The sequence below is a fragment of the Nyctereutes procyonoides genome, unplaced genomic scaffold (assembly GCF_905146905.1).
Source record: "Nyctereutes procyonoides isolate TBG_1078 unplaced genomic scaffold, NYPRO_anot_genome, whole genome shotgun sequence".
NCBI classification, from domain to species: Eukaryota; Metazoa; Chordata; class Mammalia; order Carnivora; family Canidae; genus Nyctereutes; species Nyctereutes procyonoides.
The window spans coordinates 22,442,082-22,498,112 of NW_026575139.1; the positions used below are offsets into that span (position 1 = coordinate 22,442,082).

Genomic DNA, 56,031 nt, shown 5'->3' on the forward strand with positions numbered 1-56,031 from the left:
AAAAAAAAAAGGAACTCTATGTCCTTTTAAAAAAAAAATAAAAAAATAAACCTTAGCCACACAGGGGAAAATGAAATCTCAGGTACAGGACACAGAAGTCATCTCGTTCCCCTCCCAGAAGGGGCCTCAGGGTAAGCTGAGTCCTGGGTGGGGTCCTGAACAGCCTGGGCAGTGCGGTTCACGCTGCCCACGGGGAGCCTGCCTCCGACTCCCTGGGCCATTTGTGACTGGATTTATCTGCAGTGCCCACTCCTGGGACTGGTCTGGAGAAGACTGCCCCTGAGATGTGGCACTGGGCTGAGAGGGCCGGTGCGCCTCTCTGTGCTCCAGTGGGACACTTACTGGTACCACCCTAGCCCAGGGAATTCAGCTGGTCACAAAATGCTTTCCTTCCTGCTGCTTCTATCTGTTCTCTTCTGGATCTGGTCTGATTGTCTCAGGCAGGCTTTCGGACTCCCTTCTCTCCACTGCTCTGAGGGGCCAGGGGCCAGGCCTCCCACAGGGTGGGCAAGCCGCTGGCTGACTTCCTCTCCCGGCCCAGACACATGGGGATTCCAGCTAGGAAGAGCATTCATCTTCTGGAACGCAGCTCAGCCTTAACCGAACAAGCCAGAGGCTGGGGCTTCAGTTTAATGATCAAATCTCAGCGTGGGCATCCTTGGGAGTCAGGCACAGCTGCAGGGAGGGGAAGAGGTGCGCAGGCTCCCTTACCTCTCGGGTGAACCTGCCAGGCATTTTAAGCCTGTGTTCTCACCGCATCTTCACAACCGCCCCCACAAACAAATGACAGGTAACATTCCTGCAGTCCTCCCTCCCTCTCTCCATCCCAGCATCCTCTCCCCACATTTGACAGGTAACTGAGGCACAAAGATGTTCAGTGGGAAGGCAGATCCAAGGCTAGAGTCCAAGTTCAAGTGTAAGCCTCCTGCTCCTCCAGGGTGGACTCGCTTGGTTCCAGGCCTGTTCGCCAACCCCCCCACCCCCCCCACCCCCGGCTTCTGCTCCTGCACCCCCTCCCTGCCCCCTCGCCCACAAGGCACAGTTAGAGAGCTAGGCCCTCAGCTCAGGAGGGGTGTCTGGCTGCCGGCAGGGGTGAGACACTTGGAAAGCCTCCAAGGCCAGCAGCGTCTTGTTGATGCGGCTGATGGCAGGATAGGGAGTGAGATCCACCTCGAACCTGCAGCAGAGAAACACTCGTCTAACACCGTCTCAGCACCAGGTCTGCTGGGGCTTAGGGAGACTACCCTGTGGGAAGCTCAGAGGGCTCAGAGGTGGGCTGGATGAGGCTGCTGGGGCTGACTGGAGAAGGCCCAGGAAGCTGCCCTGCCACGTGGGGGCCTTATTCACAGGCAGCTCTGGGGATGGCGGGTCTGATGCTGTGCCCATGTGGTTGAGTTGCCTCTCTGTTGCCTACTGTTCCTATTCCAAGCAATGGCTACTCATCGAGAACCTACCAAGAGGGGGCACCTGGGTGGTTCAGTTGGTTCAGCATTTGCCTTTGGCTTGGGTCATGATCCTGGGGTCCTGGGATCGAGCTCCCTGCTCAACGGAGACCCTGCTTCTCCCTCTCCCTCCACCTGCTGCTCCCCCTGCTTATGCTCTGTCTCTCAGATAAATAAAATATTTGAAAAAAGAACCTACTATGTGTAAGGCACAGTGCCTGTCATTTACACATGCAGATGACCTCTCCACCCACATCATAAGCTTCCCAGGGGCAGCAAATGTGTCATAACCTCTCCCTGTCCCAATGGTGGCTGGTGTGATGCCTTTCAGAGGGGTACTCTTTCCTGCCTCACTGACAGGCTGACCGAGGAAAGCAGAGCGAGGCACAGACCCGCCACGGCGGGGGCAGCAGGCTTTTGGGGTGGTTTCTTCTCAGGGCTGTGCACCAGGCGAGCCACCTCCTCTTAGGAGCAGAGGCTATAGAGGATCCTATGCGCTATGATGGGGCCTGCCAGGGGGCATTCCATTCATCTCTGCTGCTGTGCCCTCCAGGCCACGGGAGCTGTGAGGCCTGGCACAGTTCGGGAGAGTTTCTGCGTGAGATGCTTCCCCAGCCTCTGAAGTCAGGGCCTGTGGGAGGAGGCTGGGCATTGTGAGGGGAGGAACCAGGTGCAACACGGAGGGTGGCAGAGTGCTCTCTTACCTTTCAGCGTTTGCCACCTGAGGCACTAAGCAGAGATCAGCCATGGTCACCTGAAAGAGGGTTGGGTGGGTTTGCATCAGAGCACATGCTCACAGGCTGGGCGGGGTGTGTCCACTGGGGTGCCAGCCTGTGACACTCCTGTGAAGAGCATCTGGCTCTTCTAACCCATCCCCACCGCCCCACCCCTCTCCTCTTCTCCCCTGGGCTTCTGTGGGTGGATCTCAGTCCCTCCCCCCACCCCTACCCTCAGGCCTCCCCCACCCTTGCCCATGCCTGCCCTGGGGTGGAGGGAGAAGGCTGTTGTGGGAAGGCGGGGAGTGGGGCGTGGGAGGGCTCACCTCGTCTCCCACACAGTATTTCCCTGCTGTGCCCTGCAGGATCTGCTCCAGAGCTGTGGGGATGTGAATAATCTTACTCTGGGCACAGAATGGACCTCAGCCCCCAGAGTTCTGAAATGGGCAGCTATCTGAGTGACAGGCTGGGGCATGCGTGCTAGAGGGAATGTGACAACCAGATCTGGAGAGAGTTCGGGGGACGCAGGGACAAGTGAAGTCTCCCTGGGCTCCTCAAGTCCAGCTGCCATTCCCTCCTGGAGAAGGGGCAAGACCTGCCACTGGCCAAGGCAGCCGCTCTCACATGGATGGGCCAACACCCTACTGGCCTCTGCTTTCTGGCTGCAGTGGGCAGTGAGGCAGAGGCCGGACCATCCAGCTCCAAAGAGTTGGGGCTTAGGTGCTGAGGTTCCCAGAAGTGCCAGAGGTTGAGGCCACGTTTGGATGCCATCCAGCCCCACTGCCTCCTCAGCCCTGCCCCCCAGCCCCACCCCCACCCATGCTACTGTCAAGAGCAAAGAGCCTGGGAGGCTGTTGCAGATGCCCAGGGCCCTAGGCACAAGGGCCATTTCTCTGAGCTGTCACAGGGGGCTCTCAGGCCGAAGGACTCACCTTCGAAGCCAGAACTGATGGCTTTCTGGGCCCAGGGCAGACTGTTCTCCTGTCTCAGTTGTTTCAGGACAGACAGGTTCTGTAAAACCAAGGATAATCTGTGACTGGCTGTGGGAGCCAGGCTAGGCCTGACTCCCAGCCAAACCCCCTCAGGGAAGTTCTGTTCCCACCCGCCCCTGGCTGTCCATCTGTCCCCTCCTGGGCTTCATAAGCCCCCTCTTCCCATCAGGGCACTGAGGGTGGACGGGGAGAGGGGCAGTGGGGTGGGGGAGAGTGATCCCAGCAGCAACCTTCTCAGGTTGCCTGAATGGTCCATTGTCTGGAAGCTTGTGGCCCCAGCAGAGATGTGAAGGGTTGGGGCACAGGACAGTCTGTGGCTTTAAAGTGGGTGGCCATGACCTGAGGCCCATCTCTCTGGCAACCAATATGTCTCCTTTACATGGCCCCTTGTGGAGAGGGGTGTGTGGCATGCGGGCGGGGCGGGGGTGGGGGTGGGGAGGATAGATGGAGGAGGAGCACAGGACAGGCTTTCAGGAGATCTGGACTCTGGTTCCATCCTTACAGCCTTGGAACCGTTTCACTTCTGAGCTCTGGCTTCCTCGTCTGTAAAATGGGACGGTCTGCCCCCACCTCCTTTGTTAAACAAGACAAGGTATCCTGGGGATGAGGGCACAGTGCATAGTCGGGGGTCCTGGGCTCTGGTCCCTGCTCTGCCATACTTAGCTGAGTGACTCTGCAAAGTCCCTCTCTTTTCTGGGGCTATTTCCTCATTTGCAAAGTCAGGAGTTAACACAGATGAGTTTCTTTAATACTTATCATCATTATTATTATTATTTTAACCAGTAAAAACTTTTAAAAATGAAATCTTTTGAGACTCCCAATCTAGAATGCAGAACAGATGAGAGGGAGGCTTTTCTGGTTAAAGGTGGGGGGGCATGGCTGGGAGGGGAGGGGTCCGGGTCTGGGTGGGTGCTGATCAGCCTCTCCCTGCCACTTGGCCCTTCCCCATCCTCGAGCACCTCCAGATGAGTCCTTGGAAACCTGGGGCTTCTCAGAATGTGGCCGGGGACCCAGAACGGCCGATGATTCCTGGGATCCCTCGCCCCTCCTGCCACACAGTCTGGGTCTAAACCGCTGGGGATCCTTCCTGTCGTCCTGCGACCCCCACTCCCAAGCTGGGTGCCCCGCTGTGGCACCTCATACTTCAGCATGTGTCTAAAGGCAGGAGCACGTGAGGGGAGGCATGCGAGAGGTGTGCAGGGATGCAGGCACCCAGCCACACCTGCAGAGGTTGGATGCCACTGACGATGAGATTGGAAATCATGTGCACATAGGCCCTCTTCTTCGGGTCCTGAGGCAGGAGTCGGGGCGTGGGCCGTGTCTCCTCCAGGTACTCAATGATGGCCAGCTGTTTGGAGAGGAGCAGTGAGGCACGGGCAGGGCATGGGGACCCCTGGACCAGAGTGACAGGGCCAGCAAGCTCCTCTTCATCCTCTTCAGCTTGACCCTCCGAGCCTCCATGAAGCCAGATCTGCCCCGGGGAGTTCCTGCAGAACTTGCTTCTCCATATGCCCGAGTCCCCCGTTTCCCCAAACAACCAGCAGACCTCCCCCCTCTGACATGAACTTATCACGTCCCTACTAAGGGCTAGGCGCCTGCCCTACATGCGGGGGATGGGGGGGACCTCTCATTCGGGGCACTGCTCTCCCAAGGGGCCCCCCAGGCCCTGCACTCACTGACTGGCCAATGGTGATTCCATCTATCTTCAGGACTGGCACCTGTTTCATGGGATTCAGTGCCTGGAATTCTTTAGAGAACTGTGGAGACAAGGACCTGATGAGCATGGTATCCTAGTCCAAGTTGGCTAACGCAGACCCAGGCAAGCAGCAAGACCCCAGGCCTGCAGCCCACCCGCACCTCCCTCCCCTGGAGAAAGCCCTGGCTCCAGAGAGATGCCCAGGGGAATCCATGCAGATCCCCCAACCCATTGGCTGCTGAGCTATAGGATTCACCCCAAAGGCTGGGCTCTGTGTTTTTCCCTGTACCTCACACTGTGGCCACCAGGCATGTCCGGCGCAAGAACCCACTCACTGCCGCCCACTCTCTGGGCATGGAATGGCCAGGCTGTGACACAGGACTAGGAACCTGGGCCCTACCCATGGCTCCTCTTGCCACACAGCCTGCCACCCCTTCCCACCAGGGAGAGCCAACAGGTTCACCGCCTGGGGGGCAGAGGTCTCTACCCTCTGCTGGGTCCCTCTCCAAGACTCCACCTCCCACATCGTGCCCTGGGGGTGGCCTCCTTACCTGCTGTCCCCCATCCTTTATGAGGTTGGTAGGTATGGTCTCGTAGTCTATGCTTTTCAAGGCCAGAGCTACAAGAGACAGCAGAGTCAGGGGACAGCTCCTGGCTATACCCCCACAGGCTATGTGAGGCTGCCAAAGGAGGCTTCTTTCTCCATACTGTACGTGATCAAGGCCCAGCTTGGCCCCTGTCTTCGTCTCACCAGCTTTCCTGGTCACCACCCACTCCCCCACCTCAGGTCCTGAGGTTCCACCTCTCTTGCCCCTGAACTCTCAGAGTCTTACTCTCCATCCCCCCACAGGGTCCCCATACCCCTGGGTGGTGCTGTACAGGCATGTGTCCTGGCACCTTGGCAGCTGCTGAAGGGCAGCAGGGAAGTGGCCTGATTACCTCTGCCCCCTCCAGGGCCTTAAACAGTGGTGAGCAGAGCTTACCTGTTGGAGACTTGCAATTATTCCCTCATGAAGGCATCTAAGGGCCAAGGAAAGGTGCTCGGATGGCCATGAAGCACACAGAAAGGCAGGTGACACCCTCTAGAGAAGAATCCCTTTCTCGTCTATCTTCTCTGTTATCAGAGTTGTTTACTACCCATTCCAAGCAGGGCATTGCAGCTCTTTGGTGTCTCACAGCATCTGCTGTGACTCCCAGTGACCAGATTTCCTCTCTGTACCCTTTGATAATTTTCCCTCACAAGATGAGGGTAAAAACACTTGATCAACCTAATGAAGACTGTGTGTGTGTGTGTGTGTGTGTGTGTGTGTGTGTGTGCACGCACATGTACTAAAACATGGGAATGGTGGTCTTGGGCAAAGGCAAAGGAGTGAGGGGAGGAGGATGAGACAGGTCACAGTCTGAAGAGAGCCTGGGAGACACGGCCCCTCCTCAGTCCTGGTCAGCCCCACTGTGGAAAGTGAAGCCCCTGCAGAGACAGTGCCCCCAGGGCTCCCCTCTGGCCAGCCAGGGCAGAGGCTTTGGGCCCAGGGGCGGTGTCTTCTTGGAGAAATGTGTCCTCTGGCACCCAGTGCGCTGGCCTACTGATTCCAGCAAATACCAAGGGACTGCGGGGTGGGGGAGGGTCACAGCAGATGGCCTTCCAGTGAAGGGCAGCCTCCCAGAAACTGCAGATTTCATCACATTTGCTGGCTGTGCGACCTTGGGCGAGGAGCTTAATGAGCTTCTGTGCCTCAGTCTCCTCATCTGACAGGCAGCATAGTGCCGTAGTTAAGAACACGGACCTCTGGAGTCAGACTGGCTGTTCAGATTCCATCTCTGCCTCTTGCTGGCTACACAGTCTTAGGCAGGTTATTTAATGTCCCTGTGCCTCAGTTTCCTCACCTGTACAACAGGGACCATAACGATCCCTCCCTCCTAAGGTTGCCGGGGTGTCAATGGAATAACATACATAAGAACACTAGCACGGGTGTCCCTCAGTGTGAGCTATGCGTGTGATCTTTGCCAAGGGCTGTATGAAGCTGAGGGAGGGCAGGGTCAAGCTGGAACTAGACCAGAGGGCCCCAGTTTCTGCTTTCTCGAAGCCTCTGGGGTTGACATGAGCCAGTTCTGTTTCATTTGACAGATCAGATAAGATAAGGACTGATGAAGGCCAGCTGTTCCCTGCCAGTTACCAAGCACCTCTGGGTTTCGTGAGCCTGCTTGAAGCGGGTTGCTAAGTGGCTTTGGAGAGCAGCATGGGAGAGGCGGCGGGCCCAAGAGAAGAAACAACCCACCCTCCCTGCGCCCCCCATGCTCCTCTTGTTGGACTTCCTAGGTGGAGGTGCCCTGTCTCACAGAATGCCCCTCTGTCCCCGGCCAGTTTTTCACTCGGGGCGCTGTCTACCCCCTCCCATCCCCCCCAGGCTCTTGACGGAGGCACAGCTCTTACCGATTCGAACTCTCCATGAGCAGGAGCTCCGGAAATAGGAGTAGAGGATGGGCTGAGGAGAGACAGGATAAGGATCCATGTTAACCTATGCTCGTGGGGTTCTCAGCCCCTAGAGCCCCCTGGAGAGGCAACACTCTTGGACATGGGGGTTCCAAGCCAGCACTGTTTCTTCCCATCCTGCCAGGCCTCCTTCTGCACCTCAGTTAGACTCAGAGTTCTCCAGGTCAGAGGCCTTGGCAGTTATGTGGGGCCTCTCGGTTCCAACCTGTGCCTTCATGCATCCCTGAAGTCCCAGGGACCCCCAAGGGGGCAGTCAGCCTGCAAGTGCTGTCCTTACCTTGCCAGACTCAGTCATGGTGTTGTGGTGACCCTTGGCCTCTCAGGGAATGTCCCCTCTCCCAGAACTTTCAGAGCAGGGGGAGGAACGCTGAAGGGAGTGGATCCCGTGAGCCAATGGGGAAGCTGGGCTAGACAGGCTTCAGGGAAACTTGGACTCTGGTCAGAAAGGGCATCTCTTTCCAACTTGTGGGAAGCTTTTTATGTTCTTGATTAAGCCAGGTTTGGTGTCCTGGTTTTGAAGCAGCAGTGCGTGTGGTGTGGTGGGCTGAGAGCACTTGTACCTGGGGGACTGGTCCCAGTGCAGGAACTAGCTCTGCATGACCTAGGGCAGGTCCCTGCCTTCTCTCTCTAGTCTTTTCTCCCTCATCTGTAAAACAAAGGGTTGCCTTAAAATGATAGCTGAATTCCTTCCAAGCAGTGACAGAAAGACAAGGAATTCTAGTTTTTGAATGCTTTGGTGCCCTTCTCTTTCAGCCCACCACCCACCAGCCCTCCAGGTTCTTAGCTGGTCTCATAAAAATTGGGGGGATATGCCCACTGACTCCAAAGCTGAGGTCACAGGATGACAGCCCACAGTGTTCTATTTGATCTACTTGTATTTAAAACTGTTTCAGGGGCACCCCGGGTGGCTCAGCGGTTTAACGCCACCTTCAGCCTGGGGCATGATCCTGGAGACCCGGGACGAGTCCCACATCGGTTTCCCTGCATGGAGCCTGCTTCTCCCTCTGCCTGTGTCTCTGCCTCTGTGTCTCTCATGAATAAAAAAAAAAAAAAAGATCTAGAGACAGTGGTCTTGGGTTCCTGAGTAGCAGCTACAGATAGGACACAATTAATAGCCTCCTTCAGTTAGGGCATGTTCTCTCTGATCTACCATGTCCCCTACCTGACCCTCTTCTCTCATTTTTGTTACCTTGTGGGGGAGGCTGAGTGTGTGATCTCTACTTTCAAGGTTGAGAGATGGGCAGCCCGGGCGGCTCAGCGGTTTAGCGCCACCTTCAGCCCCGAGCGTGATCCTGGAGACCTGGGACTGAGTCCCACATGGGCTCCCTGTGAGGAACCTGCTTCTCCCTCTGCCTGTGTCTCTGCCTCTCTCTCTGTTGGTCTCTCATGAATAAATAAAATCTTAAAAAAAAAAAAAAAGTTTGAGAGACTCCGAGTTAACCTCCCTGGTACTTCTTGACCCCTGTCTACCATCCCTCTGACTACAGACATTTCACCAAGTTTTGTCTTCTGCACCCCTCCCCACCAGCACACCAAACTGCTCTGTAACTCTGCGACTCTGCCCTCACCATCCCTGAACTACCAAATCTGTCTTCTAGGTGGGCCAGGGTGCAGCGGGAGCCTGGGCCCGCCCAGGTTGGTTTCCAAGCCTGGGAGTTCCAGTCTGTATGGGAGGCACCTTTCGTGGGGAAAAAAAGATGGTCCTGGTACGGAGGGGAGGTGATAGATAGCAGGTGTCTTTGGAACGAGGCCAAAATTAGATGTACCCTCCGATTAGGGGTGGAGGTGCCTTACCAGGTCAGGCTGGAAGGGTGCCTGGGGTGGACAGGCAGGGACTGCTGGTGAGGGATGGGACCACTAGAGAGCCTCCGACATTAGCTTAGAATCCTTGAAGAAATGCCTTATCTTATTACGAAATGAGTCCCTGTGAACGCCACGGTCCTCAGGTTTCCTACTTACACTACTTACAGGCCTTCAGGAAACATAACCCAGAGCAGCTTCTGCTCTTCCTCTTACCCCCATAACGATATAAACTATCCTGCGTTCCTTTCTGCACGTGTAGAGCGAAATTTTAAGCCCAAGTAAGTATTCATCTCATCACCACTCCTGGAGGAACTCTGTTTCCTTTTTTTTTTTTTTAATTTTTATTTATTTATGATAGTCACACAGAGAGAGAGAGCGAGAGAGGCAGAGACACAGGCAGAGGGAGAAGCAGGCTCCATGCACCGGGAGCCCGACGTGGGATTCGATCCCGGGTCTCCAGGATCGCGCCCTGGGCCAAAGGCAGGCGCCAAACCGCTGCGCCACCCAGGGATCCCAAAGAGGTATTTTTTTTTTCCTTTTGGAATAAACCATCTTTTTTCTTTTTTTTTTTTTTTACTTTATGATAGTCACAGAGAGAGAGACAGAGACATAGGCAGAGGGAGAAGCAGGCTCCATGCACCGGGAGCCCGATGTGGGATTCGATCCCGGGTCTCCAGGATCGCGTCCTGGGCCAAAGGCAGGCGCCAAACCGCTGCGCCACCCAGGGATCCAGGAACTCTGTTTCCGATTCAAATATGGATTCTGACCATTTCGAGCAGATTTTATTTTAAAGCCGATTCTCGCGCATGTTTTGACAGAAAGACCCCCCAAATCCCATTTGGGCGTGGGAGGGCGATCCAGTACCAGGGTGCAGCTACGTTCCACCTGGTGTGCCTGCCACCTTCCTTGGTGGGTCTCAAACTTGGAGAAGGCTTTAAGAGGCTCATAGGGGCGCTTCTTAGGCATGCAGATCCTCGGGCCCTGCTCCCCCCTCCCCCAGCGATGCCCCCGCGGCTCTGGGCCGGGCCGGGCCGACTGCGGATTGCACCCCGGGAGCTCCCACGTCCCGCTGCCTCCCCGCCGCCGGGAGCTCTCAACGTGCACACCACCCGGGAAGCGTCTACGCTGTTAGGACCCGTCGGGCCGACCGGCCAGGAAAGAGCCCGCGGGGCTGGACGGAAGAGGGAGGCAGGGGCCGACCTCTGGAAGGCCCAGCGGGGAGGACTGAGAGAGACCGCTGAAGCGCGAGCCTACGGCGACGCCACCGCACACCCGCCAGCGCGAGCCGCCCGCCGACCCATCCTCCCCAACCTCCCCGGACTACGAGCCCCAGCGGGCAGCGCGCAGCGCGCAGGCGCAGAGCAGGGCCCGCGAGGCGCCCTGCATGCTGGGAGTTGTGCGCTGTTAGAGCCGAGGGAGGGGCCGAGGGCGCACCCGTGCCCCCCCCGCCCCCCCGCGTTTCTCGGTGTTTGTAAGTAGCGCCCTCCTCCCCGGATGCGTGGCACAGACCTTCCCCGCTTGCATCTCGCCCCTCGGGCCACCCCTCTTCCAGGCCCGGAGACTCCGCGCCTGGGACTCTCGGAGTAGTCGCGGACTGAGGCCCCGTGAGGCCGCGACACGTCAGGGCCGACGCCTCCGTCGTGGTAAAGCGAGGGGTTGGACTGGAACGATCTTTACGGTCTCCTCTGGCTCTCCCCGCCCTGCCGCCACGCCCCCCGTCCCGACGCCGCTGGGAGTTGCAGTTCCTTGAACCCGTTTTCTCCGCGGCCGGCCCGCCCGGCCCGTGCGATCCGTCATGCTCTGCGCCACCAGCCGCCTCCTGGCGGCCGGCACGGCCACCGCGCCCCCCGCCCAGCCCAGAGGCCGGGGCCCCGGGGCCCGCTGCCGGCGCAGGGAACTACATTTCCCAGGGCACCCCGAGCTGCCCCCGGGTGACTTCTTGCTGGGGCGGCTCGCAAGACCGAGCGTGCCGGCGGGCCGGCGGGTGACCCTGAGGAGGGGCAGGATGCCGCCGGCGGTGGGCGGAGGCCCGGCAAGGTCCGAGCTGCGTCCCCGGCGGGGGCGCGCTGGGATCGAGGCTGCCGGGGCTGTGGGCCCGGACGTGGCCGCCGAGCCTGCAGCGCGGAGCCCCAAACGGCCTGCTCGGGGCTCGCGGTGCATCGAGGCAGCCGGCCGCTGGACCCTGCTGACCCTGGTGACGCTGCTGTCCTTCGCCACCCGCTTCCACCGTCTGGACGAGCCGCGCCACATCTGGTGAGTGACAGGAGTGACGCGCCGTCTGATTGGCCCGAGGGCACGGAGGGGGCGGGAATTACAGGCGGAGGGGCGGGGCTGCGCCGGAGGGGAAACAGGTCTCTGCGGCGGCTGCTTTTGGCTGGGTGCGGTCTCCGCGAGGCGAGAGCCTTCCTTTGGCGCTGGCGGGTGACGCTGGGATTCTTTAGGATCCGGGGAAGCGGTCTCAGATAGAAGCCGCCCAAAAGTGGCTTTTAAAAGTGCTTTGACTTTCCGAGGAGAGTCGGAAATTCTTTTTTTTTTTTTTTTCGGGGAATTCTTAATACAAAATTACCTGAGGAAGGCCCGAGTTCCCAATCTGCAGGATTTCCAGGCATTAGGGGAGGCAAAAGTCATCCTTGGGAGCAGGGACAATTTGTGTGCCCAGAGACGGTGACAGGAGCCCCGGGAAGCAGGTCTAGGGTCACTTTGTGAGGGGATTCTTGTTAAAGGTTTTATTTTGTGGGACTCAAGTCTCATGAGATAAGCTTAAAAAGTCTCCAGCTAGAAGGAGGAAAAAAGTTTTTCACAATCTGAAAATGGTTCATTTGTTTGACGAAATGACAACATGTTTTGTCCGTATCCCTGACTAGAAAGTGTAGTGGATGTTAGAAATGGAAACTCCTTGACCAAAAAGCAAGCCAGCCCGCAATTATCTGAGCTCTCCTACTTGGAAGTGAGTTAATTAGCTTGCTTTTGTTTCTTGGGTGCCAGCAGAAGACAGGAGAATCCTGTGTCGGAGGCAAAGGACTCTTTACTGAAAGGGCAGGAGGCAGGATGAACATTAGCATATTGGATTAAGTTTGAGTCTCCTCTCCCTCCCCCACCTTTGCTGATCTGGAGTTGTTAGGGGAAAGAACCACGAATCATGTCCCGGAAGAATCGAAATTTTCAAAATATACGTTTATGTAAGTCTCCACCTCTTTTGTCCTGATCATTACCCAGTTGGTGGCCAAGAGGAGATGAACCCTTTTCTGGTGATGACTGCATTAGGCGATCTAACTGCTTTTACCAAGGGGTGTGAACCAGGAGGAGGTGAGGGAAGTAGAGTCAGAAATCTTTTTGAGAAGACTGTTCCGTGCTCAACAATCTCAAGTGCCTGCAACAATCTCAAGCAGGGAGTGTGGAATATCATCCAATCCCTTGACTGTTGGCTCATTATTTCACGGTCATTGCAAAACAAAACAAAACAGAAAAACGGTGCACTATTGTCAAACCGTAGATGGTTTGGAATGACAAAAGTAGTTTCCAGTCTTACCATGACTATCTGGAGTCAGATGATTGGACAGGAGCAGTAGCATCAACACTGTAGCCTTGAAAAAGTGTCAGTAACAGTGAGGTACCAATGATAGCCTGGAGAGGGGAACAAAGTCCTAATACTGTCAGTTTCCTTGGAGGAGGCAGGGTCAATGCCCTGTGCAATGTGGCCTCCTTTATTACAGGACAAATTGGCCAACTTTTGGCAGGAGTCGCAAGTCACCACAAAGCAATGATGACTTCTGATTCAGAAACAGAGTCCTTTACTTTGTGCCCAGTCCAGTCCATGATGGCAGAGCAGTTTCCATGCCTGGAGCACTGAGGAACCCCGGTGGCAATGGCAGCAGTCTGTTTGGTACAGACTTGATCTGTAGCTTGATTTCTGTCAGTCTGATCAGAATACTGGCCCTTACTGTGGACATCTATAGGAGTGATCCAGATTGTCCCATTGACAGGCAGCCATGATTTTTTTCCCACAGTTCTTGGCTCTAAAGAGAGGTGTTTTAAATTTCTCAGTATGTAATCTTCTAGGTGGCACACCAGAAACTAGGCTAATGGCAAAAGCCCAAGATCTAGTAGAAATAGAACTTGTCTGTTTCTCAGGAATATTGTGTAGGGCAAGCGTGATGACTTTGAGTTCAGCCCACTGGCCCATCAACCAGTGGGCCTTGCAGAGCTATCACCGGGACTGGATAACTGCTGCTGTGCAGTGGACACTATCAGTGAACCAGGGACAAGCTTTGAGAGGAACTTCTGTGAATCAAAGGTCCACTGTGTCCGTGGTTTTGCTTCAGGTGGCAGAGTGGAAGATAGTTTCTCTCAAAGTGGGGGCACCCATCTCCTTTTTAAAGTCAAGATACATCTAGGACTAGGCCAGCTATATCACTTCCATTTGACCAGCAAGCCTCACTGAGCCTTTCTGTTAGCCTTATATTCCAACATGACTCACCCCAGAGTGGCAGTATCCAGCAGGAGAGTCCTAAGGGTTTCATCAGTTAGGCACTCAATTTAAATGAAAACAGTAGTAAGTTGATGGCTGTTTTTTGAAGAGTGTGTGCTTTGTACCTGTGTCCAGCAGATGGCGCTGTTATCCTGGAGCATGGCCTCTCCTCTCCACCTGCCGTTAGGACTGTAAGGCTGTGATTTCCCTTTCTCTTCTTAGAATTTGTATTATTTCTCCTGGACCACATGGCAGCCCTGAATGGGAGAATTCTCTTTTGACATTTATAGGATCAATTCCAGTATACATTCCACAGTGGGAGCCACAACAATAGCACAGGCCCCTACCTGCAAGGTCATTGTCCCTTCCCTTCCCCACTGAGAGCTAGGCCCAAACCCTCTCAGTTAAATTTGGGTGCTTTCCCCTCCTTGAACTTATGTGTCTAATAGGCCTGCATCAGTAACTATATGGCAGCCCTCCAGAGAGTATGCCAGTCTCCAGTGGAGAGTGTGGAGTGCTGGATGCAGGGGGGTGGGAGGAAGCTTTTTTCTTTCCTTAGCCCCTTCATAGTCTTGTCATCCCTTCTTTCTAGTGGATTTCCCTATGTCTGTTGAGCCCCTGGGCTTAGGGGCTCTTTTCTTTAAGTCACTGTACACACTGCTAGAGTTCTCCCTGCAGTCCCCAGCACCTCTCGTACCCCCAGCACGTAGCAGATTGTCCCTGTCCCCTGCCATGAGGTTGAGTGAGCTGGAGATGTGGGCCCCTGCCCTGAGTTTGAGTCCTTCTTTACTCTGGAGTTCCCCATCATAATAGGATGCATATGTGTGGCCTTTAGTCTCCTTTAGGAATAGGGAGACCTTGGCCCCACTTTAATCATCTTACTCCTTTCAACACAGCTGAGATTGTGGTAGTGAGGGAGGTATCATGAGACACCAGGAGAGAATAGCTGTGAACGACTCAGCAAGGCCACATTTACTTTTGTCTTGAGTATACAGCTCACCTAAGGACCTTTCAATGTTTTTATTTTGCACAAAGTTCTGTGTTGAATAGCATGGTCCTTACGTTGGCACCATTTATGTAAGCTTTACAGACTCCTTGATTTAGCGGCCACATCCATATTGCCTTTTGGCTGGGGCTACTAGGCTTGCTACCCTGTTGTCATTACATCTCTTTCTTATTTTGCCCAGAAGAGAGTGAACAGTAACCAAGGCAGCGTTCAAACTGTTTCTTTCTCCATTCAGCCTCATTAATAGGTAGGACAGTGGGAGACTCTTACTACCTTCTTGCCCACCATTTAGGCAAGAGCATTCACCATCCCCAGCTCATGGGGGCCCTTTTCCTTTCTCTTATAGAAAGGTATATCTCAGCATCCTCTGCCTGTGACCACAAACTGTCGGCATCTGGGATTTCATTTTACCAACGTGATACTAGCAAGTTAGCCTGTCACTGTTGTATGGATGCTGGCAGAAGACAATACTGAGTCAGAGACAAAGGACTTTATTTCTCATGGCACAGCAAGCCGGATAAGCATCAGCACGTTGGCATCAGTTCCTCTTGCCCCCGAAGTCCCATATGAGGCCATGGGTCTGAATGAATGCCTGCACATGCAGTGGTGGGTTGTATCACAGCTAAGGGATATGGAGCTTGGGGAATCCACTGTTTTTGTAATAAGCAGTAAATAAGAGTGCTCCCTGTCCCAGAGGGAGATGCTAACTCTTCCCTCAAGATTGCTTTTCTGCAAACATAAACCTGAGAAATGGCCTAGGTAAAGAGTGGCCACGATCTTGTGTTCTTGGCATACCCTGTGAGATCTGGAGGGGCAAGAGAGAGCCAAGGAGGATTGTCTCTCCCAACACAAACACAAGAAATATGAATGTTACTAATAGTTCTATTTGGTAAATTTTTTTTTCTATTTGGTAAATTTTGTTTAAAATATTTTTTTATTATTTATTTATGATAGTCATACAGAGAGAGAGAGAGAGAGAGAGGCAGAGACAAGGCAGAGACATAGGCAGAGGGAGAAGCAGGCTCCATGCACCGGGAGCCTGACATGGGATTCGATCGCGGGTCTCCAGGATCGCGTCCTGGGCCAAAGGCGGGCGCCAAACCGCTGTGCCACCCAGGGATCCCCTATTTGGTAAATTTTTAAAGTAAAAAATCCCATGTTTCCAAACAGACCTCAAAACTAACCACAAGTATTGGGACAGTTTAAATGTGTGGGAGTTTGTAGTCTACAGAGTTCTTTTACATATGTTTTTTGAATTGAGTCCTAATGCTTCTCTGTGAGGGGGGCATGGCAGATATTTTTGTCTTCATTGTGTAGATGAAAACAGAGATCCAGAGAGGATGACTTTGCCAGGTTGTGCTGTTAGTAAGTGGTGAGGCTGGGCTGATCTCTCTTCTTTCTGCAAATCTGTTTTGTCACACTTCTTGGAAGTTGTTTCTCTCTTTGACATCACCATACCACTGTCCTCACTTCATGTCAAGCAGAGTGTTTAACAGATAGCAGATGCAGAAGTAGATTTACTCTGTAGCCTATCTACTGGACCCACTGAGTCAAAGGGAATAAAGAAGAACCCTACATTTTGGGGAGAAGCATGTTTTGCCCCTTATGTTTTAGGTTGGTAGTAATTGCTTATGGAAGCTGACCTAGGGATGGCTAGTCACTGGAAAGCAACTGTTCTTCTGAGCTGTAGGGAGGGAGGGACTGACAGGCAGAAATGGCTGGGCTCTACTGGATAGCTGGGCTTCTGCTATCAAGTCTTTGTGTATGATGTGAAAAGGCTTATGTGGTTCTATGGAAGAATGAGATTTTTCATTGTGTTTAAAAGTTAATGTATTATAATCACTTATTTACTTGCAAAATAATTTGTGTGATGAGGATAGCTTCCAGATAGGCTCCTAACTCAATTGTTGTATACTGGTTAGTTCATTATAATAAGCTCAGTGAGTTCGTATTCAGCAGGTTAATCATTACAGGGTTAATGAGCAAACTTAGACTCCTGTAACAGTCATAGTTTGTAGGTTCTTACCGATCATCAGTAGCCCATGGTGTAGTTTGTAATAGCAGTAGTCTGTACTTTCTAGTAGCAAAAGTAGTCTTAGGGTCAGAAGGTAACAGACTTGGAAGAGAACTCTTACTACAAAATTTTCTGTATTATAGGAAAGCTCTGCTCTTTTAAAATAGAAACTCAAACTACAGAATAAGCATAGATTTCATTTAAATTTATAACTGGTTGAATATTTGCTTACCTTTCTCATCTATCTAAATGAAGATTAGCAATCAACCTGATGTCTTACTTCCTCAAATCACTAATTTTTTTTTTTTTTTTTTAAGTAAAACCTAACCCCAATGTGGGATTCAAATTCACAGTGCCTGGCACTCCTGGGTGGCTCAGTCAGTTAGATATGGAACTCTTGCTTTTGGCTCACGTCATGATGTCAGGATTAAGGTCAAGCTCTGTGTGGGGCTCTATGTTCAGTGGGCGTATGCTTGAGGATTCTCGCTCTCCCTCTGCCTCCCCCTCCTTCTCCCTCCCCCGGCTTGCGGCTTGCGTGTGCTCACGTGCTCTCTCTAAAATAAACAAATAAATAACGCCCCCCAAAACCCCAAAAACAAAACTCATAACCCCAGGATCAAGAGTTGCATATTCTACTGACTGAGCCGGCCAGATGCCTCAATGTGTCAAGGGTTTTTTAATCCCAATTCTCTCATTAATTGCTTGAAACTTTTGGTTTTTGGGTTTTTAAAAAAGGTTTTATTTATTTATTTTTAAGGGAGAGAGAGGGAGAGAGCAAGCCCAAGCAGGGGGGCGTGGGTGGTGAGAAAGAGGAATAGACTCCCTGCTAAGCAGGGAGCCTGAGCCAGGGCTTGATCCCAGCGCCCTGAGATCATGACCTGAGCTAAAGGCAGATGCTTAACTAAGTGAGCCACCCAGGTGCCCCATAGTCTTTGGTTTTAACTTAATTTTAACCATGCTTTATTATGGCCATTTGAATTATATGGTAATTTAAAAATTCTCATTTCTTTTTCTATTTTTCCTTTAGTTGGGATGAGACTCACTTTGGAAAAATGGGAAGCTATTATATCAACCGCACCTTTTTCTTTGATGTGCACCCACCTCTGGGAAAGGTGAGCAATGTGGTTACTGACCACTCTCTTCAAAGGGTTGGAACAAAGTCTTTTGGATTTAAAATCTTGGCTTTTGGAAGGAAATCCGTGACATTCCAGGCCAGCTGCTTATATGGAAAATCTTTGATATTTTGAGTTCTCTGGTCTCAGAAATGGAGAGGGAGTCCATCAACCAGTGGATACATATATAAAATATGGTATATCCATATGATGGAATATTATTCAGTCATAAAAAAGGAATGAAGTGTTGCTGCATGTTATAACATGGATGAGTCTTACAAACTTTATGCTGAGCGAAAGATGTCAGACACAAAAGGCCATATAGTGTATGATTCCATTTATATGAAATATTCAGAATAGGCAAATCCATAGAAACAGAAACTAGATTAGTAGTGGTTGGCTTCTGGTGGGGACAGAGCACTGGGGGCTGACTGCAAATGAGTGTGGAATTTCTTTTGGGGTGATAAAATATTCTGGAGTTAGAGGTGATAGTTGCACAACCTTATGAATATAATAAAATCCACTGAATTGTACACTTTAAAGTGGTGAATCTTATGGTATATGAATTTTATCTCAATTCAAAAAAGTAAAAAGTGGAGAGAAGGAATATGTTACATAAAGTAGAGATTGCTGAGAGGAGCTGACTGTCTCCAGGGGAGCAAAACTCCTTTCCCCCTCCCCACTCTCAGCATGCATTTTCTTTGACCTGTACCTCTCACATGTTTTACAATTAGAAATCCCACAGTGAGAATTCATTTTACTTCTCTAAAAACTACTACCTCTGAGAAGGCTAATGAATCGGCCCTTTCTTCTTAACTAGGGGCTAAGATCTTTGGCACCAAGGGGACAGGAACTGGTCTTCTAGGAAGTAAGGGAGTGGTCTTGGAGCATGGAGGACTTGGGGATGAAGGCAGCAGTTAGGGGAGGTAGGCATGGTGGTCTGTGACAGGTGGGCTCTCTTACAAGAGCATTGGGTAGGGACCAGAGAGGGGTGGAGAGAGAGATGGGATAGTGATCTATTTCACAATTAGCCCTGGGCCCAGAGCTGGAGTAGAAAATATTATGCTTCTTCCTATCTCTTCTATAAGATAATAGCAATAAAAATCAGAACACTTGAAAACAATCTGTTCTAGTCCCTTTCAGTGCATTATCTTATGTAATCCTTAGAATAACCTATGAAGTAGGTACCCTTGTATCCCCATTTTACCAATGGGGAAACTGGGGTACCGAGAGGACAAGAAGTTTGCCATGGAGAAGAAAACTAGTAAGTGGCAGTCAAGGTTCAAGCTGACTTAACTTCTACTCTCTTGACCCTTATAGTGCACCGCACCATGATACTTACCTTGCCCCATTACTTGGATGACATCTGTTGCCGCTGTAGGATTAAACAATAGAGTGTGTGGAATGTTTGCACTGGGCTGGCCTGGGAACCAGACCCTCTGGTGGACAAGGTTTTTTTTTTTTTCCTAGGAAACCCAGCCCAATCTTTCAGCTGGGGACTGCCGGTCTGTTTTTGGAGTCCCTTAGTGCTCACACAGTGAAGACATGCATGTGGAACAGTGGCTGATTTGTTGTGACTTAAGCTTTCCCTGGCTCATATCTGGTCCCTGTGGGCCGGGGGTAATGTGGGGCTACTTTCTAAGGCTCCCCTGGGGGAGTTTGGTCTGTGTGCCACCCTAATTTATATCTTTTTTTTTTTTCCTAATTTATATCTTGATGGTCTGTGCTCTACCTGGTTGAATGGGAGTGATGAACACAATAGCTTTTTTTGTTTGTTTGTTTGTTTGCTGGCTTGATCTATGACGTATATTTATACAAATTGTGTGAAGGCGTCGTTTGCATGTTGAGTTGGCTCCCACTGACATCTGTGGCCACTTCACACACACAGAGTATGCATCATATATGTGCACACCATGTCCATTAACACTGAGACCATCCTAGGCAGCAATCACTTTGTGTCTTTTTTTCTAAAAGGTTTTTAAAAACCTGTACAGCGATTGGTCAGGTCCAACACCTGACCAGTAAGAACATTGGTAAAGGGGCCAGGAAAGAGGGGGAAAGAGCTAAAATTCAATCCTGGGAAAAACTTTATTCCAGTTTCCTTCTTTCCTTCTTTCTAATCAGCTTTCTAGAATTTGTAATCCCAGAGAAAATATGACAGCTAGACACAGAACTAAATATCTATGGTTTAACGAGAACATCAAGGCAGTCTCATCTGGGGGTAGATGTTCCCTTTCATATTAGAACACATTTGAATTGTTTTTCTGCCCTGACCTTAGATTGTAGATTGTCTACGTGTGATACAGATCCACCGGGCAGAGATGAATCAAATCATGCTAGGGACGGATTTTACAGGAAGAGCAGGTGGTTGCCTAGGGCAGTGCAATATTTCCTTGAGTCTATAATGGGAGGATCCCACAATAGCTTTTGTAGGTTCTTTTTTTTTTTTTTTAAAGATTTTATTTATTTATTCATGAGAGACATACACACACACACAGAAGCAAGCTCTATGTAGGGAGCACGACGCGGGACTCAATCACGGGACTCCAGGATCACACCATGGGCTGAAGGTGGCACTAAACCGCTGAGCCACCCAGGCTGCCCTCTTTTTCATAGGTTCTAAGGCCAAGCTAGTCAGAGAACCAGAAAGTTCCTTGAAGTTGCAAATGACACATTTTCTCCTGCAGTACTGAGGCCGCTAGCTGTCCCTGCATGCTGGCCCCCAGTCCTGAAGGAAATAGAAGTGCTTGCACAGAGTGAAACATTTCATCAGCACAGAAGGAAGTTAGAAGTCAAAAGCTACCTCTCCCCACATTTCTATTAGTTCTATTAGTTTTCTATTAATTTCTTATATATGTTATCTTAGAAATTTGGGGTGCCTGGGTGGCTCAGTTGCTTGAGTGTCTACCTTCAGCTCAGGTCATGATCTCAGTTCTGGGATCCAGTCCTACATTGGGCTCCCTGCTCAGCCAGGAGCCTGGTTTTCCCTCTCCCTCTCCCTGCCGCTGTCCCTGCTTGTGCGTTCTCTGTCTCTCTCTGTCAAACAAATAAATAAATCTTAAAAAAAATTCTTTATACAGACATAAGTGTGTGTATATTTATAGATGTGCACTTGAAAGACTTTATATACAAATAGGACCAGACTAAAACTGTTCAGCAACTTATATTTTGTTTTATTTATTTTATTTTAAACATTTTATTTATTTTAGAGAGAGTGAGAGAGAGAGAGCACGAGCAGGGGTAGGGGCAGAGGAAGAAGCAGACTCCCCGCTGAGTGGGGAGCCTGATGTGGGGCTTGACCCTGGGACTCCAGGATCATGACCTGAACCAATGGCAGTCACTTAATTGACTGAGCCACCCAGGTGCTGCAACAACTTATATATATATATATTTTTTTTTTAACAACTTATATTTTAAACATGATATATCTTAACTTTTTTCCACATTAGCACATAAAAATATACTCCATTTTAAAAAATCTATTTTATTTATGATTTTTTAAATTGCATATAGTTAACACACAATATTACATTAGTTTCAGGTATATAACATGGTGATTTGACAAGTTTATGCATTATGCTTTGCTCACCCCAAGTGTAGCTGCCATCTGTCCTGTTATATTGCTATTACGATATCATTGACTGTAGCCCTTATGCTGTGCTTTTTATTTCCGTGACTTACTCATTCCATAAATGGAAGTCTGTCTCCTACTCCCCTTTCCCTCTAACAACTACAGTTTCTACTCAGTATTTATAGTTCTGATTCTGTTTTTGTTTGTTCATGTTTTTTAAGGTTCCATTTATGAGTAGAATCATATGGTGTTTGTCTTTCTCAGTCTGGCTAGCATAATACCCTCTAGGTCCATCCGTGCTATCTCAAGTGGCATGATCTCATTCTTTTTTATGACCATTGTACTTTATTCTTTTTAATGGCTGTATATTATTCCAGTATAAAGATGTGCCATGCATTATTTTGCCCATCTTCAATTTGTGGACATTTCTGTTATTTCCAGTTTTCAGCCATTACAAGGATTTTGTAATGAACATCGTTGTGTATTTATCCTTTCATAGTTGTGCAGATGTATCTAGAAAGTTTTAGCAGCTAAAGAGTCAAAGGATATACACATTTAAATTTGTGTTAGAGATTGATGTTTTTCTGCAAAAATACTGTAGTAATATATAATAATATACCCCCATCAGCAGGGTATGAGGGTTCTTGCTTCTCACACACCATTACCAGCAATGGTGTGATGATACTTTCAAAACTTTGCCAATTTGAGGGACACCTTGGGTGGCTCAGTGGTTGAGTGTCTGCCTTTGGCTCAGATCATGGTCCTGGGGTCCTGGGATTGAGTCCTGCATCAAGCTCCCTGTGGGGAGACTGCCTCTCCCTCTGCCTCTCTCTCTCTGTGTCTTTCGTAATAAAAATAAAATCTTAAAAAACTTTGCCAATTTGAGAATGAAAAATGGTGTGTCACTGTATTCATTTGCATGTCTTTACGAGTTGAGCCGAACATTTTCTTCATATATTTATTGGCCATTATTATTTTGTTTTCTCTGAATTTGCCCATTGTTCTAGTAGGTTCTTTTTCTTATTGATTTGAACAAATTGGTTAGGAAATTAGCTCAGGGCTACTTTTAACCTTAAGGGAACTGAGAGGGAACTGAATTTCGAGGGCCTGGTAAGGGCTCAGTATAGTACCAGGTGTTTGACCTATTGCACTCTCTAATCTTCACACCCACACCCTACTCCCTGAAAAGAGAGGTTTTATTACTTGTAGCTCAGACATATTAAATATTATCTGCAATCAGAAAGCTGAGATGCAAACTGTTACTGCATTTCTTCATTCTACCAGACCAGCTAAGCAGTCTGGAAATTTATACCAGCACCACATGAATTTGTCCTCTGAGATCCCAGGTGGGAAGGGGCGTTTGATTGTCACCTGTCAGTTTTTGTTCATTTAGGTATTTGGATGGCTGTCTTTTTAATACCTTCTCTTATTTTTTATTTTATTTTTTAAAAAGATTTTATTAATTTACTCACGAGAGACACACAGAGAGAGAGAGAGAGAGAGAGTCAGAGACACAGGCAGAGGGAGAAGCAGGCCCCATGCAGGGAGCCCAACGTGGGACCCGATCCCGGGCCTCCAGGATCACACCCTGGGCCGAAGGCGGTGCTAAACCGCTGAGCCACCTGGGCTGCCCAATACCTTCTCTTATTTATGTTAAATTAGTTACATTAATTTTTGAGCCCTAGGGTTCTTTTTTTTTTTTTTTAACAAGGCTTTATAATCATTTACTGTTGAATTTTGGCCTCTATACTTGACATGGAACTATAGAGGGTGACTTGGGTTAGAGCTACTTATAATAAAAAGTGAGCTGGTTAGTGGTCTAAACCCAAGCCCCCACAACCAATGTTGCAGGGAGAGACTTTCTTAATACAGCCAGTATATCCTGTCCCTCCACACAGCCTAACTGGAGTACAGGGGTCTGGCTAGGGCAGCCTGGGGCTGTTAAAATGCTTGGTAATTGCTGACAATTTATATGGCTTAAGAGCTCTGATTGCTTGTGTGGAAATGAGGCTTTTACAACTGTTGAAAGATAGAAATGAAGAAGCTGATCTTCTTGAACATTTTGAAGGATTCACAAATCTCAGTCTTAGTGTAATAGTTGATTTGTTCTTGTTTGGAATATGCCAAGGTTGCCCTCCTTTGAAACATTAGAAATAGGAGAAATAGGTTTCTGGCCTTTGTTATTTTTTCTGCTGGGACTTTTCTCCTCTGGGGAAAAGTGTCTGTCTTAGCACCCTTCCCTCGCTGCCCCCCGTCTTTCTTCCCTTCTGCCTGTTGGTGGTGTGTAACTCCTTGGCCACTTTTCTCCCTCCTCATTCTGACTTGGAACCCATCTTCCTTTCAGTAGGTCAGACCCCTAGGAATCAGCCCCTGCCCATGGCCTCCCCCATGAGCTTTCGTGTTTTATTTCATAGCAAATGAAAGAAGACTAAACAAGAGAGCCCTTCCTGACTCTGCCCTTCAAATTGTGGGATTTTTTTTTCTTCCTAAATGTTCAATTTGCACTATTCCCAAGAACTTGGCCTTAACACAAGAGAGGATTTGTTTCAAGCAAAATACTCTGTAGACAAAAGATTCTTTGCTCTGCAACAGCTGCAGGAGAAAATGTCACATTGGCAATTCCTATGGACAGTTGTCAAGGGAAGCCAAAGTCTGGGTGCAGCTGGAGGGAAGTTCAGGGGACAGAGGAATCTTCATATCTCATAATTTTTTTGTTTGTTCTTCTCTCCTCAGATGCTGATAGGTCTTGCTGGCTACCTGAGTGGGTATGATGGTACTTTTTTGTTCCAGAAGCCTGGGGACAAATATGAACATCACAACTACATGGGAATGAGAGGAGTAAGGCTTCCTGACTTGCTCTAGACTGAACCCTGGGGCCACACTGTCAGAATTTAGACCTGGAGTGTTGACAGGTGTAGACAGAGGGACTTTGGGTGGTAGCGGGAGAGGAGTATGATTGGGCCTATATCCTGTAATAGAGATTCGGGTGTAGAGATTCAGAACTGGAATGGGTAAGAAGGGGAGAGGAAGCTGCAGATAATACAGAGATTGCATAGGTAGGAATAAGCACACACTGTCACCTGTTGCCCAGCCCATGTGAGGCTTCAGACTTCAGGTTGGAGAATAAATCTAGGACCCAGGCAGCCAGGAGTCTTCTGCAGCCTAGACATTGGGCTCAGCACATTGGCAAGCTACATGTCTTTCCTCTCCATGGCCACGATTACTGGAATGTTGCCTACCTCTGAGGGCCTTTCTTAAGATTTCAGCATCCCATACTCCTGACATCAGGTCTAGGTCTCTGCTTCTTTCCCCATGAAGGTTTCAGGCACCCAAAAGGGATTTTCCAGTCTTGTAGAGGAGATTACATGTTTGCCCACGTCCCAGCCTTGATAGAGCATCAACAGGCCTAAATACCCAACTCTGTAGGGACCCCTTAACTGTAGCAAAATGAAAAGCGCAAAATCTGAGTATGGACATAGAATTCTCAGAGCAGGTTGCATTTATTTACAGGCTCCTTTTCTTGAGGAGCTCAAAGCACATTAGATAAATGCTGTGTGCTTACTTGAGCTAATCATTGGATGATTTGCATGGTCTATCATACTGTATTAAACAGGGATTACCCCTACCCAGGAGTTCATATTCTTAAGTGGTTCTGTGTCTTCCTAATGACTTTTGAACATCATGTAGCCTACATAATTGGATAGAGGCCTGAATCACTGTGGGCTTGTTGTGCAGATTGAGAAGCCCAAATATAACAACCTTGTTCTATTTCATGCTAAGACACATTGCTTTCTATTGACAAAAAGTGACAACCTAAATATGAGAATTGCCATTTCCCTGGGCATGTCTATTTATTTTTGATGGACAGGGTAAAGAAGTGGAGAGAGAGCTGGTGGTTCCAAACAAAACAAAACAAAAAACAACTCAATGTCAGGTAGTTTTTTTCCCCAGAATCAAAATGCAACTTGTTAACTTCAAGAGTGATTTCTGGTGTGACTGAAGAAAAGAGCCAAGGGAGAAATAACAGAAATAGCATTATAATTCTATAGAATATTAAACACATAAGACAGATCTTTTTCTACTTGTACCCACAGTTTTGTAATAGAAGCTAATGTTTATTGAGCACTTTGTATGTGCTAATAAAACTATCTCATTTAATCTCTAGAGAAAACTGAGGTAGGAACTTTAGTTTTTCACGTGTCATGGATGGGGAGGCTGAGATTCAGAGATGTACTAGTTCAAGGTCACAGCTAGTGGTAGATGGAGCAGTCCAACCTCAGAGTTCCCAAATTGAAATCACTGTGCTATCCTGCACATACCTCCTTGGCTGAACTTTGTTGACTTCATGTCAGTGATTGAGGTGGTGCTCAATGGGGACCTAAATGTGGCTTGATTTGACGATTCACTGTCACACCATCCCTTTCTTATTTATAGATATTCCAAGTGATTTCAGATCACTGAGTCATGCTGCGTCCAGATCCTCCATTTTAAACATTAGTTTGAACCAAGTCAAGTAGGTCTCTGATGCTTAGCTTAGCTGGCTGTTTGACTGTGTCTCTTTTCCTTCCATAGTTCTGTGCTTTCCTTGGTTCCTTGCTGGTCCCATTTGCCTATCTCACTGTGTTGGAGCTGTCTAAGTCCTTCCCGGCAGCACTGCTCACTGCTGCCCTCCTCACCTTTGGTAAGTTGTCTTATACCATGTTTCTTAGGGAATTGACTGCCACATTATGAGGGTAGTTGGAAATCAGTACATTTAAGGATCCTATCCATAGACCCAGGTCTTAAGTACCTTTAAAATTGGGTAAATGTATTATAAATCTTAGTTTCTTCACCAGTGATTTTACATATAAAAATAGTTCCCTGCAGCAAACCTTTATATTATTAGAGGGGAGTGCTCACATACATAATCATAATCCCAAGGAATGACTGTCTCCAAGTTATCCACATTTAAGTTTGGTGTGACTAAAAAGACCAACTTGTGTGTGTGCATGTGTGCATATATTTGAAGGAGGCCTACAATTCTAATTCTGCTTCTCTCATGTTACTATCAAGATCTCTCAGGTTACTAGAAATTTGTACTTCTTAAACTGATTTCAACTGAATGCAAGGACAGATGTCTCAGAAGTAGCTGGGTGGCAGGAAATAGCAAAGTGGGAAATGGGAACTTAAATCTCTGTGGATAATTCCCACACATAAATGAGAGTTGATCTGTAGAAATTGATCCTGTGCTATTCTTGTTTTATGAAAGTGAATCCATTACCTCATTGAACTTAGCATTTAAAGAAGTCTAGGCCAAGTTATGTGGGTATTTCATGGGTGATTCTGGCTTTATTTTGACAGATTTGCAAGATTAGAGGGCCTCCTTATAGGATTGGTGGCTTTTTCCTTGTGTCTTTAATTTCTCTTTTCAGTTATTCATCACCTGCATTTCCCTTTTCATTCCACAACTTTTTTCCAAGCATCTCCTCTGTGCCAGGCTACTTTTTTGGGCCTCCAAGGATATGCTGATGAGACCCTGTGCTGTCATGTCACTTACCTGCTAGTGGGGCAGATGATAAATAAGCAAGTAAATTTTAAGTCTGAAATGTTACAGTGTAAACCATAGTACAGTGTAGAAAATAGAGAAGAGTAAGGGAGAAAGTAATGGGGAGGGATTCTCCTGTAGGTAGGGTGGCCTTGAGCAAGACTTGAATGAAACAGATTAAGCCATGCAGAGAAGTGAGCAAAGGATGTGAAGGCAGAGGGAACAGCATGTGCGGTGATCCTGATACAAGGCCCCATTTGGTGGATTCAGGAAACATCAAGGAAGGCCAAGTGTGGACAGAGTGGAGTGTGTGAGGCAGAGGGTTTGGGGAGATGAGGTTGCATAGGGAGGGAGACCATGCTGGCTTTGACAGCTGTCTTGAGGACTTGGTTAGTCTAAGTGAGATGGCAAGACATTGGAGGCTTCAGGAAGGGACTTGATGTAATGCAATGTTGTTTTAAGAACAATCACTTTGGTGCCTGTGCGGAGAACTAGCTCCCAACAGGGACTTCATGTTAGACGCTAAGACTCTATCCTAGGTATAGGAAGTCTGTGGCTACCTAAGCAGGGTGGTAGGACTCCCTTTTTGATGGTGGAAATGAAGAGCCCTCGTCTCGGGACTGCTCCATCTGATTGAATGACGTGAGCCTCTCTCGGGTCACGGGCCTGAAAGCAGTGTGAGTTTTCTATCCCTGGGCTTGGGTGTACCCCAAAGCTATGGTGGCCTTCCACCTCCCTGATAGCTCAGTGGCTCATCTGGTCTTGATCACGTAAATGCTTACATGCAGTTAAGTATAAGGGACACTATTTCTTATTGTCAGGGTGTTTGGTTCTTGGGGGGCCCATCTCTGATTCTACTTTTTGACCACTGAGCTCATGTTTTTCAGATACAGGATGCCTCACTCTGTCCCAGTATATCCTCCTTGACCCCATCTTGATGTTCTTCATCATGGCTGCCATGCTGAGCATGGTCAAGTACAACTCCTGTGCCAACAGGTCAGAAACACTATCTTTGTGGGACTGGGCATTGGGGATCAGAAGCTGTGGCAACTCCAGAGTTTCTGTAATAGTCAGGGACAGGATGGGTGCCTAGAGGACTTGTCTTGAAGCTACATTTAAGGCAAGCATACTTTTTTTTAAAACTTAGATTGCCCATTTTAGATCATAAAAATAGATTTTATTTATTTGTTTTAGAGAGAGAGTGCACACGTGGGCGGGTGAACAGGTAGAGGGGCAGAGGCAGAGTGAGAGAGAGAATCCCAAGCAGGCTTTATGCTCAGTGCAGGCACAACATAAAGCTTGATCCCGTGACCCTGACATCATGACCTCAGCCAAAATCAAGAGTTGTATGCTTAACCAACTGAGCCACCCAGGCACCCCATGAAAAATAGATTTTGTTATGTTTTCTGGGGATACCTTTATTTTTGTTTTACATAAGATAAGAAAATGTCAATTATCTTTTTAAAGAATATTATAATGGATGGACTTGGGTAGGGGTTCGTGGAGATTATGGGGGCTTCCTAATGCTTTCCCCCAACCCCACCATCTTCTGAGCCACCCCTTGGCACCAGTGCTGGTTAGGGATCCCAGGATAAGTTTATTTTCGCCCTCTCTGTCCTAGAGGAGGAGAGAACCACAACAGGAACTGCCCTCATTTCCTGATGATGGGAATAATGTATATAAAGTTTGGCTTAAGGGCAGCCTGGGTAGCTCAGCGGTTTAGAGCTACCTTCTGCCCAGGGTGTGATCCTGGGGAACTGGGGTCGAGTCCCATGTCGGGCTCCCTGCATGGAGCCTGCTTCTCCCTCTGCTTGTGTCTCTACCACTCTGTCTCTCTGTTTCTCATGAATAAATAAATAAAATCTTAAAAAAAAAAAAAGTTTGTCTTAAGTGGTCCATTCTAGTCAAGAGGATCTCTACAAGCCTTGGTCAGTTTTAAAGCTATTCTGGAGGCCCTGGTCTTTTTCCAGAATAGTCTTTTTCAAATCATCCTTTTGCTTCTGAGAGAGTAGAGTAAGTCATTCATTCTATTCAAACTGAAAGAGCTGGCTCCACCTAGGCTTTTCTAGGAGTCAGCCTGGTTTCACCACAGCCAGGCTTATTAAATTACATTAAGCTAATAAAGCCGGATCCAGTGACTACCATCTCTCTCTGGCTTTGGATGATTGTCTACTTCTACTACATCCACTTCCACCTGCCATTTCTTGAGTACATAACTATGTGCCCGGTACTGTGCTAGGAGCCAGAGGTACAGAGGAACATAAGTCTCATAGTTAAGGAGCCTTCACTCTGGCAGGGGATGCAGCCAGCCAATGAGAAAATTGCAGCACCAAGAACTGGGTGCTGTAAGTATAGCAAACCTTGGAACCGACTGCCAGCGTTTGGACCATGCTCCACCACTTGCTAACTGTACTGCTACCCTCTCTGTACCTTGGTTTCCTCTTGTGTGAGAAAAGGATAATAATAGGACCTACCTCCATGGGGTCATAGTGAAGGTTAAAGAGTTTATATGTGTAAAGTGCTCAGAACAGCTCCTGACACATAGTAAGCACTCAATAACTGCTTCTTTTACAAGGTCCACAGGTGACCCCAGGAGAGGGCTGACTTAATCTGATAGTTTCTCTGGATTTTCCTTTTCCTTCCACTTGATTGGTCACTACTGAAGAATAAACCTCTTGCTTACTTTGAACCCTGTACTTAGCCAGGAAGGCTACAGCCCCCCCCCCCCCCCCAAAAAAATAACCTCCTCACTCTCACACTGCTTCCTGTAATTTTGGGAGTTTCAGAGACCATATCCTCCTTAGAGCCACACCAAGGTTAGGAGCTCTCAAGAATGAGGGCAGTAAATTGAACACCAATAAAAAATAAATAAAAAAAAAAAATGAGGGCAGGCACAGCTTCTCAGGGTTATAGAACCTCTGCCTTTCCCCACTGCTGCTCTTGTTTTTGAGTTTGGTTCCCACTGCCAAACTGAACTCTGTTGTCTTGTTGGTTTACAGGCCCTTCTCTGCCCCCTGGTGGTTCTGGCTCAGCCTGACTGGCATTAATCTGGCTGGTGCTTTAGGGGTCAAGTTTGTTGGCCTCTTTATCATCCTGCAAGTGGGGTGGAACACCATTTCAGACCTTTGGCACCTGTTTGGAGACCTCAGTCTTTCAGTGGTGAGAACCAAAGTGCTTGTAGAAATGTCTTTGCTCCCTGGTATTGCTCAGCAGAGCCAGTAGCCCTTTTCTGCCTCTGATGCAGGTGGTGGAGTGGCTATATTCTGGGCCCTAGGTAGGCTGGATCTGGCCATTTTCTGTAGGCAGCATGACAGCAGAAAGTAGGCCAGGCTCAGCAGCTAGAGAGGTTTAAAGGGAGAGGAAGAACTAACATCCTTGAAATTTTCTTTTGGCATTTGTTTCTGTGATATTTTTTAAACGCTCTACCCTGTCAGGGGAGTCTGTCCAGCTGGGCTCATGCTAAATATATGGCAGACACTGACTGCATGGGACCTTAGGTAAAATGGGTAGATGACTTTCTGAACTCCCAATTTTCTTTCTCTGACCCAGAGTCTCCAGATTTGGAGACCAGTAAGGGCCTTTATTAAAGTATTATTTACTAGGAGCTGATTTTATGCCAGGCACTGTGCAAAATGCTTCACCTCCACTGTCTCATTTACCTCTCCTAACAGTCCTGTGAGATAGGTAGTTATTACCTTCTCTTTACAAATGAGGAAGTCCAGACCTAGAGAGGTAGTAATAAGTCCAAGACCATACAAGTTGTAAAAAGTAGATGCAGGATTCGGACTTAGAGGAGGCTGACGCTAGACCTGAACTACTTTGCTACAGTGCTTCTCCATCACCTCTGAACCAAAGTCTTGATAAGTTCATTTATTCGCTCAGAAAATATAGACAGACTACCCTTTAAGTGTGAAACGTGGAATATGTAGATGAAGAAAATAAGAATTCTTGCCTTCCAGAGATAATAGAGAGACAGAAATAAGTAAACAGGCGATTGCAGTCCAATCAAAAAGTGCTGTGAGGGCATGAGCCCAGGTTTAAGGGTCCAGGAAGGCTTCTGGGAGGAAGCTGAGTCCTGAAATCCAGATGAGGACCACTTAAGCATGTGATGGGTAGAGCTGGCACAGTACAGGAAGCGTGGGGACCATGCAGGAGCTCAGTGTGACTGGGATATAGAGGGGACTGATGAATGATTAGGCTGAAGATGCAGGGACAGTCAGGGGTCCTGGGTGAGGGCCTGCACAGGCAGCAGAAGGCTGGCACATGTTGGACCCTCTGTAGTGCCTGGGTGGTGGAATGTTAGGGAAACACTAGGGTTTTCACATATTCTTTCTTGTTGGCTGTTAGCTTTTTAATTTTTGATGATTTTGACTTACACATAAAAAATTACATGTAATGCACATCTAAGGTATAAGAATAAAGCCCCAATTATGCTCAACACTCTGCACTGGCTCTGTTTGCAGGTGACTGTGGGAAAGCACCTGACTGCTCGCATACTGTGCCTCATAGCACTGCCCCTGACTCTCTACACGGCCACTTATGCCATTCACTTCATGGTGCTGAACAAAAGGTACAGCAAAGCCTTTCCAGCCTCTTGCCTCTGGTCTTCCTCTTGCCTCTCAACCCCCCAGGTGGGCCATGTGATTCCTGGGTCTGTGGTTGGGATGTTAGAGGGACCTGATGGGTTTTATCTGTTTGTTTCCTCCTATGTTCTATCTTTTGGGTATCTGAAGGGCTCAGAAAAGCCAGCCCCCTGGCTTGAAGGAAGAGGAGAACTTCCTAATAGCCAGACTGCCCCTTATCCCTAAACAGAGTCTCTGTGCTTAGCAGAGGTGGGCCAGAATAAGGTGTGCACTTGGAGGAGGGTAATGATCTCAGTAACATTAACTGCAGATCCCACTTAACAAGTAGCTATCAAATGTCAGCATTTTATATATATATTATCTCACTTAATTACTATGGGTTCTTAGTTCTTTTGATTTTTTTAAATCCCCAATTTATAAATGAGGAATTGAGGCAAAACAAAGTTAGGTACTTCTGAAGGTCACCTAGTTAATAAGTGGCTGAGTTGAGATTTGGACCCCCAATTCTCCAACTCCGTCACCTATGTCTGTCCCATGATACTACACTGCCACTACTATTGTACTTCTTTTAAACTAGTTGTGCAGGGCTCTTCCCAAGGCTGCCAGGAAATTGGAATTTCTCTCCATGAGCTTGTCTCTCTTCTGCTCCTTTCCCCACAGTGGTCCTGGCGATGGCTTCTTCAGTTCTGCCTTCCAGGCCCGGCTTTCAGGCAACAACCTTCACAATGCTTCCATCCCCGAACGTGAGTATCTCTTGGCCTTTACGAAGGTAGGTTAATTGGAAAAGACAAGTATGATAGCTTGGGTTATTTTAGCCTGTAGGTGACAAACTAGGAGAAAGATCCAGTTAGATCACATGAAGTGTGGCCCTCAGCCACAAGTTCTTAGACTGTCTGTAAAGAATAACTTCTCCTTTGTGGCTTTGGAAGCATCCAAGTCAGCTGCATGGGAAGGCAACCAGAGAGAATCTGGTGAAAGGACAAAGCCCTCTGATGCTAGTAATCAGTCACCATCATATTCTAACTCACCATTCAGTCACTTTTTTTTTTTTTTTTAAGATTTTACTTATTTATTTGAGAGAGAAAGAGCATAGAGGGAGAGGGAGAAGCAGACTTCCTGCTGAGCAGAGAGCCCAACGTAGGGCTCGACCCCAGGACCCTGGGATCGTGACATGAGCCAAAGATAGATGCTTAACTGACTGAACCACCCAGGTACCCCTCACATCCAGTCACTTACTCACAGATTATAAGTGAGCACATGTTAGCCACATTAGATGGACGCCCTGCAGAGTAGAGGATCTGGTGTGTGTTAAGTATATAAAGAGCGAACACAGAGCTATGTGGATCAAAGTGTGCAAGAGATCATTTCTGCTAAGGGGTTGGAGAGCATCAGAGGTACACAGAGTGAGAGGCTATGGAGTCAGGCCCTGGAAGAACGGGTAGGTTGGGCCCAGATTATGAGGAATTGAAACATTTGAGTGAGGTGTTTGACTTCATTAAACAGGCAGTGGAGACCCAGTGGAGGCCTTTGAGCAGGGAGGAGCTGATGGCAAAATACAGGATGGCTAGGAAGGGGATGGGATTAGAGGCTGGGATAGCCTCTGGAAAGTTGTTCTGAGGACTCAAGCTGGGCATCATGGTAGCAGCCACAGGAGTAGGGCAGATGGGCATGGACAAGGGAGATTGGACCTGGAAAGAGAGGAGGAAAGATGTCACTGAGGACTTGAGTCCAAGTAATTATTTCTTGGAGGCATAACAATATCCTCTAGTCTCTCCAGTGCCTTGCATAGTGCCTAGGTCAAAGGGGACCCACCAAGACTGTGCATAGAATGAGAAATAGGAAGGCAGGTAAAAGAGTTGGTTTAGAAAGACAGATATTGGGTTCTACTGTAGAGAGATTGACCTTGAAATGCTTGGGGAAATCCATGCAATGGGGCCAGCGGGCTTGCAGCTGATGCTTTCAGAGGAGGAATCAGCCAGCTAAGAGGGAACGTGATAGTGTGGCAGTGGCTGTGATCTTTAAGGAACCTGTAGAAAGAAAATGAGAACAGGGCTGAGGTCAGGTAACTGGGGAGTATAGAAGAATGCAGATTAGGAAAGAAGGCTGCAGAGGACAGTTCATGAGGGAGTGTGGGTTGAGAAGGGGGAACAGAGCATTTCCAGAAGCAAAGGTGGTCATCAGTGTACAGGGTTGCATATGCTAGCCTTCATGTGAATGTAGAAAAATGGAGCTATGGCATTTAGCAAATTCCTACTCATGATTTAAAGGCGTAGCTCAGCTGTGATCTCTTCCATCAAGCCAGCCTCTCCTTACTCTTGCATGAGAATTCATCCTACTCTGTTCCAGACTCGCCTCACGTCACATGTTGTCACCCCTTTGCTGGAGCATTTGCCCATTGTCCTGTGCTCATGGGTGTGTGCAACTATCTTTCCCAAGACTGGGCTCTCCCAGGGCCACAGCCAGGCCTCCTCTATCTTTGGATCCACCATGTAATTGGTAGGATCTGTTGACCAAATGAACGAGCAAAGGAAGACCTGGGTAGCCTATCACTGATGGAGCAAGACCTATATTAGTGGGCTGGGGAATGGCAGACAGGCAGGTTACAGGGGACTGAGAAGAGGGACATTAAGGAGGGAAAGAGACTTTGTAGTTATCTAGGACCGACAGGCAGAGTGGGTATTCTTGGGTAAACTGTTTATTCTTTTTTTCTTTAATTCAGAATTAAAAAAATAAAACCCAAACACTATTGAACAGTTATTTTATATAGTATTAGATTCAAAAAGCACAAGTGGATTTCACAAAAGTGAAATTTATCTTAATGGTGTATCATAAGGTTGTATCTATCTTGAAGAATATTCTAGGTAAGATATGGAATGCTTTCTTTATTCTGTTTAATGTATATATAGACTTTGAAGGACAAACTGTTTCTAATCTCTTGCTATTATATATAGAGCTTTGATAATACCACTATTAATACCAGCTTCTTCCGAAGTCCTGAGGAAGGAAGGGAGACCCTGTAGTGACCTCCCACTTGAGTTGATACTGTGGGAGAAGGCACCTGTGTGTCTCGCTTTAGGTGGTCCTGGGCCCAGTGCAGTCTGTGAGAGGCTTAGTGAGTCCTGTGGTTCAGAGGCCCCTCCCAGTCCAGGGCAGCCACTAGCCCTGTGGCAGCTCACACCTTCCACTGTCTTCCTTCTCCTAGATCTGGCCTATGGCTCTGTGATCACTGTGAAGAACCTGCGGATGGCCATCGGCTATCTCCACTCCCACAGGCACCTCTACCCCGAGGGCATTGGCGCCCGCCAGCAGCAGGTCAGTGAGCCTCTAGTACTGCATCAATACCAGGCTATGCCGGGACGGAGCCCACTCTTCTCTTTGTTGCCCTCGTCCTTTACTTGTGCTGTTTTCTCTGCTTGAAACATTCTTCCTCCTGCACCCTCTCCTCTTTCCTTTGGCTAACTCCAGCTTCTTTAGGCTTCAGTGCAAGCGTTCCCTCTGATCATCATAACCCACCTGTACTCGATATTGGGGGAGGTGCCTCTTGCATGAGAGGCTTGCCTGGCACACTTTGTGAGCCTATGCGGTAACCCTTTTCACACTGAACTGTGAGAACTTCCTTCCTCCTGTGTCTTTGCTACTTAATTGCTAGCTCTTGAAAGGCTTGAATGTCCAGCGTGGTGCCTGGCATGACATGGATGATGGTCAAGTCTTGTGGCTGCAAACACAGACCTGGAAACCAGACTAGATTATCTGGGTTTGAATCCTGGTTCCTCTGACATGTGACTTTGAACATGTTACTTGACCTTTTTCTGCTCTAGTATCTTCCTCTTTAAGTTGGGAAAAATAAATGGTGCCTTTCTCCATCATAGAGTTGTTGTGCAGATTAAAAGTATGAGGGTAATACATGTGTTGACTGGGGGATTAACCATAGGTATTACCTGAGTGAGTGAGCAACGGTGTGCCTGTGTCCATGTCCACGCATGCTGGGTGTGGCTGTGATGGACAGTGCCTAAGAGGGAGAAGCTGGATGTTGGAGAGGTTGGAGAGGCCAGGTTGTGCAGAGGCTTCCATGTTACAGTAAATTTGACTTTGTTCTGTGGATGCTGGTGAGGCATTGAGATTTATTAAGACACGATAAGATGTGATTACATTTTTAGGTTAGAAAGATAACTCCAGCAGAAGGGTGATGGATTGAAAGGAGGGGCAGACTAGAGGCAAGGAACCAGTTAGGAGGCAATAATCATGACAGAGGATGGTGAATAGAGGTAAAGACTGTGGATAGAGGTGAGAATTGATTCAGGAAATACTTTACAGGTCAGTGTCAGGGCCCCATCACTGGTAGCTGGCAGGGGTGAGCTCTATCTAAGGCTGTATGTGTGATAATGCTGTTTGACCATAGTCAGAAATGGAGGAAGAATAGCTCTGGAGATGAGAGAGTTTTCTTTGTGTATTTTAGGTTTGGGGCTTATCTCAAGGAGATCTGAGTGGGTAGCATATGGGTGACATGCTACAGTGGGATGGGTGGCATTGCCCAGAAAGGGTGTGCAGAGGGAGGAGAGCCAGGGAAAGAGCCCTGGGGGGTAGCAACACTTAGGCACTGGTAAAGTACTCTGGGGGTGCCAGTAGATAGAAGAGGCTGAGAAGGAGGGCGGGGACAGGGAGGTGGGAAGAGAGCTCAGGGCAGACAGCATTCCCAGGAGGAGGAGGTCTGCAGTCCAGGTGCTGCAAAGGCCTCAGAGAAGGCGAGGGCTAAGAAAGAGACCTTTAAATGACAGTAAAGGGGGCCTCATAACTAATTGGCATCACTTCTAAACAGTGATGAGGCCCCAATTCTCAGCCAGCATAACAGAGAAGAGAGCGGAGGGAGGGAGGGGAGGGGAGGGGAGGGGAGGGGAGAGGAGAGGAGAGGAGAGGAGAGGAGAGGAGAGGAGAGGCGTACAGGCTGCAGGGCAGGCTGTTGTGCTGAGAAGCTTGGAGTGATTGTTTCTCTTGCAAAATGACTGGGTTTTTTTTTGCAAAAAAGTTTTCCTTCTCAAAATTCATCATTATTATGTCCTTATTTACTAGTTTATGTTTATCAGAAAGTTGGCCCAAGGTGTTGGGTTTTAGTATCAGTTTCCCATTCTTGATTCTCCATTTGTCTCTAGCACTTCAGAACCCACTGAAGAGCTTTTAAAATGTTCTAATGCCTGGGCACCACACAGTGGCTCTAACTTCATTGATCTAGGATTGGGCCCATGCATTGTGCCTTTCTATATTGTTTTGAAGCTCTCTGTAATGTATAGCCAGGGCAGAAAATCACAGCTAGCCTTTCTGTGGGAAGCTGCAGCTGTCATGCAGAAGGTAAAGTTACAGACGTGGTGGCCAAGAATGTTTACACTGTGCAAAAGGAGACGAGGACCCTGTTACACTAGTCCTAGTGTTACACACTTAGCAGCCCATGTGTAGAGGTGTGAGGTCATGATGGTGTGTAGGGAGAGCGTGTGGGGCCAAGGCATGGAAGAGTCTGGGCTCTCATGGCTGAATCACACTGAGCCTTTTTCAGTGGGTTTCTTCATTTGTCAACCAGGGAATTGGAGTAAGCCACCTCTAGTGGCCCTCACTGCCCTGGCCCTCAGCCTCTTGTCAACAACTTGAAGTGTCCACTTTTAATATTTTTAAACCGTAACATTTATAAAATAAAATTGGAAAACATAGAAAAATAAAAACAAAAGAACAAAAAGTCCCCCAAAAAACACAAAAGCTACATGTAATTCCAGAAGATCAGTGTTTATCCACATAGTTTGATGTATAACATTCTGTTGTTATAGGTTACTAGTGTTTCTAGGAGACCTTGTGTTATAAAAAAAAAATCTGTTGTAAAGACAAATGTTCCAATGGGAGAAAGAGACCATGGACTACATTCATAGTAAGGAAGTCATTTTTCTTATAGGAATTTTAATAGTGATTTTTGTTTAAAAAAATACACAGAGTACACACACATGAGCACCATAAGATCTTAAGATCTTTAAACAAATCTAAGCTAGTGAACTTTGTATTTGTATACAGTATACAGCTAGTATACTCTGTATACTGTATACTTTTGTTTAGGAGTATGGACTTAATTTCTCTATGGCTGCCAAAATCTATCTATCTCTATCTATCTATCTATCTATCTATCTATCATCTATCTATCTATCTATCTTTCTTTCTTTCATTCATTCATTCATTCATTCATTCATTCATTTTTAAGTAGGCTCCATGCCCAGCGTAGATCCCAGTATAGGGCCAAACTCACAACCCTTAGGATCAAGACCTGAACTGAAACCAAGAGTCTAACACTTAACCAGCTGAGCTACTCAGGCATCCCAGTTTCTTATATATTCTTAATACTGTGATTCCTGATTTTTCTTTCTAAGAAAGTAAAAGTAGCCATAATACATACATAACTTTTTCCCCAAATGCTAATTCTAAATCTCTTTGCAAGTAAATCAGTCATGTTTTGTCCAGTTGGAGTTACAAAAACTCACTTTGGATATTTCTGTTGTTTCTGGATATTTATGTTCTTGTTTATATAATTGGCATAATTGTATGTGTTTAGTCTCTATCCTGGGAGCATTGGAGTTGGTTGCCTTGGTTTGAATCCTGTCTCTCCACTGATAGACTATGATGACTTTGAGCAAATTACTAAACCTTAGTGTCCTAAGGTGAGGATAACCATAGTGCCTATGGCATAAAGATAAGACTTGCCCAGTATGTAGAATGGTACATGGTGATAAATGGCAGCCATTTTCAGCATCAGCATTTTATAAGCCTTTTTCTATGCTGGTAAAAAATGCTCAGAAACATTTTCTGTGGCTGTGTAATATTCTCTCCTGTGGATGTATTATTATGTTAGTGGTTCCTTCTTATTGGACATTTAGACTGTTTCCAAGTTTTTGCTATTAGATTTGTCACAGCATTACATGCATGTTCACATGTACACACATTTAATTTTTAAAAAATCAGTATCTATAAAACAGTTATGGGCTAAAACTTCAGGCTTCTAGGATGAGATACTTATGGAGCTTTTCAGTTTCATATGGCAACATTCCAGAAAATATAACATGAATTTTTCATTTAGAAAGTTTGAGGCATGGTCTTAATTACTTCTTAAAGTGCACTAAATCCTCTTTGTGTGCGGGAGACTGTGTTACATAAGATATCATAGTTCCTCCTCTAGGAGGCTGGAACTTTTTTTTTTTTTTAAAGATTTTATTCACTGGGGCCCCTGGGTGGCTCAGTTGGTTGGCTAAGTACTTGCCGTTGGCTCAAGTTGTGATCTCTAGGTCTTGGAATCGAGCCTTGTCTCAGGCTCCCTGCTCAGCCAGGAGTCTGCTTCTCCCTCTGCTTCTCCCTCTGCCCCTCCCTCTGCTCCTGTGCTCTGTGTGCTCACGCACACTCTGTCTCTCCAAATAAATAAAATCTTTTTATTTTCTTGAAAATTTTATTTATTTATTTGAGAGAGAAAGAGAGATCATGAGCAGGGGGGATAGGCAGAGAGAGAAGCAGGCTCACTGCTTCCTAGGACCTTGTGGTTATGACCTGAGCTAAAGACAGCCACTTAACCAACTGAGCCTAGAGTGCCTGGAGTCTGAAACCTTAAAGATAAGATGTAGAAAAATACAAAGAGACAAATCAAAAAGGCTCTTGTGGGAGAACCCTCTAAATGTAGATAGAAGGAGGGAATCTCACCAGTGCTACTCCTGAACCCCACTGGGAAACATGTCCCCTCCGGTTGGGGCTAGGGATTCTGAAAGAGGCTTAAGCAATGTTGGTTTGCTGTTGATTGTCCTGTGACTGTGCTGATATTGATGGTATTCTCCCTCCCACCTTCTCCACTCCCCATCCCAGGTCACCACCTATTTGCACAAGGACTACAACAACCTGTGGATTATTAAGAAACATAATACAAATGCAGGTAATGTGGTAGAGAACTAATGTTTCTTGCATTATTGCTTACTCTGAGCCATTTTTAACATTTCCCATGCCTTCAAATGGTACAGAGATGGGTGTTCCTGAGCATTCTTTGGCAATACCTTCATTGATCTCATTTATCCTTTCAACAGCTATTTATTGAGCACCTACTATGTTCCAAGCACTGTTGTCAACATAGGAGATAAACAGTGAGCAAGACAGATAAGATCTCACTCTTAATAGCTGTCATGTTGAAGCTAGAGAGAAGCGCCAAGGGTCAAACTTAATCCAGACTGGTTACCTGTACATGCTGCCAGGGCCTGGTTGAGTCCCCCAGTTGAGGGTACACAATGGCTGCTCTCATTTCTAATGAGAGCACATAGCCTTGCAGACCCCAGCATATAGTATAGCTCAAGTTGTCCTGATGTGATATGTGATAGAGTATTGGTACCCATTGGTCATCCCAGGACTGGACCAGTCAATTGTAGATTTCGGGGCTTATGGCTGGGCTTGTCTAGCCTGGTGCTTGAGCCCTCACTCAACATCTGCTGGCCTGCTCCTGATTGGCCTGGGCAAAGCTGCTCTGAAGCACACTTACTGGGCTCTCAGGATTTTATGACATGGGCTATATCAAGATATTTCTTTGGTCAGGGAGGTAGCTACCTGCAGGCTGTATCTTCTGCTGCAGCTGAGAAGAGGACAGAGGGCATTTCTTGCTCACCTCTGAGCCCCTGCTGATTGTCCTGTGTCATAGGCATTCAGTAAACCCCACCTGGTTCTCAGCCTATCTTGAATCAGCTGCTCCTGAGCCGTTGCATGGCAGTGGGTAGCTATTCATCTAAATTCACTTTTTTGTTTCTTTCCCCACCTCTTGTTGCTATGGTCTTGAGGCTAGAAATGTACACAACCACTGTCTTTGCCTCCTAATCCTCAATAATATATGTTAGGACACCATTGGTCAGAGTCTGTTTCTATACCTTTATGATACCAGTATTGATTATTTTATCCAACAGAACAAACATAATGGCCTGTCATAGTGAGGAGTTATGAGACAAGACTTACCTCTAAAGTTATATAGGCATGGACCAAATCTTTGAACACCTTTGATCTGTTATTCAGTGTGGCTTCTAGGTTAGGGTGGTTGCATTTCCCCCCAAGGAACTGAGGCTCTGTGTGAAGGAAGAGTGCTACAAGCACTTTGGAAAGTGGGAGCCATATAGACTATAAAGGCTTTGTGTTCTTTTGGTAGTTTATATATTTCTAGAAATTTATCCATTTATCCATTTCTAGAAATTGGTTGTCCAATTTATTGGCATATAGTTTTTCATAAGATTCTCTTATGGTTGATTGTATTTATGCAGTTGATTGCTACTTCTCTCTGATTTGTGATTTTATTTATTTAGGTCTTTGTGTTCTTGATGGCTACAAACGCCCCTTTCTGCCACATCCATGTGAAATGAAACTTCATTTGATTTGTCACCTTGCTGACTAATCTTCAAAGATCTTAAAGTCCACATAGGAATGGTCATTTCTACACTTGAGTTCTCTGATTCTCTTAAGAGCTAGTGATTTGTTCTGGCTCATTTCTCTTTCCTGACCACAGAGTGTTAGTGTCTCACTGTTTGGGAGAAGTTTGCAAAGATCCTTTTGTATTGCTGATTTGCTGCCATCGCCTTTTCCATTGTTATTGCCTTGCCAGACCCGATCAACTTGGTTTCTAGATGATGTGGTCCCTTTCTTTGTCACTTCATCATTTTCTTTGCCTCACACTTAGCAAGTTTGTTGCCAGAGACAAGATAATGACTGACCAGAATTTGTAGGGTTTAACATTGGACTCTGAGGACAGCTGGGCATGTGGTCATTTACATGAACTTAATTTTTGGAAGACTGTATTTTTACTACTAGAAGGAAAATCTTATTCTTTGACTTCCTGACTTAACCCTCCTGTGGAGGTTCCTGTGCCTGTAAGATAAAGACCACATTTCCTAGCTTGGCATACACTGTCTGGCCCTACTTGTTCATTCCCACGGTCTGTCCTGCCCCACCCACTCATATGAAATCATTTGCCATCAATCGAATGTGTTTTGTTCTTTCATACAACTGTGCCCCATTTGTTGACCTGACAAAACTCTCCCCTCCTTAAAGAGTCTTTTCAGGCATATCTCTGAGACACCCTTCTCTGAGACAATGAGGGGCCTTTCTCTTTGTTTGCCCAGCACTCTATATGTACCTCTAGTGCCTACAGTATTATAACTCTTTTCTCGTAGGCCCTCAATTCATACCTGCCTAATGAGTGAATAATTTCAGATATCAATGCTTGTTTCTTTTTGGCAGATCCCTTGGATCCTTCAATCCCAGTGGAGTTTGTACGACATGGAGACATCGTTCGGCTAGAACACAAAGAGTAAGTAAATTTGCTGTCTGGGATGAGTTGAGGGTATGGGTGCCAAAGGTAGGGAGTTCTTCTAAGCTGGAAATAAACAAAAGTCAGATTTGAATGAGGCTTTAATAAATGAAACAAGGCTGCTGTGCTAGAATAGGAGATCCATTTTATGAAGTCTGGTGAGATAAGTCAGTTTTGTCTGTCTATTTTGGCTTTGGGGGGCTTTGAACTTTGAAGGTACTGCTCAGTTTTCCTTTCTCTAGAGGAAAAAAATTTTTTGAGTTACCCAAAGCTTCTCAAGCAGCTGCCTTTAGGAAGATATAAAAATCTGTTTCTGAGATTATGGCAAGCTGGTGTATTTAAGTGATGTTTTTACTAAAAATAACAAATAATTCTGGAATAATATGAGAACATCTAAAGCATCAAAGAGCTAACAAGACAGTAGAGAGTTACTAGGCCAAAATCTAAGTGAAGGAGCGGGGGTGGGGTGTGTGTGTGAATCCAGAGAAATGAGTAGGATGCTGCAGCGGCTTCTGCTTTGATCCCACAATCTTGAGTTTCAGTCTTTGGTTTTGACTGCCCCTTGAGGGAAAGAGTTGTGAATTCAAAGCTCTAGGCACACCCAAAGTGGTAAATTTAGTAAGTGATCCTTCCCCCAAATCTGAAAACCCCAAAGGGCTTGATCAGGGGGAGCGGTGTGAGGAGGGAGTATCTCTGGTTCCTGAAAAGTTGTAACTAACAGTTGATCCTCACATGGATTTGTGGCCCAAATTAATTTCATCTGAATGGTCTCAAAATCTTTAGGCCATGAATTTAAATGAACATAATCCTAGCTTGGTAATATCTCCTAGGTGCCTGGCTAAAAGCAAATGTAAATCCTCTTTGGGAAAGACATTGCTATTCATTCCCTCAGGTAGTTTTTCAGTGACAGTGAATAATACATATAAAAGTAACTAAGCATACAAGGAAATAGGGCACCATGTGCAAGAGCAAACAGGAATGATAGATGTCAGAAGCAGCCTTGCAAAAATTTTGTATACTAGAATCATCAAGTATAGTTTTTTAAAAAAAATCGGGACATTTCTATTTTTGGAAATTCCCAGAATTTTTATATTGAACACTTACTTCTTATTGTGGGTAAAAGTAAGAACTGTTATAAAACGCACAAAGTAAATAAAAGCCAAAAGAATCCCCCCTTCCCCCATAGATCTCCACTTTGTAAGACTGGTAATGAGGGCAGAAAGAGTTAAACAGGAGGGAGGAGGCTTACATGGCTCAGGCATGTGAGGATTATAAGTCTTAATTTCTTATCCCCAAAGCTGCCTCATGAGTCAGGCAAGCTAAGTGCTTCAAAGCCACCAAATGTGGTAAGTCATCCCCGACTCTTGAAGTTAACCCCTTTCTTGGCATAGTCCAGGACTCCTCCCATCTGTCCCTGCTGCTTTGGCCAATCCTCTGACTCTCTGGATATTTTTTGTGAGTAAATAGGCAAGATAATCTTGATACATTTGGTTTCATAGTTCAGATTCTAATTTTCTTGCACTAACAGATTACTCTGAACATCCTCAGTAAAAGAGGAGATGTTGCACATCTCTTTTCTCCAGGATAATGGTGTTTTTCTCTCTCTCTTTTAACTTCTAGGACTTCTCGGAACCTGCACAGTCACTATCATGAGGCCCCCCTGACCAGGAAGCACTATCAGGTCACTGGCTATGGCATAGTAAGTGAGCAGCTGGAGAGTGAGCAGGATGTAAAAATATTGTGGGGCCTGGTTCAGAGCCATGTGACAGAAAACATCTTCCTTGGAATTCTGGAATGTTCCTAAGGATGATGGGTTGCATGGAGACTGGGACTCTAATAACACTGGGAACTTCTTTGCTAGACTTGCTATGGGAAAAGCAACCTATGAGTCTATTTGTTTGCATCTCTCTCCTCCCATAATAACCATGCCATTTTTATGTTCTGACACTCAATAAATGTCACATATGAATACTATTTGGGTCCCTTTTTAAATCACATTGGACATCGAAGCCATGGACCCGCAAAATGATCGTAGCTGAATATGTAAGTTTATTCTTTGCCAGATCCCAAATCCTTATTGGCTGTTTTTAAGGATTACTTCCCTATTCTGCAGGGGGAGGTTAGCCACATTGCTTTGAGATTTTCTACTACCTTGGGATGATGCAGTTAATAGAAGAAACTCTAGGAGTACTTCTGGCTTGGGGAGTCATTTGGAAACAAAACAACTAGTGGGCAGCTAGACTTTGGACTATCTTACATTCCCTTGCAGGGGTTTTGGTGCATCAGTAAAGCTACTGGGCTCCTTAAGGTGGACTTCCCAGCCTTCCATCTGTTTGCTCATCCCACAGTACTAGAGCGACAGCTCATCTTTTCCTTGTGGGCATCTTCTGAGGAGAATTAGACACAAGTGTGTTAATTTTCAAAATACAATCTCCAAGCCAGACCTTGGAGTGAGTGAGTGTCCACTCTAAGGTGAGTGAGTGTCCACATGGCCAAGTAATGGGTACAAATGGCCAAAGTCTATTTCTTTTGGCTCAGGGTAATGTCTTGAGTTTGGTTTCAGAGCAAAAACATACGTTCAGGGACGCCTGGGTGGCTCAGTCGTTGAGCGTCTGCCTTTAGCCCAGGGCATGATCCTGAGTCATGGGATCGAGTCCCACATCAGGTTCCCTGCATGGAGCCTGCTTCTCCCTCTGCCTATGTCTCTGCCCACCCCCCCTCTGTGTCTCTCACTAGTAAATAAATAAAATCTTTAAAAAACAACAACAAAACACACACACACAAAAAAAAAAAAAAACACAAAAAAACCCACATACGTTTAGAATTTAAAGTCCTATGAAGTAAAAAATTGGACTGCAGGCTGCAGGAGTTACAGTACTTTTCTTGGTTGTGATAGTGAGCTCTGGGGGAATGTCCATCACTTGGGATGTTTCTGTTGCCCTCTTGTTCCCTTTCCCACCTCATCCATTGAGGCCCATTTAGTAACATGGTGGCATCTGAAAGGGTGGCCATCTCCCTCTCCCCATAGATCTTCTCTAAAGTCCTCTTATTTTCTTTGTATTTTTTCCTTGATTTACGTGGCAGAACGGGACAGGAGACTCAAATGATTTCTGGCGGATTGAGGTTATAAACAGAAAATTTGGAAACCGGATCAAGGTGCTGAGAAGTCGAATTCGCCTTATCCATCTGGTCACAGGTTGTGTCCTGGGCTCCTCGGGAAAGGTCCTGCCCAAGTGGTGAGTGTCTGGGGTTTCAGTGTCCCAATTGAGGCTCACGCTTTTCCTTTCATTCTACAAGGAGTATACCAGAAGCTTCTATTTCCCAGTTGTCAGTGTACACCTCATGTTTTCATATTTTTAGTGGCAGATGAAGTGAGAAAAAGCATCAGGTGTGTTATAGAGCATAGAACTCCAGAGTTCTTTGGTATTTTATGGGTTCTGATAGTTGAGCAGAATAGTTGTTCATCTGGCTGGACCTTCTAAATACTCTGGGCCTTTCTAAAATAAGAATAGTCTTTGCTAGACTCCTCCTAGCATGGTTATGAAATATAAAAGAGTAAAGTTGAAAAAAGCATGGCCTCTGTGTTCTATGAATTTTAAGAGATTCGACAGTGCAAGTCTCTGGTGAGTTTCACATCTTCTGAGACCTCTGTGACGGCTTTTCACAGGGGCTGGGAACAGTTGGAAGTTACTTGTACCCCATACCTGAAGGAAACCCTCAACTCTATCTGGAATGTGGAGGACCATATCAATCCCAAATGTGAGTGAGATTACTTCCTGGAAACATTTACAAGTAACTCTTATCTTAGAAAAATCAACTTTCATAGATTCTGTTGCCACTTTATCTCATTGTTGCCATTTCCTGCCTTTTTTGAACCTCGAGTCTTCCTAAGTGTGTCTCAATAGGTGGCTCCTTTTCCTTCCCATCCATGTAAACTTCCCATCCTCCTTAAACTACCCCTGAAGTGACCAGTGACCTTGCTGTGGGCCAGAGCTAATCTCTTCTCATTTCCCTTGCCTCTGGCTGGATTTGACACTTTTCCCTGCTGCCTGTGGTGCCTGTTGCTCTGTCTCATCTCCTTCTGGGCTTTTCTGTACCATGCACCATGGACACCTCCCACCCTCAAGGCTTAGAGCAGGCTAGTGCTCTCCCTTTACACCCCTGTGTAGGGCTCTCCCCTCCCCACAACCAGCCCACACTTTTACAGAAAGCCCTGGCCCTTGATCTGAGCCCCACATCTATACTCCCAGGCTCCGATTTGACCTCTCTACATCAGTGTCATCTTCAACTCTGTAGTCTTTAGATTCACCATTTGTCCTCCTCAACCACCCCTTTCCAGCTACTGCTTCATTTCCTTTCTCCATGCTTCCCAGCTTACTCTTCTTACTACCTAATTTAACCAACCAGCTAATTAATTAACTAATTAAACCACTCTTTAGTGGGAAGCCTTGGGGACCCAGGGAACACTAGTGAATGACGTGGACTTGGTCCCTGTCCTCACAGACCGGCCTAGCAGGGAGAGCAGCATTTGAGCCTGTTCCATACTGAAGGATGATGGTGCCAAGAGCAGTGGCAGCACTGAGGACAGGGTTCATATCTCTCCAAATGCCTGATAAGTGATTTGCACAAACTGAAGGGATAATCGAGGATTGGACCAGGCTTTCTTCTGTCTCCTCAGCACTTTTCTCTACTTGTTAACCAGTCCATCAGGAAATCTATATTCGGACTCCCAGGTGCAGTCTTGGTACTATGGACTGCTGTGAGAATGTGCATGTCACTGAGGTTTTCTTCTCTGTTGTTTCTTTGTCTAGTGCCAAACATCAGCTTGGATGTGCTACAGCCCACTTTTCCTGAAATCTTGCTGGAATCCCACATGGTGATGATCCGGGTACTGTGGCCCCCTCTTATTTGAAGGCTTCTCCATGAGCTCTTGGCCATCCACAAATTTGCATCATAGATAATAGCCATGGTATAAATCCACTGTCCCCTGGTGGAGGACTTTGAAAGGGCCTTCACTCCTGGATTACTGGGTCTTCAAAGGCATTTCCTTTATCACAGATTGGTCGTGATGATGATGATGACAATGACGATGGTAATGATGGTGATGACAGCAGATACCAATGCACACTAATGTAGCTCTTATGTGTCAGATGCCTCTAAGCACTGTACTGTACTATTTTTTTTGTACTGTACTATTATTCCATAGTTATTACTATTCTACGGAGACTATTGTCCCTACTTTCGAGATGAGGGAATCAAGGCACAGAATGGTTAAAGAATTTGCCCAGGGTCACAGAACTAAATGAAAGAGGTGGATCCAGGCTTCAAAGCCAGGCTGGCAGGCTTTCAGAGTCAGTGCTGGTTACCTCTATACTCTTCCGCTTTGTCTTTTTTTTTTTTTAAGATTTTATTTATTTTTTTGAGAGAGAGAGTGTGTGAGCAAGAAAGAGAACATAAGTGGAGGGAGGCAGAGGGAGAAACAGGCTCTCTCCGCTGAGCTGGGAGCCTGATGTGGGGCTGGATCCCAGGACCCCAGGATCAATGACCTGAGCCAAGGGCAGATACTTAACTGGCTGAGCCACCCAGGTGCCCCTACACTCTTCTGCTTCTAAGTGATTCTCAAATCTGTTCAAATGGCAGAGTCCCTGAAAACCAGAGTGCTCTTGGTTGAAGATCTTGAGAAATTGATAGTTCATTCCATTATATGAAACTAGAATGAATTAAGATGAATAGCTGATCTGAGCATGTTGTTTGTCTATAGCAGAAAGTGCCCACTCATGTTCCTAGACACGGGAACTGTTTAGGAGCATGGTTGAGTCTTTTGCAGTTTTTGTAAGACTCATTGTTTGTACTCTCCATCATTAGTATCTCACAGCAGTCCTAGCCTCAAAGGTGTAAAAAACAATTGAGAGAGATTTTTTTTTTATTTTAAGATTTTATTTATTTATTCATGAGAGACATAGAGAGAGAGAGAGAGAGAGAGAGGCAGAGACACAGGCAGAGGGAGAAGCAGGCTCCATGCAGGAAGCCCGATGTGGAACTTGATCCCGGGTCTCCAGGATCACGCCCTGGACTGAAGGCATCACTAAACCGCTGAGCCCCTGGGGCTGCCTGAGAGAGATTTTTAAATTGAGAAAGTTCTACCACTAGCTTAATGTCTCCCCTGTTCAGTAGAGAAACCCTTTGCTTTTCCTCTGGTTTATGGAAAGCTAATGTCCTGCAGGAACGATGTTTAAGAATCCCTGTATGTCTAGCCAGGTATGTGATTATCACTCCACCCACAGTGTCACAGGGAGGTGTAGTGGTTATTTTCCCCTGCTGAGTTGCTGTCAAGTGGACTTTCCTGGAAGTGATTATGTAAGCAGTACTCAGTAAATATAGTTGACTTATTTCACCAGATTAGATTTTAAAAATTCAAATTTTATATCCTTTCTGCACATTTAGAGGTGATGACTTGACATTAAGTGATCTCCAGGTCACTTCTTCTCTGACTCCCTGTTTGTAACTGTCACTGTGGCCTGATGACATAGCTTTTTGAATTCGTACCTGTCAGTCAAAATATCATTCTGTGTCTTGGGTAGAATTTTAAGACTTAAGTCTAAATAGTCTCGTTTTTTTCTTTCATTATCTAAGAGGTAGAACCAAAGAGTAAAAGTGCATCAGGGAACTTTCTTATTCAACCAATACAGAGTCAGGGTGGGAAGAGTGATCAAAATAGTCCAGACGACAGAAACTGCATGGGAGAGGGCTCTTCTGCCCACTGAATGGAGGGTCTGAATTCTGTGCAGAAAAGGCTGCCTTGTCTCCTGAGGTCAGCTGGAACGAGCCCACTTTAGATTTTAAGCATAGAGAATTATGTATAAATGCATAGGCTTGTAATGGGTATATACTTTTCCTTCCTTGCGTTTCTTGGATTAGTAAAGGCGCTGGATTTCTGAGATTAATGCAATCAACAAGATGCCTCTGGTTGGTTATCACTCTGGCTGGAATCCCCGAGCCCGGGACTGAACTACACTGATTTGAAGGAATTGATTTTCCTTAGCAGCTCCTCTGGGGCCCAGGATGATTCATTCTTCATTCTGAGGCCCTTCATTAGAGAAGCCCTGACCCAACTCATAGCACCTTACTCCTGTTCTTGGGAAGTGCCTTCTCAATATGTTCTGATAATCAGGATGACACCAGTCTTGGAGCTTAGTATCCAGGGTCCTGATCTTTTCCTTCTGATTTTTGAAAAGCCCTGATTTTGGCATAGAGAGGCAGATTGTTGGACAGTCTTGGTTACTGGATTAAATGGACTGAGTCTGGGTCCTTCAGGCTAAAGTGTGCATTCTGAATGGGGATAATATCACCCCCAGGGGGTAAAATAGATTCTTGGAGGGCAAAAACTCTTAACTTTATAATGTATGAGGCATCCGTAGTCATCCAGTATGTAAACACATTTACAATATAGCTGTGGTGTTAAAATGTCATGGGAGGCATTTAGGAAAAAAATGTCTAAGAAGTCCCAAGAGGAACAAGAATGAAAAAAAAAAAGCTGAGAAACACTAGACTAAAGTAACTTTTTCCAAGTCCAGGAGCTCATCAGAGTGTCTGGTTTTGTGTTTGAAACTGGCTTTCAGGGATCCCTGGGTGGCGCAGCGGTTTGGCGCCTGCCTTTGACCCAGGGCGCGATCCTGGAGACCTGGGATCAAATCCCACGTCGGGCTCCCGGTGCATGGAGCCTGCTTCTCCCTCTGCCTGTGTCTCTGCCTCTCTGTGTGTGTGTGTGACTATCATAAATAAATAAATAAAAATTAAAAAAAAAAAAAAGAAACTGGCTTTCAACCACAAGTTGGAGGCACAAGTCATCCTGATTTTGTATCTCCCACTAGTCCTCTTGAAACCTTCTCCTAGGTCTGGAAGATGAGTGTATGTCATTCTTCTTTCTCTCAAGCATAGTGGGTCTGAATGGACTGTCTGTGGTGGCAGTGGAAGGTTGTGTGTTGGGAGAAGTAGGCAGTTGTAAGCAGGTGATCAGTGACTGAGAACAAGCACCAGATTCTTCTCTGCAAGAGACATGGAGATTTCTCCTGACAGCTGGCTATATGTGAGAATATACATACTCCACATTTCTGGCACCCCTCTAGATCTCTGCCTTGACTAGCTGCTTTTCTGCCGTTTTCCTGCAGGGGAACAATGGCCTCAAACCCAAGGACAATGAGTTCACGTCCAAACCCTGGCACTGGCCTATCAACTATCAGGTAGGGCTTGAGGCTGGAACTGCTCCCAGGAAACAGGGCCAAAAAGAGACCATTGAGACTTGGTGGGGGTAAGGTGGGGTGACTGGGCAAGGCCTTGCCTGGCATGAGATGGCCGGAGACAGGGCTCTGTTCTCTGTCCTGATTTCAACCCGGCCTTCCCAGAGAGCTCACATAGAATCAGCACTTTCTGAGCCTTCTGCCCAGGCCCCCTATCTGTGGAAGGTAACTGGTCTTCCTCCCTGCCGAAGCACCCATGGCTGGGATACACTGGGCCCTGGATCAGCAGGGTGTCCTTTGCCCTGCAGGGCCTGCGCTTCTCAGGGATCAATGATACAGACTTCCGCGTGTATCTGCTCGGCAACCCGGTGAGTGCCCTGCACACTCCCTGCGTGGGCCCTTAGCCTGGACCTTTGGGGGGCTCTCCTCTCACCCACCCGTTCTCCTTCCCATGCAGGTAATTTGGTGGCTGAATCTATTGAGCATTGCCCTCTACCTCCTCTTGGGCAGCATCATTGCTGTAGCTGTGCAAAGAGGGACCCACCTGCCTGCGGAGGTTAAAGGTTAGTCCCTTGGGCTCTCCCTCCCCTGACCTAGCAGCTGGCCCGAACCTGCACTGCCGATGGGCCATTCTGCCTTCATCCCTCACTTTTTTCCTTCTCCTTCGCTTTTTAAAGCTCAGTCACCACAACCCAGGACTATGTTAAACACTCCATCCTCCCAGCACCCCCGTAGAATAGACCATTCTTTTTTTTTTTTTTTTTTTTTTATGATAGGCACACAGTGAGAGAGAGAGAGGCAGAGACACAGGCAGAGGGAGAAGCAGGCTCCATGCACCGGGAGCCTGACGTGGGATTCGATCCCGGGTCTCCAGGATCGCGCCCTGGGCCAAAGGCAGGCGCTAAACCGCTGCGCTACCCAGGGATCCCAGAATAGACCATTCTTAACTCCCATTTTATGACTTAGGAGGCAAAGGCACAAAGAGAAGAGACTTGTCCCAGTATATATATTAGTAAGTTTAGAGCTGAGGTTCGAGCAGTCTGACTACAGAGCCCTCACTTTTTAGCCTCTATGTCCTGTAGAGAGCTGCCCATCTTTCCTCCTCTGTCCCTCCCTGCTCCATGGCCCTGTCCTCCAGTGGGGAAGGGACCACAGCCCTTGAGACATTCCCACAGGCTCTTTTTACCCTGTGTAGTTCCTGTGTGAACAGCGACAGCCCTAGACCCCCTTTCTGCCCTCCATCCTCATCTCTGACTTCACCTTTGCCCCGTCTGGCACTGCAAAAATCTATGCGGCAGCAAAGATGTGGGACATGGCAGTGGGGTGGGAGCAGCTGGCTGTGAGGCGTGCAGCATCCTGGTTTTTTGAGAGGCTGGACTGCCTCCTGCTGCTGTTTGGTGCACCTGCACAGGTGCTGAGACCTCTCTCAACAGGTGGTGATCAGAGCTCTTGAGGGCCAGCTGCTTATGTCTTCCAGCTGCTGTAAGCTTGCTTAGCAGCTTGCTTAGCGTGCTCCAATCGAGGGAAGGCAGGCTCAGTAAGGCGACATGGCTTAGTCTAGCCACATAGCAAGGAAGGGCAGAGCTGGACAAGAGCCTGGGGTCTCTGCCCCTCCCTGGCTGCTGACTAAGCTGTGCTGCTTGGGGCCCAGGGCTGTCCCAGGTCCTGCTGCAAGGAGGCGGTCAGCTCCTGCTCGGCTGGATGCTCCATTACTTCCCATTCTTCCTGATGGGCCGGATCCTCTACTTCCACCACTACTTCCCAGCCATGCTCTTCTCCAGCATGTTGACAGGTGAGCGCGGCCTACCAGGATTGGGTAGAAGGGTGGGAGAGCAGCACTGAGGGGGAGTCTCTGCTTCCTGACCTGGGGTGGCTCTTTTGTGTTATATCCTGGGAAGTCGTCTTCTATTAGGCCAGTGCTAGGTCTCTTTCTTCTTTATCCTAGGAATTCTGTGGGATACTCTCCTGCGGCTCTGTGCCTGGAGTCTGGCCTCTTCTTTCCTGGCCAGGGGTGTATATATGGTGGGAATCCTGAGCCTGCTCCTGGGAACTGCCTACAGGTGAATATCCCTTACCCCGGGCATTGCTGCCCCCCTGCTCCCGGCCCACAATTCTGATTTCTGTGCCTTTGATGCATTTTAGAATCCCCTGGGGAGCTTTGAAAGCACACTGGTGTCTGGGGCCCATCCCCAGAAGCTCTGATTCAACTGAGCCAGTTTTCAGAGCTCCCAGGTAACCCAAATGCATAGTAGGAAAGGAGAAACCTGGGACTAACTGTGCATCCTTTCTTATTGCCAGCGGGTCCCAGCTTTTGTACCACCCTCGCACACTGGCTGCCTCTCTTTAGTTCCCGTGGCTCCCTACTGCATAGCCCTGGAGGGGGTGGGGTGAGGGAGAGAGTGGGGAGAGGGGTGTGGGGTGTGGCTCAGAATAACCCAGAGAAGGAGGGTGTTGTTTGGCAAGCCTCACTACCCGCCTCCCCTTCCTGCCAGCCTCACAGATCCCCTATTGAGAGTCACTGGCCTTTAGGGGCCAGGAAGGCAGCATTAAAGTGTGTACAGGAAATGGTGGGCCTGTGACCTGAGGGCTCATGCACATTTTAACAAGTACTCTGAGCCAAACAGCTACCACCAGACCCCGGGACTGGTCTCTCCCCTGGGCCTCCTGGGAAGAGCCCTTTCCTTCATTGTCATTAAGATAGCATCTGCCAAGCTCCCAGACTAGTGTGCCCACATGGTGAACTCAGACACTGTGACGAGAAAGAGTGGGCCTTGTAGGTGGAGAAGAGCTGATAAGCTCCAGCAGGGGGTGTGAAATTTCAAAGATCTGTGGGGCCCCTTGCCCCTGCCCAGCACTGGATGCCAACTTCCTCCCTCTGGATTCTCTCTTACAGCTTCTACCTCTTCCACCCTCTGGCTTATGGGATGGTCGGTCCCCTAGCCCAGGACCCCGGAAGTCCCATGGCAGGACTAAGGTGGCTTGAATCATGGGACTTTTGAGGCTCCTGCAAGGACTCCAGCCTGAGTCCTGGAACTTTCTGGGGACAGCCAGCTGTGCAGCCAGGATCTGGACCTCCCAGCTGTGGGCAAAGCTGCCCGAGGAGCCTGAGGAATTCTGCTGCCCGCCAGGACCAAGCTCTGGGAGCCTCCCCGGAATTTAACCCAACACTAGGGAGACCCACAGCTCTGTCTGCAGAGATACCACCACTGGGAATGGCTTGGCAACAGAGGACAACATCTCTCAGGCCCATTTCCCTGAGTGTGCAACCTAAGGAAGGATGAATGTGAGAGAGAATGGGTGTGAGTGTGTGGGAGTGTGAGACTTCATTTGCCCATATACCTGTGGACAGCTGACTGTCAAAAACTCTGAGAAATAGACCAGGGCTACCGTAGTATTTTCTGGTATTTCTTTCACACTGGATTTGGTTTGAAAGCAAGAGCTATCAAAAATTCTCTGACCTCCAAGAAGGCTGAGCTCACTGGCCCCTCTTTGGGATATCACCAAGGGCAGAGCAGATGGGGGCCATCCAATCTGTGCCACCCTTCTCCCCACGAACACACCCATACAACTGAGTGCCCCTGAGCAGGAGGGCCAGCCTCCCAGCTGCTTCCCTGGGTAGCAGCTGCTGAGAAGTCTCTGGCAGCAGGTGGCTGTGCTTCCTGCCTGTAGTGTGCACAGAGGACTGGGCTCTGGAGCCAGTGGCCAGGACCTTACCAGCCCTTGGTTCCTTGATCTCTGAGAAAGTCACATGGTGACTGGTGGGAGGAATGGCGTCCTATCCTTGGCTGCTCTGTGTCCCCAGGCCCTACTTGCCAGATGTGGTTTCTTGCTGTCTGTCCTTTTCCCTCTGCATCTAGCCTGGCTATGAGGGTGAGGTGGATGCATTCTCCTGAGGGCTGGGAGAACCTTTGGGCCCTCTTAGCTACCGAGGCTGGTGTGCAGCAGGGTAGGGATCTGTGGTGCTGGGTTGGGTTGGTGTTCCTGTCACTCATGAGGTATTCCCTACTTTTACTTCTCTAGTCTTCCCTGCTGCCCTGGATGCATTTCATTTCATTTCCATTTCTCTGTGTCACTATTTTACCAATCTCTTTCTCCCCAAAGACCCAGAGCACCTAGGGTCTGAGTCTTTGCAGTAAAGCTTCTGCTCTCTACCACTTTAAAGCCCAAGCAAGAAGCTCAGAGTTGTTTCTTTTAGTTCCTCCTCAAATGGAAGAGATTAATAAAACCCTTGGGTCAGAACCGAACCAGCCCCAGGCCCGCTCTTCAGGCTGCCTCCCTCCTGCTGGTACGATGACAGAGTATTTTGTCTCAGAGGACTGTGATGCTTCCAGGTTTAATGATGAGGCCCTGCCACACTTCATCTTCCCTCCTCTAGAGCCCCCACCAATTCTGACAGGGTCAGAGCTCTTTAAAGCATCTTTGGGAGGCGGTTGCCACGGAGACTGGAAATTGGGTCCAGGGACAGGCTGTGCTACCTACTGGGCGGTGGGGAGGGAAGCTTCTGGCCGTCCTTAGCCGTTCAGACCAGCCATCATTAATGTTAATAGAGGAAATGCAGCAATGTCAAAAGCAAGACAGGTTTGTTAATTAGATCTGGGGTGTGATGACCTCCCTCCCCCAGGGCTGCAGCCCCTTTGACTTCCCCTGGCAGGAAGTGCCTGTGTGCTGAGTCTGGGCTGTGTGCTTAATTGCATTTCTGGAAGGGAAGGAGAGCAGGAATGGAGAACCTCTGCTCACCCCTTCTACCCCACCACTGTCTTTCCTCCTCAAAGGTGGAGTTGGTTTCTCCTGAGTTGGGTGGGAGTAGCCATTGGGTGGGTTCCCCTGGAGGGAGAATGCAGGAGTCTGCCTGCCCCTCAGCCAAGAACAATGGCCCTGTGACAACTGGGAGGTGGCCGATGTCCCCTTGCACCTTCTTACTCCCTACTAGGAACCTTTTGGAAGGAGGAACTCTGAAGGAGCCAGAGAGGCCACCACCCGAGTGAGGGTGAGAAAGGAGAAAGCTCAGCCAGCTTCCTGCCTATGGCTCCTTCCTCATTTGGCCACACTGGGGACAAAGGGTTCCTCTGTCTCCTACTGCACTCCAAGGATGAGAGAAGAATCGTTAGCTCACTCCCTCCTCTTCTCCTTAGCCCAGACTGGCACACACTTCTCCGAAGACAAGAAGACAAGGCCGTATGGGTTGATGCAGCTTCCAGTGCTCAGGTTCGGTCGGTGGAAGATGCTGGAGAGAGGGCCTATCAAAGTGGTGCTCTGAACGTGGGCTCCAATGCCCAGGAATTGGCAGAAATGTGACATGCCCACAAACTTGCTGGTGGAGGAAGAAGATCTTTGTTAGCCCAACCTCCAGCCAGCTTCTTGAGCCACAATTATATATATATATATATATATATATATATATATATATATATATATATATGTAAAATTTTCCACAGATAACCAGAGGTCATTTACTTTTGTAATAAATAGCTCTTATTTTGAATGTCATGGTGTTCTTCTTGTACTCAATTGAATCTGACTTCCCCTGGGCTTCCGAAAGAAGACAGGAATGTTTTGAGTGCGAAAACCATTCCACTATATCTCAGTATCTGAGGCCATTCTAATTTGAGCAGAGGCCCTGGCTGGGCAGGTGGGCCTGCTGACCCCAGCAGGCATTGGGCCCTCCCACTTACAAGGTTACTTGAGGAATACTGGTTGTTCTTTTGACTTACTTTAACTTAGTCCAAAATAAGTAGGAAGCTGGACCTCACTTTTTCTCTTGTAACCCTCCACACAGTAGGGCAAGGAGCGTGAGAGAGTAGCAGTTGTCCACTTTGGAGGCAGCTGTGTGGCCCAGCATCGGAGTGGCTCCTATTCTGCTCAGCAGAGGCCCCATCCTGACAGGGGTCTTCTGTTTTCAGGAGTGTGATGTTAAGAGTCCAAAGGAGGTGAGAGCTGATGGTGTGTTGGCAGGAGGTAAGGGACGAGAGGAGCGGCACTGCTCTGTGAAGTGGGGACGGCCTGACTCCACCTCCCTCTTGGGACAGGAGTGGCTGGA

At 47.6% G+C, this 56,031-nt stretch overlaps 2 protein-coding genes across 5 annotated transcripts; one reads left to right on the forward strand and one right to left on the reverse strand.

The window, feature by feature from the left end:
* Nucleotides 1-590: 590 nt before the first annotated feature.
* Nucleotides 591-10,803, reverse strand: GSTZ1 (glutathione S-transferase zeta 1). 3 transcript variants are annotated; one of them, XM_055304099.1, is made up of 9 exons: nt 10,650-10,803; nt 7,278-7,329; nt 5,398-5,465; nt 4,827-4,907; nt 4,373-4,498; nt 3,091-3,169; nt 2,485-2,537; nt 2,147-2,196; nt 591-1,177 (listed from the first exon to the last, which is right to left on the reverse strand). In XM_055304099.1, the coding sequence occupies exons 1-9, from the start codon at nt 10,662-10,664 to the stop codon at nt 1,051-1,053; spliced, it is 651 nt and encodes a 216-aa protein (XP_055160074.1). In that variant the 5' UTR covers nt 10,665-10,803; the 3' UTR covers nt 591-1,050. The 3 variants fall into 3 exon arrangements, with proteins under 3 accessions (XP_055160074.1, XP_055160073.1, XP_055160075.1); XM_055304098.1 differs by lacking the exon at nt 10,650-10,803 and adding an exon at nt 7,615-7,717; XM_055304100.1 differs by lacking the exon at nt 10,650-10,803 and adding an exon at nt 5,830-5,866 and having other exon boundaries at nt 7,278-7,311.
* Nucleotides 10,804-10,814: 11 nt separating this feature from the next.
* On the forward strand, nt 10,815-55,381 carry POMT2 (protein O-mannosyltransferase 2). Of its 2 annotated transcripts, none has more exons than XM_055304096.1 (21): nt 10,815-11,393; nt 17,656-17,740; nt 24,045-24,149; nt 25,884-25,992; nt 27,723-27,831; nt 29,835-29,994; nt 31,299-31,405; nt 32,079-32,161; nt 34,621-34,730; nt 39,291-39,357; nt 41,688-41,757; nt 43,378-43,456; nt 44,842-44,993; nt 45,425-45,516; nt 46,569-46,645; nt 49,926-49,997; nt 50,246-50,362; nt 50,452-50,557; nt 51,646-51,786; nt 51,940-52,054; nt 52,888-55,381. In XM_055304096.1, the coding sequence occupies exons 1-21, from the start codon at nt 10,936-10,938 to the stop codon at nt 52,991-52,993; spliced, it is 2,520 nt and encodes an 839-aa protein (XP_055160071.1). In that variant the 5' UTR covers nt 10,815-10,935; the 3' UTR covers nt 52,994-55,381. The 2 variants fall into 2 exon arrangements, with proteins under 2 accessions (XP_055160071.1, XP_055160072.1); XM_055304097.1 differs by having other exon boundaries at nt 50,303-50,362.
* The last annotated feature ends 650 nt before the right edge of the window (nt 55,382-56,031 follow it).

Excerpts from the sequence above, each read along its gene's own strand:
- GSTZ1 (XM_055304098.1), bottom strand. Across the intron at positions 3,170-4,372 it reads GTGGCATCCAACCTCTGCAG|AACCTGTCTGTCCTGAAACA; the intron begins GTGTGGCTGGGT and ends TTGGTTTTACAG. Across the intron at positions 2,197-2,484 it reads AATACTGTGTGGGAGACGAG|GTGACCATGGCTGATCTCTG; the intron begins GTGAGCCCTCCC and ends ACCCTCTTTCAG.
- POMT2 (XM_055304096.1), top strand. The coding sequence starts at position 10,936 with ATGCTCTGCGCCACCAGCCGCCTCCTGGCGGCCGGCACGGCCACCGCG. Across the intron at positions 31,406-32,078 it reads TTCATGGTGCTGAACAAAAG|TGGTCCTGGCGATGGCTTCT; the intron begins GTACAGCAAAGC and ends CTTTCCCCACAG. Across the intron at positions 50,558-51,645 it reads CCTGCCTGCGGAGGTTAAAG|GGCTGTCCCAGGTCCTGCTG; the intron begins GTTAGTCCCTTG and ends CTTGGGGCCCAG.